A 72,089-nucleotide genomic window follows, 5' to 3' on the forward strand; every position below is an offset into this window, starting at 1 on the left:
GGGAAGAAGAACGACGCGAAGTAATCACAGCAGGGCACATTTCACTTTGTGAGACCGGGTGACACTGGAAGTACAGAAGGCTTCACAGAAGATGATTTGGGACGGCGGCAAGGATGGATTGTGTCGATCTAGAAGAGCTTGGTGTTCCCCGGTATGTCGCGACCATGAGCAGACATTGTAGTGGTGGTCGAGACAGGGAGAAGCTCGTTGTCATCGAGTTGAAGTATTGGTGAGACGTAGAATGTGGAGGGCTATGCGAGGCGCGGCAAGTTCAACTGAATACTTGAGCAGTGGCGGACTAAAAGAGGTTGGCGGACTTGGTATTCGCATCGGAAGTAGGGCGTAGAGGGTTGTGGGCAATTGGTTGTATGATTGATGAAAGCTGTGGAAACATGGCAGAGACAGGCCGGGCATCCCGGCTGAGTAGGTGCTGAGCGGGGTCCTAGCTGCTTGTGGGTCGACGCGAGAGACAAGCTGGTGCGATCAACTAGACGTAAGAAGAGTGGGCCACCGCATTCAGATGTACTTGGATAGGGCGAAAATCTGGGCGTGAACCAAGATGACGATGGAGGTGCAGTGAGAACTAGACTATAAGAAGGTGCGTTTAAGACTGTATTATCCACACATAAAGCCGATATTTTTTTTTATTTTTGTCCTTTTTTTCAAAAGATTCTTTACTCGTACAATAGCTTATTTTTTGTTAAAAAGAAAACACATTTAGTGTAGAAAACACAATAAATGGTGTTGAACATAAAATATGACAATGCCTCCAGATTTTCATCGGATATAATTTTGATTTAAACAAATTCTAACAGAACAAGACATATATACATTTAAAAAAATGGATTTAAAAAAATAAAGTTCTTTTTTCATTTTGTGTTGCCACGTAATTACCTGCTGACAAATGGTTAAATATTGTCTGGTGATAATAATATTTCAACGGATTATATGATGTCACGTATTTTTATGATTTCACATAGTTATATATGGTGGCGTGATTTAATGTTGATACGTGATAATATGCTGTTATGTGATAATGTCACCAATCCGGTAACTGACAATGTCAATGTCTTACAGCAGATTACAGTCGTAGATAAGATTCTAAAGTTCACACCATTTCTGATGCAAAAACAAACCTTTATAATTACAAAAAAATATCTTTTGAGTACATCATTCCGAACTTTCGGAAATACAGAGATGTTATTTTGATTACTTGTCTTATTTCCTTCGTATCATCATTGATGACGTTCTCAATGCATATAGTTTATCAAACCCATAATGCCAGTGTCCACAAAAATCATCCAAGGCACCGGGAAATTCACATATTGTACCTGGTGCCACATATAATCCATTTAGATTGACACGAGTACAAGAATTATACCACCAGGCTCCATGTCCCTCTACAGCGCAGTTCCTATCTGATGACATGTCGAGATCACGGTCATTAGTTGAAAATGACATTTGATTATTAAAAGCAAATCGTTTTCCTGCATAGGAATAAAAAGACATCATTAATTAGTTCTGACACTGTCATTGTTACATTGCGTCAAGACAGTTTGCATGTTTGGACATGCTCAAAATTTCATAAATCCCCACAATCATACAAAACACCTCATTCGGTTCATCACGGAATGTTATACAATTATAATAATACGTATTTATACATTATGACAAAGCAGGTCCAATATCAGATCAGTAGAATCACAAGTATTTGCAATCATAGACCAGGTTAATTAGTCAGCGACTGAATGTAGAACGTTATGATAAGTTTCATATTATGCACATATACATGTACTGCTTTCTTCACAAATACATTAATATTTTATATCAGGCAAAATATAGCAAATTTTCAAACATGAATTGGTTCTGCTATAAATAAGATAGGAATTACCAATCTGTCTTTTGTTTTTGTAATATGTTTTCTTTTATTTGTTTAAACATGTATAATTTAAGTCACAGTATACCTCAGAAACAATAAATTAGAAAAGAATAATGGTTACAAAACATGTTAGATGATTGTATTCTGACGAAAGTAGCGATAAATGTGAAATTATTTGTCATAGACGTAGACACAAAATATTCAGATGAAACAGATGGTTCATGTTGTCAGTCAATGACTCGTGTTTTGAAAAAAAAAAGCTTTTGAGAAACAAAAATAAAAAACAATGTGTCTTTATAACTGTATAATATACATAACATGACGACTCAAATAGCCGTGAGAGATTCTGTTTACGAGTCTAAATTTGTCTATGAAAAAATTGAATTTGTTTTTGCTCATACTGTAACTGCTGTCAACGCTTGCTTTTAATTGGTTTTAGGGCTGTTGTGCTTTTATTTAGCTTATTCAATAAAAATTAAATTAACAAAATATGTTAAAAAGGAAGACAAAAGCTGTAATATCAGCATAAATATTTCACCTGTCAAACCTGTGCATGACCCAATGTTTAGTTTATAATTATTTCCTTCTGTTAATTTAAAGTCTTGACAAGTTTCATGTCCTGTTGTACTATCATTTCTTGCCATGTCAAGACGAATCTCTGTAGAACCTTGTTCAGCTAGTTCTTTTATATACTGTAAACCTGCGGAAATATACCAAATGTAAATATAAATATTTAAAATTTTTCCAAGATCTTAAGTAGAATTCAGTCTTCACCCTTCATACCCCAAAATAACAAACCGTTACAATCATAATAACATTGCGTTCTATTTATAGACATTTAAACCCACTGGGTTGACTAATGCATTAAACTTCAACAGATATAGCTTATCATTACACTTCAACAACTTAATATGTGTATAAATACACTTCAACAACTTAATATGTTTATCAATACACTTAAACAACTTAATATGTTTATCAATACACTTAAACAACTTAATATGTTTATCAATACACTTCAACAATTTATATATTAAGCAATGCATTCCGGTTAATAAGAAATATTCTTAGTGTATCCACTTATAAAACAATTTGTTTACTGTAAGCAAACTATTTGTTCCATGTTAAAGAAATCTATCTTCATGTTACGTTTGCAACAAAGGGTGTTTTATTTAATTGCGGTGTTGTTGTACCTTATGTACTACCCAATAACGTTTTGTTTTAAAATGCCAATGCTGCAAGGAATAAAATATTTTTTTATACCTAGCCACAACTCTCCATCAACGTTCCCAAAGCCTTTCTCATATTCTGTAAAGTTGCGATAAAAGTCCACTGACCCGTCCATTCGCCTATGAAATATCTAGAAGAAACGCAAACAAGTTGAGCTCTTACGAATTATGTACATAACTATTGCTTTAAATATTAAACTCAATTTGTTTAACGTAAGTCTTATATAGCTAAGGCCTGCAGGTCAATTGATAGAACGGACTAAAATGCTTATTCTTAAATTTGCAATTTGGAATGAACCTTTTCTACTTCTAATCATTAACCTGCCCTATAACAATTGACTCATTGACTCCAACGTCAAATACGTGGTTGTAAAAATTACTTCAAGCTTTACAGTAGATGTTGAAATTATATTTTGATAATTTCGCAATGAGATGATAAAATATAATTTACCCAACACCGGACTATATTTGAATGCGGATGAAAAGAATGTATCATACGTTATTGGAAATATCGGCAGATATATACTCTTTCCATAGTGTATTTATACGGGAATTAAAGTCTGTGTAATTTTACAGAGAAAGTATGCCTGAATATTGGAGTAAAATGAAATTTGATATTGGCATCTATTTCGTATCATTTGACTGGTTGTTCATACTGCACAACAGAACAGCACATCATGATTTAAATAAATGTTAAAATGGAAATGTTTTTAGAATCTATAGTAAATATATTTCAACAATTTATTACGTGAGTATGTGAACCAGGAAAGAACAATTTGCTTATCAAACATATAAGAATCAACATACCGTCCAACCGCCGCCATCTGTTTTCATGTCACAATTCACAGTCAGAATCTTACCAGATGTCCAAAGTTCTATCTCATATTGTCCACTTTTCGCCTCAGGAAACTCATCAAGGACTTTTTTACAATCACTTGGTACTACGCAAAGAACAAAAAAAGTATTTGTGTCAGGAATGAATGATTCACCAAATAATATCATAAATTGTGTAAATAAAAACGAAAAAAGTGACGTTTATCTTTTATATACGTGTGTCATACTGTTTGCACATAGTTGGTAAATCTTACCATGTCTAAGATCTTTGATGACGTAATACGATATGTATAAAAGGTCTGATCTTAGAATTTTATGCGCAATTAGTCAAAGGCTTTTAAGCATAAAGTTCCTTATTTTTCATGACATTTTCCTTTCCAGAATATTAACTAAATGTATTTAGTAAATGTGCAATGCATGATGCAACTTTGCTCTAAAAGTATACATACATGTAAATTAATGTAATGTCTTCAAAGACTATTATAATTGTCTCAAAGACATTATCCACTATATCCTCTATTTTTCTGTTTATATACAATAACATTAAGATAATAAAAAGCGCATTTATTTTCAGCCAAAGTAAATGTTTTGAAGCCATCTCGCCAGTATGGCAACTTTTATTCTAGTCATGGCTAATTTAGATGAAGTATTAAGACAAGAAAAGAACAGCAATATTTAAATACGTTACATTTACATGTTGCAAGCTGCCATTTTCCTGAAGCCTCACATTTCACCTCTTGTTGACTAGGAACATAACCAATGTCACATTTTACTAGAGCTACGTCGAGGAACTTGTTTGCGACAGGCGCACTAATCTGTACTTTACCATTTTCAATTTTCTGATCAAAAGCACACACTGGAAAAAAAAAAAATAATAATAATAATAAGGTATTGTCTAAACAATAGTAAATACTTTACAAATAAAAAAGACCCATTTCTGAATGATCATCGATTCACGTGCAAATTGTGATAAAGTATACTACGCTAAATGAATAATGTTTTTGATTTTTTCTATTATTTTGTTATTGCTTCGTTTTTTTATCTTATTTGTTTAATTTAAGAGACTTCACTGAAGTTTAATGACATAACCTGACTGGAAATAATTTTTCGAGATTAATTTCTGTTTGATCTAGGTCTAGATTTATAACTTGTGTGCAAAATTTCAGAATAATCGCTTACTTCTATTTTCTATAATGATTATTGCAATTGTGAAAACGACCCAAAACAAGACTGAAAAGCGTTGCAATGCTTTTCACTCAAGTCAGGCTAAGAATAGCACAAAAATACGAGTTTTACCTTATTTCTGATTATAATTGTTAACTATTATTTGTATGTCTTTCTGTTTTAAGTGTTCCAGTTGATCTACATAAGAAATTCAAATTTTATGGTTTTTTTTAGACTTTTGGACATCAGTGTAGTTCCTTTAATACGCAAACGTATCAGAAGGGCGGATTAAAAAAAAATCTTGAAAAATTATCCAACATTTTATTCAAAAACAAATAAAAGTGTAAAAATAATGTTAAAATAGAAGTTTTTACATACTTATGTCTTTGCACACATGTGAAGCACCATTTTGGTAACATCTTTGGTTCGCTTTACACGGCCTTGAGCTACAACTTCCAACCATTGCCTGTAAACAGAAAAAAACAATATAAAAATATAAGTTACATTCATTAATTGCTTTGTTAAATTTCAAGAACTATTAAAATGCATATTTTCTAAAAGAGACACACTTTTGTAAGCGCTTTGATTTTATATTAGAGGCAATGAGTGAAAGAGAAACTTTCTAAATAATATTCTTTGCACAATAAAATGTTAGACATGAAAACCTGTAAATAATATTCATATGTTACGATAACGATAATTCTTCAAATAGAATTCAAATGTAAGAATTACTATTTCCCTGTAGTTATTTTTTTTCATTTCCGTTTCCAAAAGTTACACATACATGTATTATTCCAGTGAAGAAATTGAGATACTTGCGCTTGGCCATTCGCTGATATCAGAGAAAATAGAGCCTCTTTTTGTTTCAAACTCCAATGGATCAACGGACGCCTGGTCAACATCGTTTAATTTACACACGTGCTCGTTTCTGTCAAAGTCGAACGATTTACAGACGGACATTGACATACAGGTTCGCGCACAATCGTGATGGTTTTTATCATTAACTTCTAACACAGAATGACCAATCAAGGCTTTATTAAGATTGTCCTTGCTTATTTCAAATGAACTGCATTTGTTTGAGTAAACTGTTCCGAATAGGACAGCGTTAATTATTATAATTCCAGCAGTCAAAACCATTGTATCAAAAGTAAAATATTTTTTGTTATTTGCAACAGCTATATAAAATGAAATCAAACAACGACCGTATCTAAAACACAGAAATGTCCCGTCTTTATGGTATGGTACATATGTGCTATATATACGGGTAAAGCTGGTTAACAGCAAATGTATAAAGCATGTCCTTGTTATTGATCTTTGGTGAATCGTCCAATTAGAAAAAAGTCACTTGTTTCATCTGTTTATAATTCAATAATTGCATAACAACAAAGTATTTGCTTTTGTTTACATATCCAGAACTTTCGCAAACTAATTTATCTTGAAGCATTGATATACGGCCGTGCATAAAATCTAAAAACCGGTGTATCGATGTAGTTTGACACCCACTTATGACAATCAGTCATTACATTTAAAACAATATTGACTCCCCTTTGAGTATCATTTTAAAATATTATGACCTCCCCACACAATAAATAACCCCAACATAGTAGCCATTAGGTACGTTAACGAGATGTCAATTAAGAATTTGTTTTAAAAAATAAATCGGGCAAAATATCTTAAGATTGCTCAACAGAATGCATACCTTATAAGGTAAATTTGATTCTAGAGCTAACTATGGTTCATACACAACAACAACAACAGTGACGACGACAACAAAAGCAACACCAACGATGGCGGCGGCTACGACAACAATCTAAATTTAACATGAATTCACTTTAAATATAATTTCGGGATAATTACATAGAGGATATTTGTTTGTTTGTGTGTAAGATGAAATTTTATTTCATCGAGTGGGCTTTAAAAACAATATTCTCACGAGTGGCGTAGTTCACGAGATGAAATAAAATTACATCTTACACAACACAAACAAACAAATTTTCTTTTTATTTTATGCTTAAAATCAAGTTAAAACAAATTTCCATAATATTAACGTAAATATCAAAATCGGTTTTCCCCATTGAGAGCCCCATTAAGTCGGAATTTCTCAAAAACCAGATGTCTTGAGCCTAAAAAACAGTCCGACAATCAACGTTATATGGCGGTGATATTTTTCATTTTATTAAAAAAATATGAATGATCGCTTGTTCCTTGTTCTAATAATAAAAACAAACAAAAATTCTTGTAGGAAAAAAAGTCCAACCATCCATCCATATTTCTGTAACTTACTGCGAATTTATATTAGACCTGGATTTGTTAAATGTAAGCGGCAGCCATTTTTTAAAGTTGTGTATTTCACGGTGGAAAATAATTGTGTTTTGATTCAGAGAGATATCATTTGGATTTGTTAGTCATACACCTTTTTAAAAGAAAGAAAACTTATTTGAGGATTGTAACAGACAAAAAATAAGTATTGACAGATGTGAAAACATTCAATAAAGCAGCTATGGAAATGGAAACTTGGAAGCTGGCTGAGGAAACGCTGGGTTGTTTTACTTATTCTACGAGGATGGCTGTCATTGCTTTTCAATGTTTTATAAAGCATACGGCAGTAATTGCTTGTAGGATACTTTAATATGCCCAAATGTCAACAAGAGCAGTTTTGCATGTGGAAGGAATGTATTTTTCAGACTGTAAAAATGAAACAAAAAATTTAGAGACGAAATTTGGTGATTGGAATTTGAATGAATAGAAGTAAGTTTTCTTCTTTTTATTACTTTTGACATTTAAGTTATTTATCAATTTCAGCTTTGCTTTTTCTTTAAACAGCCTGATATTGTCAGAATTGTCAGCAAAAATAAAATTGAGGTACCACATGGGGAAAATCTTATAAAAGTAGTTTCGTCATTGAAAAGTGTGAAATTATATTTTGATAATTTTCACTGTGAAATTATCAAATATAATTATATAATTTTCACGGATAATCAGTAATCCACTGAAAAGCATAAAATAAAAAATGTTATTCCATTTTGGAAACGGCAACCTACCGGAAGTTAATATTGATTCTGTGTCTATTGCTATCTATTTTGTATTTCCTGAATAATTTGCATAAAAAGGTAATTATTTTGACTGTAAATTGTACAGTATACCTAAATCGGTCAAAATTAATCGCCCTTTATGATAAATTCATCAAACGATCATGAACGCGCTAAAACGTCCCATTTCGGGAAAAGTACTTTTGCAAAATAACGTATTGGGTTGATGGTAATCGGCAATGAATTCGGAATGGGAACCAAAATGTTACAGATAACTTGTAAACCTATGAAAGACCGGTTCGGACATTTCAACTTCATAAATTCCCTAAGATTTAATATCTTAATTAGCTCCAGCAGGTGAGAAGGTTTGGACCTCTGGATATACTTTAAGTCTGTAACACCCGAGATAAGTCAAAATCATATTTTCTGTTTCGGCGCCAAATGATCTAAATGTAATTTGTGCGCTGCAAAACCAAACCTAACATAAAAAGTGTTAAATATCACATCTATATATTTAAGATGCTTTACCTCATGCGTTGATCTATATACTTAAACGTCGGAGTCAAAGGGGACAAACAAACAATTTATGTTGCTGGGCAAGTTCGATCTATATACCTAAGGCGTCAAACTTAGGTTGCCGATAATGTTCAGAAAGTCGTGTTGATCTATAGAGTCAAAGGGGTAAACAATTAAGGTTGCTGGTCATGTTCGGAAATATATCTGTCGATACTTAAAGCTAGAGATCGGAGTCATTTAAACGATCGTTAACTTCCTGAATTCGTGTATTTGAAATGTCCCCATCGGTCTTTCATAATTCTATTTGATATTTCATACATGTTAAGCAGTATAATATGTCATTTATATCACATGTTGATGACAAACCACTGAATTCCTTTTGCTACGGATAAACAATTTTCTGTTGGTTAAATCTTCTTCAACATTATATGTTCTGACATGCGGTAAAATGAAACTTACTTTATGGTTCAAAGCCTTCCATTCAGGTGTCGGTTTTCATATAAAAACAAACATTAAATTTAGAAGAGTTTTAAGGTCCATTATGCCCCCAAAGGCTTTCATTCCTGTTTCACAAAAGCTTTTTCTAAATTTTAAGTATCTTGATTCAGTTCAAAAGTTACTTATTTGCTGGAAGATTAACTTCTTAATACGATCTTTTACTTCTTTTGCTCGTTGCCAATTGGTAAAATTATTATAACTTTGTATGGAAGTCAAAATGTTACTTATTTTATATTTCGCTACATTAATAACACATTAGTGCATAATTATCAGAATTAATTTTGTTAGCTTTGAAGCATGTTTCATGCTCTAAACCCTTAATTAAAACATTATTCCACATATGTTTGGCCTCTCAAAAGAATTAGAAGGAAAAAAAGATTTTTAAAGCTTTATATGTATCTAATCATCTTTTGTATTTTACCCATCAACGGTCCATATGTTTCCGTTAATTTCTTTCGTTAATTTCCGTAGGTAAAGTACTTTTCACATCATGTTCGTACATTGTTGAGTAAGCGACACTTTTTAAGACTTTTATTGTTACGTATATCACTTTTAGTATACATGTATAACAGAGGGTACGTTGCATAAGAAAGAATACGTGAAATAGAATATCTGTCGAAAGATGTAAAAGATTCGACTACATTTATTTGATAAAGCATGCCTGCACAGCTACAATTGCAATGTTACGTTATGAACTTATGAGTTGATACTTTAGAGCAAACGTGAAACTTCCGTGTTGTACACTGTGCGGCGCTTTCAATTTAGTGAAAATATTAAAAGTAGTTTCTGATTTTGTTTTCACACAAATTTTGTCACAATATTTTTTAGATGAAGATTTTCTATGGCCGACTTCAAATCACGTGTCCTGTATCATTGTAGGTTCGAATCCCCCAGGGTGTTTTGCTTTTGTTTTCATGCGAGGGAGCTATTTAGCAAGCTTATTGAATGTTGATGGCTTAACTCAGCTAGTCCACAAGTGCTTGAAACAATGCACAAAGGAGTACCTAAGATTCCAGGAATGAATCTCTATCTGACAGTGCCAGTCGGCTTTGAACTCTAACAAAACAAAACATAACAAACTTCTTTTCTTGGTGATGATAAAGTATATCGTTCAGCTTCCTACCCTCAAAATGGTTTCAATCTTTACATAAAACATTTCAATTAAAATAAATGTATATTCATTGTAAAGTATACTATAAATTTTTAATTTTTATAACGTTTCAATTGGACGTCATTAGCCTTCCGACGTGATTGGCATGAATAATGCGTTCCATGATATGCTTTGATAGCTAATTAATCTTCTCGTACGAAAAGACAATTTAGATTTGAATTATTTATATTGACATTCTAAGTCATCAAAATTGTTTTATTTTAAATGAAATGAATATGTGTATAAATATTTTCAGCGTTTTAAATTGATGTCGTAGAACATGTGACGTAAAAGATGTTTTCTGAATATTCTTTTGATAAATTTAATTGCCTTGAGTTGGTACCATATTGAAAAATGAATTATTAATAACAACAATATCAACTAATTTCAATTATTTTGAATGTTTTTTTTTCCTACAGAAATGATAGAAATGGCTTTATGGCAGGCACGTGCCGCCCCTAGCCTGTAAAAATAATGAATGAGGAAGATCAAGAATAGAAAAAAATAGAGAAAAAAAGAAATTCAGTTTCCACTCAATATATTGAGTTTGCCTTGGTCTATTGACACAAAATTCCATGTTTTCAAATTTCCTAGGCCTCGTTTTGAATGTTTACATTTGTCAACACTTATCCTCAAATAGTTTTCTTTCTTTTAAAAAGATGTATGACTAACAAATCCAAATGATATCCCTCTGAATCAAACACAATTATTTTCCTCCCGTGAAAAACATAATTTTTTAAAAATGGCGGCGGCTTACATTTCACAGAGACAGGTCTTTTATAAATACGCAGTAAGTAATAGAAATAAGGATGGATGGTTTGACTTTTACTCCTACTAGAATTGTTGTTTTTTTTATTAAAACAAGCGATCGTTCATATTATTTGAATAAAATGAATAATATCATCGCCATTTAACGTTGATTGTCGAACTTATTTTTTCAGCCCAAGACTTCTAGTATTTTATGAGAAATTCGACTAAATGAGGCTACCAGTGGGAAAAACAGATTTAAATATTAAAGTTAATATTAAGGAAAGTTCATTTAAAATTGTTTTTAAGCATAAAATAAAAAGAAAATTTGTTTGTTTGTTGTGAAAGATGTAATTTTATTTCATCTCGTGAGAATACTGTTCGATGAAATAAAATTTCATCTTATACACACACAGAAAAAATATCCTCTCTATATTCGGTGTACCTGAGACATTTCCCAATATACTGTGTCATATTACACTTAATTTAGCAGATAAAACATAATTGAAACCATTTTAACGAGGTAACGCCGAATTCGTGAATGAAACACAGAATCAACGGCGGTTATCTCATTAAAAGTAGCTAAATCTTATTTTACCAGCTTGTAGTTTGACAAATGTCTAAGGTACACAGAATATGAAAAAATCAAGTTAAAACTTTAAATGTGTTAAATGTATATATTCATTTGACGAAACACAAAAGTCACCTACAAAACGGTAATGAGGTTGTCTTTCACACGATGATCAAAGAAAGTAAACAAAGTCCTGAAAAAAATGCAATGCTGGTTTAAGTATAATGTCGAAGCGTCCGTATGCGCTAATTCATTTCTTTAAAGATTTAGAATAAAATATTTTGGTTCGTTTATTTACTGTGTTATTCGTTTTGGCAATAGCGTTGCACAGATTTGGCGTTACTTTTATGTTAATTGCACATTCCTGCGTTACTAGATATGCACGATGTTTAAGGCCATGTCAGGTGACTTAAAGTAGTCATTCTGCACTTCTTTCCCGCCAAGAATAAATCGGCCAATATCGTAATAAATCGGTCATTTTCAAAGGGTTATTTTTTCACAATCTTCGGTTTTCAATAACTTTTAACCCATTATAACCGGACCAGAATTTAGTACATATCGATAAAGGATGAGTGATTATAAATAATCTAATACCCAAGATGTTGAAAAAGTAACATTGCGGATCGGGAAGTAACCAATCTGCTACGCTATTGGAATTGTTTTGACTTGACGTTAGGGAAAGTATTACAATAAGACTACCTTAATACCGGATGTGGTAACCTTTAATCTCGCAAGGTTGAAAGAGTATGTCATATAAATATGTTTAAACGCATTGAAAGAAACTCATTTTTACTTGTTCTAACTTCATGAAATTGAGCGTATGGAGAAGTTTTGGAATAACTAAAACACCACACGCTGAAACACCAACTTTGAGTATTTAAAAAAAATTCTATGGAGCGCAAATTTTACTATCTAAAACGGTATTTTATAACTAAAACGAACGCGTAACTATAATTCATACATTTGGCAAATAAAATGTGTCAACTACAGTTACGGTAAAAATGATATAAAAAAACAATACTTTAGTGGCGTTCCTTTATATGACAAGGTTAAAAAGAACGGCTCGTGGATTATTGTCAATGAAAATTGGAACTATTTAACATTGAAAACATTCACGCCATGATGTGAACTCTAAAGACAATTTTCTGTGTGTTTTTTATTTTTATTTGGTTTGTTTGTTTGTTTTAAATGGATGTTGCTTAAGTTTTGTTAAAGTTGAAAACTATTTTAACTGAAATAACTTAATTTGATATCATAATAAATCAGAGGGACCTATATGTCAGATCCCTTGGCGCGTCGCATATTTTCTTTAATACAACAACAACAACAACATTTATTAAGCATTAAACACCTGAAAGCTGCATATAGCCAATATTTACAATCATATACTGATGTGAACTTGAAATGAAGCTAAACAAAAAACAAAACATACAGAATAGTCAGAGAAGTATACTCGATATCATCCATCTTTTAATTTCTTAAATTGTTCGCAAAGTATATATATTTGGCAACTCTGTCAACTGTACTTTTTTGGTGCTCTGACATAATCTTTTCAAATTTAAAAATACTTGGCCAATGGCAATAAAATCTTTTAAAGTATTTATGTCTTAGATGTCTGTATTTAGGGCAAACTAATAAAAAATGGTATTCATCTTCTAATTTATGCATGGTACAATTATTACATAATCTATTTATTCTATCTATGTTGTTTATACCTTCCAATTTCGATATGTAGACTATGAGATGAAGTTCTAAACCTACATAATGCGATTCTGAAACGTTTATCGGTTATAAAGTTTAAATAATTTTCAAAAACAAAGTCGTGCTTAAATAGCGCGTATGATGTAAGTCGACTTGAATTATTTATACTTGTATACCATTCTTGTTTGTATATATCAAGGATACGCTGTTTAATGGACTGAAAATTTACACTTATATTTGCTTGACTTAACCATACATTTGTCATTCCTATTTCATCAAGTATTTGTTTAACATAACATGCCCAGTTAGAACCATTATAATTTTTTCGATTATCTGCATCTGACCGTAACATATTATATACACTAAAAACAGCACTATTTGTTGGTAGGTTTAAAATTTTATCCAGAATTTTATCATTATAAATTTTCTATGCACAAACATCGGGTATCGTCCTAGCTCCCCATATAAACATTCCCTGTTAGTTGATATTTTTACCCCTAAGACTTTTCTACAAAACTTGGTATGAATCATTTCAATATCTTTACCTTCATGATATCCCCAAACCTCCGCGCTATAATTTAAGATAGAACTTACAAGACTATCAAAAAGATTACATTTTTGGGACACTGGCAGTTCTAATTGATTGCATACAATAAAAAGATTGTGCAGTGAAAAAGACGAGTCTTTTCTGAGTTCGGTTCCAGATATTGTTCTTAAAAAAATATACCCCTAGATATTTAAATGATGTTACAAGTTCCAGCTTAATACTATTTAAATAAAAATCGTACGTTGAGCCCCTATTCCCTGTTTTGAAAATCATCGCTTTCGTTTTATTTGCATTTATTTTCAACGCCCATCTATTACAATATGTTTCTAAGTCATTTAGCATAAGTTGCAAAGATATCGGGTTTGTGGCAAAAAGTGCTGTATCGTCGGCAAACATGATAAGGAAAAACTGAATTTCATTAACACTAATTACTCCGTCTAAATTTGAGTTTATGTTTTCTTTTAGATCATTCACGAAAAATAAAAATAGCAAAGTGGAACTCGGGTCCCCCTGCTTCAATCCTACCCCCGATTCGAAAAAGTGGGACGTTGTCTTGTGACGCACACAAAATTTTACTGTTTCATACATAGATCTGATAGTTCTAACAAATCTGGAGCTAATGTTTTGTTGTAAGAGTTTGTTTAAAAGTAATACCCTATCTATTTTATCATAACATTTCTCAAAATCTATAAATAAACAAAAGAGCTTTTGACGCTCACTTAGTACTTTTGCAATTAACGAATGTAGAATAAAAATACAGTCTACTGTTGACTTGCCCTTTTGAAAGCCAAACTGGTAAGTGTTAATCTTTTCGTATTTTCTCGACCATTTTGTGAGTCGATTTAACAAGATTTGAGAATAAATTTTCCCCAAGATATTAATAAGGGTAATACCACTATAATTTTTTGGATCATCCGCATTTCCACTTTTGAAAACTGGGGTAATAATACCTTCGCCCCAAGTTTTCGGGTATTCAGCATTCATAAACATTCTGTTATATAATTTAAGTAGAAAAGAGCTAATGATATTAAATGAATTTTTAAATATTTCCGAGGGCAAATTATCGAGCCCGGGGCTCTTTCCATCATTTTGGGAAAATACGGCTTCCTTTAATTCTAGTAAAGAAATTTCTGAGTCTAACTCTGCATCATATTGTTCGGGTATGTTTAAATTGTTTAAACTTATATTTTCACCCCCAAATAAAGACTGAAAATGCTGGCCGAGATCATTTATGTTTAAATTTTCTGTCCGAGTATTTTGAGGCTTGTATTGCTTTTTTACATGTTTCCAAAATTGTTTTGGCTTAGATTTTGCGATATTTGCTATATTCCTACCCTCGTTTATCTTAAATTTTTTCTTTTCCCGGAATTTAACTTTATTGTATTCATTTTTTAAATCAAAATAAATATTTCGCAATCGCATATCATTTTTATTTTTTACAAACTGATTTCTTGCTTTTGTGAATTTTTTCCTTGCTTCGTAACACGCTGCATTAAACCATTTTTTTCTATCGTGATTTAGATACTGCGTTTTTTTGTTATTCGATGTGTGTTGATATTGTTTGCTAAATACTGAAAATGCCGTGTCTTGTATTAAAGTAGTGAATTGACTTACTGAATTGTCAATACCGTTAGTCTCTATGTTTTCGCATAATAACTGAATCACACTTTGTTGCCCGGCTAGACGCTCCGTAAATACTTGACTTTTAGTCTCGTCCCAAATAACACGTTTATTCTCGTGCGCACTGTCGGGTTTTAAACAGGTTTTAGTTGAAATGTCCAATACTATTTTAACGGGTGTATGATCGGAAAACTCGTTCGGTGGAAGGATTTCGAAATCTGAGATGATATCAAAATCATTGATATTTGAGATTAAGTAATCAACGACGCTATAACCGTTTCTGTTGTAGAAAGTATAATTTTTTCTATATTCGCATCTTTCTTTAACCTACCATTAGCGATTAACATATTTGAAGATTTACATAAACTTAATAATCTCGTACCGTTAGCATCTGTCACGTGATCTTTACTTACACGCGGTTGTACGTGGGTCAAATTTGACAGCTGATCGCTGTCAATATACCTATCAAAACATAAATAATCAATTTGGTTTGATGTTCGGCTACTAAAATCGCCATTTAGGAAGATTTTGCTAATTATTTCGATATTTTTCAATGCCTATCTCTATGGTTTCAAAAATATCAATTTCCTGCCTATTAATCACTTTTGAACTATTTGGCGGAATATATACACTACAAATATAAATATCGTCTACTGTATTAAAATGCGATTTAAGTAATTTTATCCATACAATACCACATGATAGTTTCTCTTCGATCCTAATCTTATTATTTAAATACTGTTTATAATATACTGAAATTCCGCCACTATATCGTCCTTTTCTAACATTATGTGACTTATTTCCATATAAATGATCGCATTTAAAGCCCTTAATTTCTAAATTTAAACGTGTTTTTTGTGATAACCATGTTTCTGTTGCTATAAATATGTCATAATTATACAAAATGTCCAAAAAGTCCAGCAGTACAGTATCAGCTTTTAGCGCATTTCAAGTACGTATTTCGCCAGAAAACACTGTATGAAGATACGACTATAAGTTCGAACGACACTTTTTTTTGTGTGATAGTAGTGGGGAAAGGGAAGGGGGACTTAATCTTAATTTGGATTTGCCTTCTGTATGATTTGTATGTTCATGATATAGTCTAAATAAACATAAAGTAATTTTTCAACATGTGCGCAAGCAAATAATGAATTATTTGAATGAAAAAAGAGAGAGAGAGAGAAAAAAAAACAGAAACTGAAAACTAAGTAAATAGAAAATGATTAATGACCGTGTTTACGTGGGCAAGAATGAATGGTTTACATAAATCAGTGTTAAATATAAATGACATAATTATGTTTAGTTCAAGTGAAAATAATCATTCCGTTAATTAATATGCTTTTATATCATGTATGCATATTTTATATATATACGTGCACGCTCAGAAATGAACACTTTTGAATTTTCTTTTGAATGGGTTTTATGTTGCAGCGACACAGTATAGGTCATATGGCAACATTCCAACTTTACTGGTGGAGAAAGACCTCAGGTGCCCTTTCACCTCAAGTTTGTACGCCAGCTGGTTTCTCACATGAAATAATCCAAAGTCCCTGTCGTGATTCGAACCCCACACAAGTGAGGGCAAGTGGTTTGAAATCAACGACCCTAACCACTCGGCCACGAACGCTCAATAGAAACGAAAACCAGCGCAGCTTATCTTGAATGGTGACTCCGGTAAAATCGTATAAAGTCAGTTTTATTCTACGCAAACTCAACATGTCATTTGACGCTGAAGTCGCTATATTCCGTAAATGTTACGATCTACTTGTAAATCGATATGAATATAAACACACAATTTTTAAATTGTCAAAAACAAAAAATCCCTCTTAGCGCATTCGGTTTATGGGTTTCACTTCAAGACTGGTAGGTTCGAATACTTATTCAGCAATTTATTATTTCTTTTTTATTTCATTTTAAAATTGCCATTTATTCTTTTAAATCTCTTGCAAACCTTTTTGTTGTGTCTACTATCTGTGTAGTATTTTGAATAACTGCCTTTATAGCATGATGCGCTAAAACATTTACGATTGCATAAGTTCACAAAGAGAACCGTTGAAAGATACTGTAATAAAATAAAATATATATATAATTATCTATAATCAAAGCACAGAAGGCGCTGAATTTGTTTGGGTCTCAGAATGTCAGAAAGGTGAAGGTTGTGAGATTATAAACCAATTTGTTTTTGTATAGTGCCACCAATGCTGTTTCCAGTGTTATAACTGTAGTAAATTGGCTATAAGACTAATTGCAACACTGATATTCAATTCAATGTTTATTTGGCTTAAACAATTTAAAAAAAAAAAAAAGTTGCCTTAACTGGGATTTGAACTCCAGACCTCTCGCTTCCTAAGCGAGCGTGTAAACCCCTCGACCACGGGGAAGTTATAAGATAACAGCCTGAAGAAAACCACATTATTCTAAATTAGGGTTTGTAACCCTTATTGATTTCGATATATTTTGTTCACGGTAAACCTGTCGTTTAACACTGATGTAAATTATCATGGAGCATGTATATCAATAAAGAATAACACAATATTAAAAATCTTCGACCAATCTGAAACGTTTTTTTCTTCCCCGAGAAAACTTGAAAATTAATGCGCCTCTCATTTGACAATCTTTACGCAGTGATCTCCCTTTAAATTTTTCGGCGTTAGTGTACATATAAAGGGAAGTAACCGCTTCGAGGAGTTTGGAATACTTTCGGTTTTTGCAAATAAGCACATCAGGGTCTGAAATTTCGCTACCATTATTTGTTTGGTCTGACGACCCAAACAAATAAAAAACCACTCCTTAAAAGGTATCCTAAACAAGGCATAGTTAAACGATATCAAAATAATTCTGACAAGAAAATTGAAAATTAAATTCATAACATGGTGTTGGTATGGAATCGAACCAGATTTATACAGATCGATAGCCCGACATCTATACCAAAATACCACACCTCACTGACGAGTGGTCAGCAAATATATCGATATAGTCGATAGATACCGTTCAGTGTTTATCAAATGAACTTTACGAAAGTTAATGAAGGGCCAGGTCAATATTGTTGGACAATAATTCAAATGATATACATTGTTCTTTTTTTATTTATATCCTTCTTTCTTTTTTTTCTGACGTGAGCAGTTTTTGTCTTCACTGTCAAATTCAATGTGGCAAATTAAAGCCGAGGAATTCAAATACCGATCGAATGAAGGAAAAAAGTCTTTTTAAATTGTTTGTGCCCTCATAAAATTTTCAAGACTGTTTTCACAAAAAATAATATACAAATGTAAAATTGCCACATAAAAGTTATATATCATAGAACCTATACTTCATTTGTGCAATTAGTGTTTTGTAATTTCATAACATTTATAATTGATAAGCTGAAAAGTAATATTTCAGTGATCATGTCATTTCGCAACTCATATACTTGTTATTTACTTGTGTTTAGAATGGCATAGAGTAATTGGGAAAAAAACAAATCGTTTTGAAATATGCATGTGTTTTTAATTGCATTTATTCAAATCAACCTCGCCCGGGCTGTACTTACTTACTGGCGTTCGCAATTACACGACTACGCCAGTATCTACGCTGAAGGATGTGGTCCGTCTCAGGTCCTCAACATCACCATAAAGCCTCTGTTGGAGGGATGTTTTCCGAGGCCACGTCGCAGCTCTCTCCTAGTCGTGTCGCTTACATCTTTGGAGGACATGAACATAATTTATCTAGCTGTTCAAAAATTTAGATATCATCATTATTTGGTCCATAGATATTTATTATTATATATGTGTTCATTGTCTGTTCAAACTCAATTGCTATTAATCAACCACAAACTATTTCTGTATATGTTATGTTTTTGCAATCAAATTTGCTGTTAATTAAGATGCATACGCCGGCACTATTATAAGTATTTCCACTGAAAAAAGCCCGTCAATCCCAATCTGCTGTCAATTTAAAATATTGTTTTGTGTTTAAATGCGTTTCTTGTAAAAGACATATATCACACTTTTGTAAATTTAGCCAATTAAAAACTTGCTTTCTTTTCATATAATTTCCCAAACCTTTTACATTAAAAGTACACAGTTTCATACACATTTCAATTCAGTGTGAAGCTTACGCTCAAAACAGTAGATGATCTTATATAAAAAAGCTGAAGAGACAAAAACATATTGTCAAATTTACAAATAAAGATAATCAAACAAAACATCAAAAGCATATATTTACGCACGCACGCACGCACGCACGCACGCACACACGCACACACGCACACACACACACACACACACACACTGTGTATTTATTTCGGTTACGTGTTTGGACAAATAACTTAATTTTGTATTACATAGAAGGTGTATATTCGAACACTGTATTGCAAAAAGAAATGTACAAGGTTGTGTAGTATATATGTAAATTGTTGGTTATATTTCAGTTGTGAAATAAATATAACTATTATTTAATTACATCGCGTGCTTGAGGACCTAGTGTTTTATTTTCTTTGGATATTTAGGTTTACTGGTGAGGAAAATGATCATTTTTCGTAATTAATATGGCGGTAGAGAGGGGTTTTTGGTTAATATTTAACAAATTATTGGATGTTATTTTACCGTTTCAAATGATGATAGAATAAAACACTATTAGTATCTATAATACTGCCTTGTTATTGCATACCAATAGTAGTAATTATTGTTTATCTATACATTTGTTTTGTTAATCAGGTTTCAGATATTTTGACCATGTCAGATTGTTTTACTAATCAAAATACTATATTAATATTGACAAGTTAAAGAAAACTTGTGAGATGAGACAGGGTGTCAGTTGGTAAAGAAATGGTTCAGTACAATAGAAAATTCACCTAAATGTTTAGTGTATCATATTTACAAAAGTTATCTGGATGTATTGTTAGTTCTTTAATTTTGCATTTCAATTTATAAGATTAAATTGGAAGCCGCGCAGTGCAAATGTAAAGACTGGTTTGTGTACTGTTGCAATGTTATTTGTATTTGTCAATTTCATTTTTGACATTGGTGATTTGATTTATTTGTATCAAATTTAAGCTATATGGTATAGGTTAAAGTTTATTAGTACGTATTTGGTTAGGCGCGGCCCAGTTTTATAAATATATACTAATAAATTTTAACCAGCTTAGTGTTTTAAATTATTTTTTATTTACCAAACTGATTAACTGTTTGTCGATTTACCACGATACATTTGATATACTGCAATCATATTGGACAAAAATAATTACAAACACCAAATCTTGATGAATGAATAGGTTAAAAGTTTTATGAAAAGGTCCTAAATTTTCTCTTTGAAATAAAATGTAACAGATTTAAATTCAGAACAATGTTTGAGTAAGTTATATAGTTTAGATTATACCTTTGTATACATGTATATTATAATACGTTATGCGAAAGAACGAAACACGACCGTATGATATTACGGCAACGCGACAGTACGATTATAAATCAACACGACAGTACATTAGCAAAAACGCGACAGTACGATGCCAATAATGTAATAATATTATAAAGACCATGCAACAGTACGATAACAACACGACATAACAATAGCAATAATGCTACTTTGAGATAAAGATAAAGCGACAGTACAATTACGAATACACATTACTTACACTTAAGCATCTACACATGTATACCTTTTTTTAATCAAATTATTGTTATCGAACTGGCGTATTATCATTATCGTACTTTCGTGATTTCATGTTTGAGTATCGCGTTTAAGGGCAGTGCATTTTAAGTCCTGTACTTTATGTCCTGTAAGATATTTCGTTATATTTAAGCTTAAGTGTAATTCAGTTTACATATACATTGTATAAATAACTTCATTGTTATTATGTCGCACGAGATACTAATTTATTGTTAATATTTGATATAAAATAGGCTAACAGGAGTAAGTACTTCCTTTGTATGAAAATTTAAGCATTTATTTCCTGTACTGTGTTTGTAAAAAGAGATATATACTATTTGTTTCGAGCGGTTTTAAGATTAAAGAGTTTTTGTAAGTATTTTCGTATACTCGTCTTACAGTTTCATGGAATAAATTATTGGTTTATTGATATTTACAAAATATATTGATATTCTTTACATTTTACCAGAATTTTGGTTTGGTGTTAAAAAAAAGAAGAAAAAACAACAATTTTCATAACTTCGTTCATTTCTTACTTTTCTAATGATCAAGTAATTGTGTTTTTTAATATATTGTACATGTATATTAAACATCTTTAGATTTTAAACTTTTAATAAACATTTTTTTACAGAACTTCCAGGAAATGTTTTCGTTCCTGGCATTGTCTGCTCTTGTTGCCGTTGACGTGTGTTACGGCCAAAGTACTTGGACATGCACTGCAAATACAGACGCTGTCCCTTCAAGTTCTTGCTCGAAGAAAATGGAAGAGAAAATCAATTCTTTAGAACTTCAAATACAGCAACTGCAGAAGCTTGTCCAACAACAAAACGTATCGCCTTATACGACAATCGAAGGCTTTCCAAGAGGTAAAGGCGATTATGTTATCTTTAAAACCACGATGTATCTCATTCACACTGGCCATAGCTATCGCAGAAGCGGTGGGTCCATCGCAATGGTGGTGGAGTATTCGTCGCAGAAGGTTGAACGTGAATTATTCTATGATAATTATGACTGAAGAAATTTTCAATGGAAGGAAAATGAAAGCGGACCTCGGACATATTTTTGTACGAGCGTATATATAATAATTAATATCGTTTTAAACATCAAATAAACACGTTTCTCAGATGTCAAAGTAAGAAAAGGACCGTACTCAATTGAAAAGTGCGTTACGTCCAGTTAAACTTTTTAAATATACAAAAATGGTATCATTCATTCGATGTGATGCCGATCTATTATGGGGTCGTTTTGTACACATTTGTATGTGTTTTAACCAAAATTAGACAAAAGTGGCGTCCCCTCATCAAACTGTACAGAAGTGTTTGCATAAACGGCAATGAATTGCACCGTGTGTGTGTAATAGGTTGAAAGAGTACATATGTGGGCTCCAGTCTCACTGAGTATTTCCAGTTAAACATTAAAACATAAAACAAAACTCAGTCATATACTTACCGAAAACAGCAAACGGCCATATTTTATCCACCGCTTCTGCGACGAATACTCCACCGCCGTTGCGATGGACCCACCGCTTTTGCGAAAGCTAAGGCCAGTGTGTTATTATTTTACATGGATTTCCACTCATGATTAAGTTGAATTTCGAAAAATATGTGACTTTTGTTGTTATGATAACAATTTACATTCTGTAGTGTGATCAAAATTAATTTAGATTACTGAAAGGGTCTGTCAAAAAAGATGTATTTACTTGTATCATATATGTTAGAGATTGAATATCGAACATACATTTAATGATTATAACTAGGTGAACTAACCAGAGAGTATTGTAGGTGTTAAACTACAAGTATTTACGTATTGAAATGAAAGGATACTCATAATAATGTGACAAGGGTCAATATTTCTAGAATAATCCCCCCTTAAACTTAAATCATTCTCTTTTTTCTGTTTCTTTCCCCTCCGAAAGTTACTAAAACTTAAAATATATGTCCGCTATCAACACCTCTATCATAATGTGATTAGAATATAAGTATAGAATCTGTATAATTTTCTTTATTTGGAAATTGAAATTTATTTTAAAATGTGCTATATTTTTTAACTTTTCTTCTTTGGTACTACAAATGGTATCTTATTTAGACTTAAGATAATTAATTATTCATTGTTATCCTTCACATTATGTATGACGATGTTGATAGTTTAAGTACCTCATATCAAGGGTTATCTCCTCTTCGAACGTAGAATGTTGCTTTAAAGATGTGACCTTTTCCTCTTATCATCTGTGTTACAAACGGGATTGACTTTTATCTTTTCCATTACAGTATAGAATCATCTGTTTTACTTTTATTGACATCGTCACTTGGATGGTATGTTTTGAATAATTAGGATGTGCTGAACATTTGAGTGCTTGCTTGAAACTGATACAGAAATATGTTTATAACATAACTGATTTAATTTCATACTTCCTTTATTACTGCGTCTAATATTTTGTTGGTCAAGCATGATGTCTGTTCTTACAGCAACTGTTCTGTACAATATGATATACAATGTTTTGTTAGAGCCATCGTGCCTTCGCATCGGCGACCTCTGATAAACTTAAAACGCCTAAGCCACGGAACAAGACAATGCGCAGGAACGACGGGACAATGTGAAAACGCGAAATAAATATCTTGTCCGCGCATCTTGTTGTTGCTTTTTATGCAACGTGTGATGATCTTTTCGTTTTGCCATATCTCATTTTGTGTCATTGCTTTATCATCTCGTCGCTTCAGTACATTGTCTCTTTGCATTATTTGTAACATTACTGCTAACAATAATGGAATACACAACGAGGTGATACGCCGAAGTGACGAGACGATACACACACTGAAGCAACAAGATGTTGCACCGAATCGACAATTCGTGAACACGGTAAGACAATGCACTGAAACGACAAGATGATATGCAGAAGCAACAAGAAGTTGTATCGAAGCGCCGATACGAGGACAATATAAGACAATACCTGAAGCGACGAGACAATTAGCGAAAGCGATGACTCTTTAATGCGAGGATAAGAAATAATAATACAGTGAAGCGAATAGACGAGATGATACACCAAAGCATCAAGAAGATGACGTGTCGATGAGCCAGAGTCTGAGGATAGCTGAAGATACGAGGCGATAAGATGACACGAAAAAGGATAAGGCAATGGGGTGACATGATGATTTTATATGCTTTTTCATATTGGTTATTTATTTCGGCAAATCGTGTCGTTGCTTTGGCGTATTAATTTGTCTCTTTGTCTGAGGATTCTTGTTTGTCGCCTCGGCGTACATTTCATAGCTTCAGTTTTCAAGATTTATTTCAGGTAGCCGAAGTAAAGAAACAATGACCCAAATGAACCAGCACAATACCACCACCAGTGTTGTTTGATTATTCAGCAGCACTCAAAAATCCAGTTGGAACTTTTGTTTCGTATATATTCTACGCAATATTAGTTCTTTATGCGTGATTCTTTAAAAATTCTATGAAACATTCTTATTGTTTACATTTAGTATTTAGCATGAATTTTCGCAGATTGCTCGGAGATATATAAAAACGGTACCAGACAAGACGGTGTTTATTCCATCTCGCCAGACGGGAGATGCCCATTCTTTGTGTTTTGTGACATGGCAAATGGTGGCTGGACATTAATTCAAGTACAGTGTATTTCCATGATATCTTACATTCAATGTTTTATATTAATAAATGATGAAACCGGTGGTTGTCGGTTTGACCACTGTATTTCCGTACATGACACAAGTACTGGTTATTCACATGGAGCGGCACCGAGCTTACGCTACAATTCAACTAATGTAGTATGAATATATTTATTTATTTCGCCTTTATAATGTAAAAAACAGCATTTACAGTCCATTTTATCCGATTTATTTCTAGCTAGAAGCTTTAAACGGTTGAATTTGTATTCAGTATCTATATTCAGTTTTGGATGATTTCTCGGATGGTGTTTAACAATCCATTCAAATGATTTATAAAAATATGAAAATATATTTTTTTAGAAACGTGCGGATGATAAGATAAATTTCTACCGGTCATGGGATGATTACGTAAATGGCTTTGGAGATATCGATGGGTCACATTGGCTTGGTTTAGAGAAAATTCATCGTCTTACTATTGGTGGCAGTCAAATTTATTTTGACATGGAGAATTATGAGGGGGAAAAAGAGTATGCACATTATAAGGTTTTCACCGTTCACGACGCAACAACTGCCTACACCATGAACGTAAATGCATTTAATTATGAGGGGAATATTGGCGAATTGTTCAGTTACCATAACAATATGAAATTTTCAACATATGACAGGGACAACGACGCTTCTTCTGGTAATTGTTGTCAGAAGTATCTGGACGGTGGCGGATGGTGGTATAAAGAATGTTATAGATTGGGAAACTTAAATGGAGTTTATGGGAAACGAGAGCAGGGAGGTATTGGCTTATGGACGACAAAAAACGTTCCCGTGAAAAATGTCCTTATCAAGGTGAAAAACATGCACGGACAATGTTGAAAAGAGCAATGTTATTTTTTTTTTTGCTTCTCAGACTTTACTTTAAACTTTTGAGGAATGCTGTCTTAAGTTTTCATATTTAGTGGGGTTTTTGTGATCCCTGAAGTAGCTTTCCGTACAAATCGTCAGTAGAAAAATAAAGGAAACTGATGTTTTGGGTGTTGATGAATTACACTTGATATGTCCCACAATCACATTCTCAGCATTCAACGTGCATACAAATTATTTGATCAACAACTCTTTTGTTGAATGTATTTAAGTGCATTTTTGTCTTTTAATAAAGATAAGGTAGAAATAAAAGAGGTTATAGACATAACATATGACAAAAAATCGACACCAAGTCCTAACCCAACGAAATATTTAGTCAAAATAGTTCTTTATCGTGACAGTATTGAGCTCATAAATATAAAGTATTTTTCGTAAATCTTGACCTTCAAAGCAAACAAATAAACAAAGTCTCGATATATATGTTGCTCCTAGTGTTGCAATTCTGCACGTACTGCATGGATATTTGATGAATGATATCTCAGACAGAGAACACAGGCAAACTCGACAATGCAACATTTGTTCATAAAATTCAAGGGAGCTTAATGATTTTTCGTTAACTAGATAATTTCATAACTTGTTTCAACTAATGTTAGTAAAAGTAATTTAACGATTTTTTCAATACACAATTCATTTCCCGTTACAGTTGAATCTTTCACTTGTTCTAGTTGCAATATAAACCGGAATTTTGCAAGGAAAGAACTGTTACAATTGTGAATAATTCCCACCCGGTGAACTTCTTTCACTTGGTCCAGTAAATAAGCTTTCTTTAGAATACATTTTGACACACTCAAACAGACGATGGCCAAATGAAGAACATTTTCTGGAATATAAAATTAAAAATCCTGGCAATCATCCAGCTTGAGCCGCATATTAAATTTTACAAATTTCAAAGAAGCCAGCGATAATCTTTCTCGCTTTCGCATCTTTAGATAAAGTTTGATTTTAAGTAATCTATATAGAAAAATGTTACCCTAATATGAACATTTACCAATAGAGGAACAATAAAAGATCAGAAAGATATTTTCTTTACACTAACTAACTCTAAATAGATGGAAATTTGTGTTATTTTGAACAACGAGTTGAAATTTCCACATATTATGGGTGATTTTCACTAAAATTGATGAAAACAAACTACAAGTGGGATGGTCTTCTCATTTTCTTCCTTAGACCATTTAGGTGTTTCTGTGACCGAGTGATTTCAAAAGACCAATTGCCCCTAACTGCTGTAGGTTCGACACTCATTCGAGGCGTCGAACTATTCATGCGAGGAAGCTCGCCAGGGTCCAAATGCGGAATACCCATCCGCGTGCGCACGTAATAGTTATCGTGTGCGCACGCAATAACTATCCCTTGAGAACGTAAGAGCTATCGCGTGCGCACATAATAGTATGGCCTGGCCAAGTATTACCTATCGCGTACGCACGTAATAAATGAGAAATCCTATATCCCTTTTATTTCACCGTACACACTATACCACATTGTTGCTAAGAATATTTCTTAAATTATTTATAAAACTTTAAGAAACGTATCACAATTAATAACGATAAAAACGGACTCGCTGCATATGTGTATGGGTTCTGGATACTGCGATGGAAGAAATTTTCATTGTGACATGCAGAACAAGGATATTCTTTAAGTTGATATATGACTGGAAATTTTTGATTGTCCGGAAATGACCTAAAACGGTAATATAAATACAGAAATCACAGAACAATGGCTGGTAGCCGGTATACGTACGGGCATAATTAATACCGGTTTTTAGAATTTTATGGAAAGACAAATTTGATTCGAGTGTCCTTTCTATTGTATGTCGAACACATCTGTCTCATTTCCAATTTGTTGCGATGTCACATTGTCGCTCGGCTCAAATCAAAGGATTGGCTTATAACCTAAGCGCCAGGGCGACATCGCGACAACATGCTGCACAACAACACGCCCTTTAGCGTGTATCGTTAGCGACAGGACGACAGTGCTGTGGTGCGTTTCGCTAGCGGCAAGACGAAAAGACGATAACGATATAGGTTGTGTTCTCGCTATCGTCAATGAAACGCGCAAAGTGTACCAAATCAGCCACCATAGATATTTAGTAATTTTTAAACTTAATAGTGAACAGTGCATTGTAGCAGGACTTCAACAGTGCCACGAAACATCTGTAGAACGGCGATTTGTTCAGCATGTATTTGAGATCAAATACAACAAGCACAATCTCTAAACATTTAAATGTATATCTATCACTTTAACAAAATTGTCTCTCTGCAGAGATGGCACATTGTTTTACTTATGTGCTTTAATTACACATTTTCTGTATTTGACATTTTAATTATCTTTTTATAGAAAACGTACTATATGACATTTTACTGAAGTATGTTTTTATACACGTTACTATATTTATGTTTATTTATGAGCATCGTGTATTATTTTTATGTTTTACTGAGATAAAAAGTAAATAGATACGTGGTCTTTTAATTAGCTGACAACAACAACTTAAAATTAGAACAATGTATATGACAGAATATATAAAGAAAAAACAAGCTGCACATACAGAAAAATAGAATTCATAAAAAATGTTATGATGTTATAATTAAAATGGTAGGGGAAAACTTGTTTTCAGACGCATTTTACAAAAGTGTAAAATGTTAAACAATTAGGAGGTTAAATAATGTCATATATGTTATATATATCAGGTTATAACTGACATGGGGTAAGTAACTTTATATCCCGATATAAGGATGTGAATCAAAGTAACAAAAGTTCAGAAAGGATTTTACAAAGTTCCATAATTATACCCCCATTTTTATATTGACAACTGCATAAGCTGGTGTTTAGGGCTTTGGCAATGACTTTCATATATCACTGTTGTCAATCAACAGTCAACATTTCTTTTGCAACATTTTTATATTGGCATTTTGGGCATTTTGGGTCTTATCTAAAGTATCTACTAGGGTTAATTTAAATATGTACGAATCTAAATTTTTATAATGTTATAAAGAAATATTTAAGTGAAATATTTTTATTCTTCTGAGAGGAATATTAACAAACAGCAAAATGATGACATAATGTATCTTTAAAGCCCCTAGGATTTAATGTTCATATAAAATGTAAAAGAATCTCAAATTACTGTTGATATTCTTTGTGAACATCCAAGTTTTGCCATCTTGTTGGTTATAATCTCTACGAAATAAGGGTCAGTTATTGTTAAATACATATATACGTTGTAGCTAAGAAAATGACTTACGGTAAGTGCTGGTCTTTAATTCCGGTAGTTGATGGTTGAATACTGCGTAATCCAGCGCTAGGGGGCGCGAAGATGTTGCATCATTCATTATCTCTCATGAACAGACGTCTGACCAAACTCTGAGTCTGCACTTAAGTACTTTATATTGCTCTCGATGAATACCACACAGTTTGTTTTACAAAATAGTTCAAATAAAGGCAAAAATGTTAAACAATAACCGCAATTGTATAAGGTTATTATACATTGTTGAGTACAATACCGAATTCTTTTAGAAGAATAGACAGCTGCCAAATCTCAATTAAACAAGGTGCTAGACGATTCTGATCAAGGTTTTTGCAGCTATGTACGAGTTCAATAGTATTGTTCTCAACTATGTTTAAATATCTAACTTTTATGGTTTGTTTCATGCCATCTTTTGCGTGTAATATGACAGATATATTTAAATTCGAAATATATGCAGTCATATACACTGACCAATTTACTTACCACACTGTACAATGGAGAACAAAACTGTAGCATTTCAAATCGCTCAATCTGTAAGGGGTCAAAGCCTTTAAAGCTGGACAATTGTCTGTCAAAGATGACTGCCGTCATGGAAGGCCTACTACCAGGTAGGCCTACATCCTCGATTACCAAGGCTGCAGTAAAGATTATAGTAGCAGATGCAAGATGTTAGCAAGTTATACTGGCATATCAGAAGGCAGTTTTCATTAAATTCTGACCAAGTGTTTGGGTCTAAGAAAGGTTTGCACTAAGGAGCAAAAAAAAAACAAAAAAAAAACAGCGTCTTAAGAGTGTACAAGAAGTTCTGAAAACATAAAAGACTGTGATAGTCGGGTTATTTCTAACTCGCTGACATGTGATGAAACTTAAATGAATATGTTTTAACCTCAAAAAAGGGCCATAAACAAACAATGGTTGCGAAAAGATAACAAACGGTCATATATCGCAAAAAGGACCATCAGTACAAAAAAGAAGATGTTGTATGCGATTTTCTTCAATTCCAGTGGACCAGTCGTTCAAGTGACTTGTCCATCTGATCACAGTCACTTAAAAAATCTTCTAGAATTCTGTATTGAAAAAGGTAAGGCATTTTACAAAACAAATGATGATTTGGATTCCATTTTTATACATGACAATGCCTCTTCTCATGAAAGCGAGTTTGTTAAGTCTTTCTTGGAGTCTGAAAATGTTAAAGTTCTAAACCATCCGCTTTATTCTCCTGACTTAAGTCCCTGCGACTTTTTTGCTGTTTCCCAGGCTTAAGAAAATGTTTTTTGGTAAAAGATATACGCCAAGGAGTTCTCTTTGCAGCGCAATTTATTAGTATGGACGAAAGGCTCCAAAAGAAGATTATTTTTCAGCTTTCGAAACTGGACAGAGAGATTACAAAATAATTCCAGATAAGTGTCGAAAACTTTAAAGGTTTGAAATAGGAAACATTTTTTTAAAACGTAACAGTATAAAACATTTGAACTTATTGAATGACCCTCGTATTTTTCAAATGAAATTGCATTTAATTAAGGTAATTAGATATCTGCCGTAAGCTCTCATTAATTTATTTGTAGGGACTACAATATTGTTTTACCGTTGATGTTGCACCCTCATGAACAAACTCAATCAAACAGAGTCTGCAATTTTCATATAATATTGCTGGGGGGGGGGGGGGGGTGAGGGATGTTGCACTTTTTCGTTATCCCTCATGTACAGACTCAATCAAACCAATTCTGCAATTTTGATGTAATTTTGCTGTTTTTAATGCTTCCGAGGGATCACTTGTTTACCACAGATCCAATACTTTTACTCAGACATTTCTTTTTGCATGTCAAGAATGATGATGATTATAAAAGAAATGTTGTGTTAAATTTTATATGAAATACTATAAACGACCTTATAATACTCAATTGTACAGCGATTCCGCCACTATCTTACAGGAGCCTGTATTTACAGCCAACGCATCTGAATTAAAAATGAAATATTTTTATGATCCTGTATATCTATTATTTCAGATGATCATGTATGAAACTAAATGGTACACTTGCAATCATTTCCTCTTCCTTGAGAATTGTCAATTACTAGTAATAGGTTAAGATTGCACTTACAAACACAAATTTAACCTACATGTACATTTGATATGCAAATATCAGTCGGATAATTTTTTGTTTGTTTGTTATAGTATCAAGTGATATGGACTCATAAAGATATCTAATACGCATACTTTGATAACTATATATACCTTAGCAGGAGCGGTCTTTAAGTTTAGATTGTGACCAAAGGTGCTAGTCGCATTGATTTGACCTAAAACATGTTTGATCTTGTTATTCATGTAATATTATATCAATGCATTAAAAAACAGAAAAAAAAGATTTTGCTATAACAATATAGCAAAAAAATCTGTTTTTTTTCTTTTTTTTATGTATGGTTATAATATTACATGAATAACAAGATTAAACATGTTTTAGGTCAAATCAATGCGACTAGCACCTTTGGTTGTGACAAATGACAGGTTGTTCCAGGGAATAACTCGTTTCCTTTTGGAATTGAAGTCCAACTTTGATCTACCAGCCTTCAAATGCAATGAATGCGACCAGCGATGAGGTTTACACAATGGACACGAACAACTTACAATTGAAAAGTTTATACTTTGAGGAATTTCATATCAAACTACATGCATTGTATCTAGTACCGGCATTTTCTTTGTAAAATTTACTCATCAGTATAAATAATCGATTGTATATATGGGCTGAAGAAAATGATAAAATTGATGAAACACAAGCTAGCTTCAGAAATAGATATTTCACTATAAACAATTCATTTACATTACAAGCTCTTGTGCAAAAATATTTGTCAAAATCAGAGGGTAGATTGTATGTACATATATTATATGTAGATTTTGCGAAGGCTTTTGTTAATATTAGTCATTCTCATTTGTTTAATAGCCTTCTTAAAAGGGTTTTGGTGGCAAATTTGTATGTGTATTATAAAGTTTGTTTAAAAACTAAGCGCTAAAGTTAGAATAAGTCGATCACGCATGACAAATAGTTTTCCATGTTCAAAAAGCACACGGCAGAGAGATATACGCAGTCCTTTGATTTTTCGTCTTTTTATAAATGGCCTATGTACTTATCTTCAGGAACAATGCGTTAGTGGTATTTATGCAAATTATAATATCCCAGATGATGTTGCAAAGGCGCCGGGGCAAAAGAAACAGCTTCTTAAGAGTGTTCAAGAACTTCTGAAAACATACTAAGACTGCGATATTCGAGTTATTTCTAACTGACTAAAAATGAAACTTTGGTGCACAATTTTGAGCCTCAAGGAGACCGATTGCAAACAGTGTGCTGCAGAAAGATAACAAAACGGCCCTTTATTGTCAAAAGGACCATCAGTACAAAGAATAAGTTGTAAACCATCCGCTTTATTCTCCTTACTTTACTCCCTGCGGCCTTTTTCTGTTTCCCAGGCTTACCTTGCACATTCCATTACCGTCCATGAGCCTATTAAACCGAGTCTGCAACATTTTCAATTTTGTCGTTTTGTATGTTTTTTAGTGATTCTTTATTTCTCCCTATTTTATCGCAACGCCAGCGGTTTTTTTTGTGCCATGTGGAGTCTGTAAAAAGTCGCCCCGTACATTAAATCAAAGATGTTATATTTTCGATCCTAAAAGATCGTTCAGCACGACATTATTGTTGTGATTGTGGTATTTTTGTTCTTTCCATCCGGTTATTTTCTTGTTGGGTGGTTGAATACTGTTGGATCATCCTTAGGATATGTGGCCTGCTTTTTAAATTTATTTTTTGACGTTTGATCTGTGATATTGACGTCTTAACCTCTGATCCCCTTTCAAAATTCCATTTTATTTAGTTCCGCCCATTGTATTATCGTTTAGGGAAAACGCATTTTCTACTTTCTACTTGGGAACTACTAGTATATGCCACTTTTCTAACGTATCACATTGAAGGTTACATATTAACTGCGGATGTTTCAAAATCCCAAATTTAACAGTTCATGTTAAATATTGAATACTGCTTAAGTCGGTGCTTGGGTGCGTTTACGGTAACTTGCACATTCCATTACCGTCCATGAACATGCTCAATCAAACCGAGCGTGCAACATTTTCAACTTTGTCGTTATGTACGTTAGGGATTCTTTATTTCTCTCTATTTTAAGAAAATGTTATCTGGTAAAAGAGTTCCCTAAACATCGCAAACTTATCATTGTCTGCGACAGGTTCCATAAGAAGATTATTTTCCAGCTTTTTGAAACTGGACAGAGAAATTACAAAATGCATTCCAGAAAGGTGAGGGGGAGCTTTAAAGGTTTGAAATAGGAAACATTTTTATAAAACGTAGCAGTATACAAAACTTCAACCCAGTGGCAGAACTTGTTGAATTACCCAATAAAGTCAAGAGTGCTACAGTAATCAAATGAAAGTACATTTAACTGTTGCAAGCCCAGCTGACATTGTTGTTAGCTTGCAACGCCAATTTATAGCTATGAAGTCTTTCTCTGACAAGGTCGGCATGAGTGAGTGTCAAAATAGGGATGACAAAAATAACATTATTTCGTAGAGGTGGTCCTTTAAAACAGCTAGAGACACAGAAATTGGGTATACGTAAATTAACACTAAGTTCATCAGTTTATAAATATATGGGCCTCCTGTTCACCATGGATACAACGCACAGTATTAAGTTGGCAACAAAAATCTGTCTATTGAATAGAGGATATCGAAGACAATTTGGATATTTTGATTATTTGGATTTAGACTCTGTGTTTGACCTATACTTTTTTACGGAATCAGAGGTATGGGATTTTAATTTCTCCGATATTATAGGGAGAGTGTTCCCAAAAATGAAGTACTGTAAGCCTTTATGGGTGTTAATTTTAAACCAACAAACAATGACTTTGCACTAGGCGAATGTACTCGTTTTACTATTATATGTTGATTAATTTTACTTTGCAAATGCAGAGTCATAGATATCCTAGAAACTTGAAGACTAACATGACGTTGGAAGACGTTAATGAACAACCGAGGTTCGAGAAACTCTTTGTAAAGTTTTGGGTTTTTGGGTTCGTATAGTTGTCTCAAGATTTGGGTGATGTCATTATATTTATTGCTAAATTTAAACATGTGATTGTCTTACACAGCACTGGCATAATCACATTAATAACTCTTCTAGATGTGAATATTATAAAGCGTTCAAATCCTTGTTAGATGTAGAGTTATACTTTAAATAAGATGTTGCATTTTAACTGCGTCATTTGTCTTGTTAAATTCAGGTGTTCTAGTCATAAACTGGGTATCGAACTTGGTACTACATACCAAGAGATGATAAACTATGTACCTTTTGTCTTGAGTTCAAATAACTTTGGTAGAAGAGTAATTTCATGTATTTGTTGAGTGCAAAAAGAGAACTATGAACAAAGTGGAATTTTTCTGCACAAAAATAGAAGAGTCAGCTTTTAATCTCTAATTTGAAACAATTCCCATCGATTAAAATAAATTTTAGTTTAGAATTTGAGAATAAGTTGTTTTAGATTTGTGTTTGTCAGCATTCAGCAGAGTTATTTTGTTTATTTTCGTTAATGTATAAAGATCTATAAATACGAACTTGTTAAAAACATTCAACACATTTTTTTCTGGAAGTTTTAAGTTACTCATTCCTTTTATAATAAATATTTCCAGAAACCACTGACCAGCCATGAACAATATGTATTGTAGTAGGACCACAAAACGTTATCTGATCAAATCCAACTAGTACAATCACAATTCATGTAAATGTATCTCTATCACTTTATCAAAAATGTCTTTCTGCAGAATTGGCATATTTCTGTTTACCATATTGACAAAATCATTTACTTAAACGTTTTCGGATTTGACATTTAAATTCATTTTTATAGCCTTGAAATGTATGGAAACTTACAGTATGAAATTTTTCTGACGTATGTTTTTATACATGTTTCTATAGTTCTGCCCATTTGTAAGCAATATGAGCTATTTATTGTATTACTGAGAAAAAAATAGAAAGATATGTGGTCTTTTAAGTAGGGGTTTACAACAACATAAAAGTTAATATTGCACAACATCTGATGTCAGAAAATATGAAAGAAGAAAACACCAGTTTATTTCTGTAACTTATAATATTACGAAGAGTGAAGGACAAAAGCCCTCCCGTCCAAAAATGACAAGGCGGACAAAAGCCCGCCAGTGAAAATGACAGGGCGGACAAAAAAAAACAATAACAAAAAAATAAATAAAAAAACAAAACAATTAAAACTTTATATTATTTTATTTTTCTTGTCATTCGAGATTTTTTTTTATTACAATATGTAACTGTTTCGATGATTCGTAAGAGTACCCAAGACAGTGTTGATTTACATAAAAGTCGAGAATATGGAACAGCACAGCAAAGGCATCGTTCTTGACATACCTAAGCTACTAAAGTCGGTACTAGAGTACTGTCCTTTACAATACCTTTCACCAAAGAACAGTATACAATGTTCACCTTTTGAATTGTGTTTTCATTGTACTTTTACAATGCTGTATTAAGTATTTCGGATCATAGTGACGCCTTTAAGGCTTTTATGGTGTATTTACCTTGGAAATGTATAATGTCTGTTGATATCATACCACTTGTGAAAGGTTAGCGCCATTTTAGTTAAAATGTACACACCTATCAGGACGTATGTAAAATGAAACGGAGGTAAATAAAAAAGATATAATATGCATTTATTTGAACTGTCTAGGAATTAAGTTTTTTTCAGTGTTTTTTCACGTATTATATCAATCGTTTTATAACATACTGAATTGCGCAATAGTTTTGTCTTTATCCTTGTAACTCAATTGAGCTCGTATCGTTTGTGATCGTTATTACATTTTACTGTTAAGGATTTTACGTGAGCTAAATTAATTTGCTACGAATTAAAAAAAAATGTCTTAAGTTTGCGCGGGGTGGAATTGCAATGTTGTTTTATCTCGTAATTTAAAAAAAGGAAAATTTTTAAAAATAATGAGTGTTTTTGCTTAATTTTAAAATATTTTCCCTCACATGTAAATTTTTTTTATGCTTTAAACTTAAATTTGGGCTAAATATTAAAAAAAAGGAATTTAAAAAATGTCCTTGCCTAGAATTTAATTTTTAAATTTTTTTTTGTTTTGTTCGTTTTTACCCCAATTCTGAAGGACAGCCGAATTTAAATAAGTTGTGGAGTCAAACTCTTTTGACGCTTGGACTGATTATTCTTTATTGTTGCCTGCTATAGCTTAGCTTTTTAAATCTAAACCATTTCAATAACAATTGACTGTTTAATATTTAAAACAAGTAAATCAAATCTACAACACAAATTTCAAATGGGAGTAGGATTTGATCTTTGTAATTTATGGCTCTGAGTAAAGCTAAATTCCTTATATGGGCAGTCAGTGAAGCTTTCACGCTCAAATTCTATACATTGTTTCATGTTTTAAGTAGTAATTTAATCATAGAAAATTTAGTTTTAGAGATTTTGTTGTAGGCGATTCATGTTTTCACATTTATCTGCTGACCAAAGGAACATTACTCTACCATGCACTGGATATATTCTATTTTAACAAGGAGAAGGCATTATTTATAGTTACTTTTTCATTTAAGATATTTTGAAAAAGGTAAAAAAAATCAAGAAAAATAACTTCAGCTTAATGATTAACTCAAGCTTTATAATAATAAGTTCTGAGTGACAAATTGTTTTAACTCAAAACTGATTAAATACAACAGATGACAAATTATAAAAAAAACATAAAAAAGTAATCATTTAAAATAATACGAATAAAAATAGCGGGGAAAAAGAATGAAGCGATGCCTTTTCCTTTTTATCAAAAGGTTAAATGGGTAACGATGAGATGTAACAATATTACCATTGAAGCAATTTGCACTTAACAATATTACCATAGAAGCAATTTGCATTTAGTCCGCGGAAAGATAGTATATACGTATAAAGAAAGCTGTTTTTGGCCGGGTTACACTGGTGCAAACCCGGGTTATAGTATGGTGAATGTTGGGCGGGCGGGCGGGCGGGCGGTGAAAAACTTTCGTAATTGTTTTCTCAGCAACTACTTATTACAGCCTTTTGATATTTGGTATACAGCATAACACATGGTCCCATACTGTGGGATTCAATTTCAGGTCTGTCGCTCATCTACTTTCTGTTTGCCGACTTAATTAAATTTTCAACGTTAATGGTCAATAGTAGGAAATTTTCTAACAGTTTTCTCAGCAACTACTAATCATAGCATTTTGATATTTGGTGTACAACATCAACACATGGTACCATACTGTGGGATTCGATTTCAGGTCTGTCGCTCATCTACTTCCTGTTTGCTGACATAGTTAAATTTTCAACATTAATGGTCAATAGTAGGAAATTTTCGTAACAGTTTTCTCAGCAGCTACTTATCACAGTCATTTGATATTTGGTATACAGCATCAACACATGGTCCTATACTGTGGGATTCAATTTCAGGTCTGTCGCTCATCTACTTCCTGTTTGCTGACTTAGTTAAATTTTCAACATTAATGGTCAATAGTAGGAAATTTTTGTAACAGTTTTCCCAACAACTACTTATCACAGCCTTTTGATATTTGGTATACAGCATCAACACATGGTCCCATACTGTGGGATTTGATTTCAGGTCTGTGGCTCGTCCACTTCCTGTTTGCCGACTTAGTTAAATTTTCTACATTAATGGTCAATAGTAAGAAATTTTCGTAACAGTTTTCTCAGCAACTACTTACCACAGCCTCTTGATATTTGGTATACAGCATCAGCACATGGTATCATACCATAGGAGATGATTTCAGGTCTGTCGCTCATCCACTTCCTGTTTGCTGACTTAGTTAAATTTTCTACATTAATGGTCAATAGTAGGAAATTTTCTAACAGTTTTCTCAGCAACTACTTATCATTTGGTATACAACATCAACACATGGTCCCATACTGTGAGATTCGATTTCAGGTCTGTCTCTCATCCACTTCCTGTTTGCTGACTTAGTTAAATTTTCAACATTAATGGTCAACAATAGGAAATTTTCGTAACAGTTTTCTTGGCAACTATATATCACAGCCTTTTGATATTTGGTATACAGCATCAACACGTGATCCCATTCTGTGCGATTCGATTTCAGGTCTGTCGCTCATCCACTTCCCGTTTGCCGACTTAGCTTAATTTTGACATAATTAATGATCAATAGATAGTAGGAAATTTTCGTAACAGTTTCCTCAACAACTACTTACCACAGCCTCTTGATATGTGGTTCACAGCATTGACATGACTGTGGTCCCATATTTTGGGATTCCATTTCAGGTCTGATGCTCATTCTTTTCCGGTTTATCAACTAAGTTAAATTTTCAACATCAATGGTCAGACAGTGGTACAAATAAAGTAACATCACAGCCTCATGATATTTTGTATACATATGCAACCCGGCCTTTTCTGTCTTTGACCCATTTTCCCCCCATTAAATTTGATAATGCTGTAATGAATATACAAATGAGACTCAGCCAGCTATGTACAGTGGTAAACATGACAAGTTATGCAAATCCAGTATAATTATAGTATAGAAGCTAAATTGTTAAAGAGTTTTATTGTTGGTTTGATCTTGTATGGAGGACCTCCTATCTTCAGAATTTTTTTGCCCACAATAGAACAAAAAGAACAAACATTCAATTAACAGGCATCCAATAAGGCAACTATTATTGGGGTTAAATTGATTGAATAAATCATGAACAACAAAATCCGCATCATAATAGCCGTTAAAAAATTGACTTATCTCGCTTTAATATCAAACAGCATGATTTATTGCCTAAAACATATGAATCTTAAAAATGAATTTTTATTACTTGATATGGAACTACATAATTGGAGCAGCTTTCGTTTTTACAGCATACTTTAATTTATTTATTTTATATGATTGTAGATAAATAGCTTCTAGCAAATGTTCTTGTTGAATATGTTTACTGATGTTAAAAATATGTTTTGTACATGTTTGCTTTAGTATCTTGTATACTACTACATTAAAATTTTATAAAAAAAATATGGTATAGTTGAAAGCGAAGAAAAACATGAGGTGATCAAGGAACATTCAATTTGATACACATCTTTAACTCCAATGTAAAATTCTCAAAACAATATTTGTATTTTACTGCAAGCCCAAACTGAAAGGGAGACAATACATGCTACTACAGATAGGTCGAACATTCAAAGTTAACTATCTTATCTAAGTCAAATCCTCCGACATCGCAACGAATTAATTCAATAATAAAGATAATTAGATAATTTACATTTAAAAAAACTCCACACACACACACACGCACGCACGCACGCACACGTACACACAAACACAATGTATAAATTTCGGTAACATCTAAATTTTGTATTACATATAAGGTGTATATTCGAACACTGTATTGCAAAAAGAAATGTACAATGTAGTATATATGTAAGTTGTTGGTTATATTTCAGTTATGAAATAAATATAACTATTCTTTTAATTACATCGCGCGCTTGAGGACCAGCTAGTGTTTTATTTTCTTTATATATTTAGGTTTACTGGTGAGAAAAATAATCATTTTTCGGAATTAATATGGAGGTAGAGAGGGGTTCTTGGTTAATATTTAACTATATTATTGGATGTTATAATAATGAAAGAATAAAACACGATTAGTATCTATAATACTGCCTTGTTATTGCATTATAGGAGTAATTATTTTTTTTTCTATACATTTGTTTTGTTTTGTTAATCAGGTTTCAGATATTTTGACTATGTCAGATTATTTTACCAATCAAAATACTATTAATATTTACAAATTAAAGAATACTCGTAAGATGAGACAGGGTTTCAGTTGGTAAAGGAATGGGTCAGTACAATAGAAAATTCACCTAAATGTTTAGTGTATCACATTTACAAAAGTTATCTGGATGTATTATCTGTTAGTTCTTTAGTTTTGCATTTCAATTTATAAGATTAAATTGGAAGCCGCGCAGTGCAATTGTAAAGACTGGTTTGTGTACTGTTGCAATGTTATTTGTATTTGTCAATTTCATTTTTGACATTGGTGATTTTGATTTATTTATATCTAATTTAAGCTATATGGTATAGGTTAAAGTTTATTAGTACGTATTTACAAAATAATTGGTCAAGCGCGGCCCAGACGCGCGACCAATTTAATTTTTATAAATACATACTAATAAATTTTAACCAGCTTAGTGTTTTATAATTTTTAATCAAGACAGTCGATTAGCAAACGAATTAAAGATGCGATTTATGTAATATACATTTATATACCTGCAATCGATATCGACAAAAAAATAATGCTCACTACAAACGATGAAACAGAAGTAGTTCTTGAAACAAACTTTAGCACAATCCTATTTTCTTTTGAATCAAATTAAATTTTTCGAACTGGAGAAATTATATATTTTCGTACCTTTGTATTTCATGTTTTCAATACGATAATGTGAAAATATCGAAACACGGCAGTATTACATAACTCCTGTACTTATAATCCCGACAAGTATATAAGCAAAGCGAAGTCATTATAAAATCAAACGTCACTAGTTATACAAAAACGCACGAGATACAATTCGTTTAATATTGATAAAGAATGGGAACATGAAATAAATTCGACAGAAATAAAATCTGTATCTTTGAGATAACGATATAAAGCGAATAGATTATGTAACAAATTTGCAAATAAACATTTTTTTACTCAAATTATTGTAAATGTGGCGATTATCATTTCGTACTTCGTATTTCATGTTTCACATCGTTTTAGTATCCTTATTGGAAATTTACATTAAGTTCCTGTAAAATTCTATTCCTTTCCATTATTTACGTAAAATTTAATTAAGTGTAGATATCTTTAATAAATAATACTTATTTGAACTTACAATGTTGCACAGATCTAATTTGTTGCTATCAATATTTATAGAAATAAAACATGAAAAATTCGTGTTGACAATTTAAGCATTTATTTCCTGAACTGTGTTTGTAAAAAGAAATATATACTATTTGTTTTGAGCGGTTTTGTAAGTATTTTCGTGATATTTCGCTGGTATACTCGTCTTACAGTTTCATGGAATAAATTATCGGTTTATTGATATTTACAAAATATATTGAGATTCTTTACATTTTTACCAGAATTTTGGTTTGGTGTTTAAAAAAAGAAAAAAGAAAAACAACAACATTTTTACATATTCGTTCATTTCTTGCTTTTCTTGTGTGTTTTTTTAAATATATTGTACATGTATATTAAAAATATTTAGATGTTATACTTTTAATAAACATTTTTTACAGAACTTCCAGGAAATGGTTTTGCTGTTGGTATTGTCTGCTCTTGTTGCCGTTGACATATGTTACGGTAAAAGTACTTGGACATGCACTGCAAATACAGACTCTGTCCCTGGAAGTTCTTGCTTGAAGAAAATGGAAGAGAAAATTAATTCTTTAGAACTTCAAGTACAACAACTGCAAAAACTTGTCCAACAACAAAACGTATCGCCTTATACGACAATCGAAGGCTTTCCAAGAGGTAAAGGCGATTATGTTATCTTTAAAATCACGATGTATCTTATATTACATGGATTTCCACTCACGATTATGTTGAATTTCGAAAAATATGTGACTTTTGTTGTAATGATAACAATTTACATTCTGCAGTGTGATTAAATTAATTAAGCTTACTGAAAGGTTCTGTCAAAAAAGATGTATTTGCTTGTATCATATATGTTAGAGATTGAACATTTTAACTAGGTGGAATAACCAGAGAGTTTTGTAGGTAGTAAAATACAAGTATTTATCACGTATTGAAATGAAAGGATTATCATAATAATGTGACAAGGTTTATAATTCTAGTGTCAATATTTCTAGAATAATCCCCCCTGGAGATTTAATTTTTCTTTTTTCTTCTGTTTGTTATTTTTTCCCCAGGAATTTACTAAAACTTGAAATATATGTCCGTTATCAACCCCTCTATAATAATGTGATTAGATTAAAAGTATAGAATCTGTATAATTTTTGAAGTTGAAATTTATTAAAATGTGCTATATTTTTAAACTTTTCTTCTTTGGTACTAAAAATGGTATCTAATTTAGACTTAAGGTAATTAATTATTCATTGTTGTCCTTCACATTATGTATGCCGATGTTAATAGTTTAAGTACCTTATATATATAGGGTTATCTCCTCTTCGAACTTAGAATTTTGCTTTAAAGAAGTGACCTTTTCCTCTTATCATCTGTGTTTCAGACGGGATTGACTTTTGTCTTTTCCATAGGAGTATAGAATCATCTGTTTTACTTTTATTGACATGGTCACATGCATGTTATGTTTTCCATAATTAGGATGAACATTTGAGTGCTTGCTTGAATATATTTATAACATAACTGATTTAATTTCATACTTCCTTTATTACTGCGTCAAATATATTGTTGGTCGAGCATGCTGTTTGTACAATATGATATACAATGTTTTGTTGGAGCCATCGTGTCTTCGCATCGGCGACCTCTGATAAACTTAAAACGCCTAAACCGAAACGATACAACGAATCGACCAGACGATACGCCTTAGGAACAAGACAATGCGTAGAAACGACGGGACAATCTGAAAACGCGAAATAAATATCTTGTCCGCGCATCTTGTTGTTGCTTTTTATGCATCGTGTGATGATCTTTTCGTTTTACAATATCTTATTTTGTGTCATTGCTTTATCATCTCGTCACTTCAGTACATTGTCTCTTTGCATTATTTGTAACATTACTGCTAACAATAATGGAATACACAACGAGGTGATACACCGAAGTGACGAGACGATACACACACTGAAGCAACAAGATGTTGCACCGAATCGACAATTCGTGAACACGGTAAGACAATGCACTGAAACGACAAGATGATATGCAGAAGCAACAAGAAGTTGTATCGAAGCGCCGATACGAGGACAATATAAGACAATACCTGAAGCGACGAGACAATTAGCGAAAGCGATGACTCTTTAATGCGAGGATAAGATAAGATAAGATAATACAGTGAAGCGAATAGACAAGATGATACACCAAAGCATCAAGCATCAATGACGTGTCGATGAGCCAGAGTCTGAGGATAGCTGAGGATACGAGGCGGTAAGATGACACGAAAAAGGATAAGGCAATGGGGTTACATGATATTCAATTTTATATGCTTTTTCATATTGGTTATTTATTTCGGCATATCGTGTCGTTGCTTTGGCGTATCGTTTTGTCTCTTTGTCTGAGGCTTCTTGTTTGTCGCCTCGGCGTACATTTCATAGCTTCAGTTTTCAAGATTTGTTTCAGGTAGCCGAAGTGAAGAAACAATGATCCAAAAGAACCAGCACAATACCACCACCAGTATTGTTTGATTATTCAGCAGCAATCCAGTTTGAACTTTTGTTTCGTATATATTCTACGCAATATAAGTTCTTTATCCCAGCAGGCACTCGACGTTGTTTCAACGTTGAAACAACGTTGAAATATGGTCGTGACGTTGTTCAACCAATATTCAACTATAGACGACCATACGGATATATTACCAATGTATATACAACGTTGATTCAACGTTGTTTATGGTCGAAGTTTTACATTTAGTTTAATCATTATAACAACTTTTATACCACTAATTTTGTGTTATTATTCCTTTATTGAATTAGTCTGTAAGTGATTTTTGTCAGGAAAATTTGTGTAACAATCTTTTTCCGTATATTCAAAAGTAGCGCTTAAACAAATAAAGTTGGAAATAATTTTTCACTTTCTATTAACGATTTAAATATTAGTTAATATGTTTTGTTGTTTGTTGTTTTATTTTTTAGTTCTTTATGAATAATATTAATTAATAAATTGATATTAGTCAAAACCCCGTTTATAAAATAACGCTGGTCAGGGGAAGTAATTGTTGAATGCAATTTATTTGGATTTCAAAGGTATTACCGTAATGTTTTACTCTAGTTTACTAATCATTTTCTAAAATATTATTATTTATTCTTAAAATTCTACTTTAATTTACTTTATGAAATAAATAAGAGATGAAAACACAAGATTGAGTTGATTTGACACGTTTTCGCGACCTAATTAAATGATTTGGGTTCGGTAGGCCATGTAAGCATGAAGTTATTGATGTCCTTGGCAATTTATGATTTTACAAATCTTGTCTTTCTTTAATTTATTTTTCATATTATTAAACATTTGTCTGTACTATATCCTAATTAGAATTTAATCAATTATAATATTGAAACCTATAAAGTAGTTCGGCCCAAGACGATTCGTCAATATATATAACTATGCTTATATTTTAGTGATAGTATAATAAAGTGTTAATTAATTTGAAAAAAAACAAACAACATTATTATTAAGTTAAATAACAAATTTGAGTGTTAAACTTTAAAGTTCAATAGTCGTAAATTTATGGGGAATAATAAATCTATTTCTATTTTATTATATATTATTTTATGTTCTAGATCCTGGTCCTGACTGAAATTTAGAGTATTGCAGCTGTAGCCTGTATACCATACATTCAACATGAAAAGGACTGTCAGGTTTGTTAAATTGAAATTTATTCTTATTAATTTATAGATTTGAATTTCTTTACAATACAAATTATAATTTTTTTAACTACTGGATATTTATCTTGTCTTAAAATATATTATTTTCGGAATATTCCTGTAACATTATCAATATAAAATTTACATGTTTGTTGATTTCAGGATGCAGCATAAAATGGTCTTAGCTGCTCTAGCTAGAATGTTAATTTCTTGGGAATATGCTTCAAGGAACTGACAGGGAGCAGTTTTTTTACCAATCATAGGTGAGACTTTTAAATAGCTTCTTTTTAAAAAGTTTTTGTTGTCTTATATACAGTATTTGCTGTCAATATGAAACTTAGCTTTGTTTTAATTTCTATGCTGTTTTATGATGTAAATCTTAGAGAAAAACACTTTAAGATAAAAACAAATCACTAAGTTGAGTAATTATATGTATAATAGTCACTTTTAACTACAAACTTCTTATTTTTATTTGCAGAAGCAGTAAGAGATAGCCAAAGAAGTACTCAAACACTTGACATATCCAGAAAGATCTAGAAGAAAAGATTGGAACAGATTGCAGCTTAATTGTTAAAACTATTAAAGTGAATTTAAACTGCACTTAAATTGTATTTTTGAAATAAAATATCGGAAGTATTTAATATTGTCTTGATATTTTTTTAAACTTGGTTACTTTGTTTTATATCCAAAAGTTAAAGTATGGTGGGTTTTCAACGTTGAAATGACATTGAAACTTCAACGTTGTGCCAACGTTGAAGCTGCAACGTTGTATCAACGTTGAAATTTCAACGTTGTTTCAACTTTCAAATCCGAATATAAATCCAACCTTATTTCAACGTTGAAATCTGACCATAATTCAACGTTGAAACAACGTTGATGTGCCTGCTGCGATACGTGTTTCTTTAAAATTTCTATGAAACATACTTATTGTTTACATTTAGTTTTTAGCATGATTTTTTTCGCAGATTGCTCGGAGATATATAGAAACGGTACCAGACAAGACGGTGTTTATTCCATCTCGCCAGACGGGAGATGCCCATTCTTTGTGTTTTGTGACATGGCAAATGGTGGCTGGACATTAATTCAAGTACAGTGTATTTCCGTGATATCTTACATTCAATGTTTTATATTACTAAATGATAAAGGTGCTTGCCGCTAAAACCGGTGGTTGTCGGTTTGACCCCTAGGGTTCACTACTGTATTTCTGTACATGACACAAGTACTGGTTATTCACATGGAGCGGCACGGAGGGTGGCTCAAACAGCCTACAAGCTTACGTTACAATTTAACTAATGTAGTATGAATATATTCATTTATTTCGCCTTTATAATGTAAAAAACACCACTTACAGTCCATTTTATTCGATTTATTTCTTGCTAGAAGCTTTAAACGGTTGAATTAGTATACAGTATCTATATTCAGTTTTGGATGATTTCTCGGATGGTTTTAACAATCCGTTTAAATGATGTATAAAAATCTAAAAATGTATTTTTTTAGAAACGTGCGGATGATTAGATAAATTTCTACCGGTCATGGGATGATTACGTAAATGGCTTTGGAGATATCGATGGGTCACATTGGCTTGGTTTAGAGAAAATCCATCGTCTTACTATTGGTGGCAGTCAAATTTATTTTGACATGGAGAATTATGAGGGGGAAAAGGAGTATGCACATTATAAGGTTTTCACTGTTCACGACGCAACAACTGCCTACACCATGAACGTAGATGCATTTAATTATGAGGGGAATATTGGCGAATTGTTCAGTTACCATAACAATATGAAATTTTCAACATATGACAGGGACAACGACGCTTCTTCTGGTAATTGTTGTCAGAAGTATCTGGACGGTGGCGGATGGTGGTATAAAGAATGTTATAGATTGGGAAACTTAAATGGAGTTTATGGGAAACGAGAGCAGGGAGGTATTGGCTTATGGACGACAAAAAACGTTCCCGTGAAAAATGTCCTCATCAAGGTGAAAAACATGCACGGACAATGTTGAAAAGAGCAATGTTATTTTTTTTGCTTCTCAGACTTTACTTTAAACTTTAGAGGAATGCTGTCTTAAGTTTTAATATTTAGTGGGGTTTTTGTGATCCCTGAAGTAGCTTTTCTGTACAAATCGTCAGTAGAAAAATAAAGGAAACTGATGTTTTGGGTGTTGATGAATTACACTTGATATGTCCCACAATCACATTCTCAGTATTCAACGTGCATACAAATTATTTGATCAACAACTCTTTTGTTGAATGTATTTAAGTGCATTTTTGTCTTTTAATGAAGGTTAGGTAGAAATAAAAGAGGTTATAGACATTACATATGACAAAAATTCGACACCAAGTCCTAACCCAACGAAATATTTAGTCAAAATAGTTCTTTATCGTGACAGTATTGAACTCATAAATATCAAGTATCTTTCGTAAATCTTGACCATCAAAGCAAACAAATAAACAAAGTCTCGATATATATGTTGCTCCTAGTGTTGCAATTCTGCACGTACTGCATGGATATTTGATGAATAATATCTCAGACAGAGAACACATGCAAACTCGACAATGCAACATTTGTTCATAAAATTCAAGGGAGCTTAATGATTTTTCATATCTTGTTTCAACTAATGTTAGTATAAGTAAATTAACGATTGTTTCAATACATAATTCATTTCCCATTACAGTTGAATCTTTCACTTGTTCTAGTTGCAATATAAACCGGATTTTTGCAAGGAAAGAACTGTTACAATTGTGAATAATTCCCACCCGGTGAACTTCTTTCACTTGGTCCAGTAAATAAGCGTTCTTTAGAATACATTTTGACACACTCTAACAGACGATGGCCAAATGAAGACTATTTTCTGGATTATAAAATTAAAAGTCCTGGCAATCATCCAGCTTGAGCCGCATACTAAATTTTACAAATTTCAAAGAAGCCAGCGATTATTTTTCTCGCTTTCGCATCTTTAGATAAAGTTTGATTTTAAGTAATCTATATAGAAAAGTTTTATCCTAATATGATCATTTACCAAAAGAGGAACAATACAATACCAGAAAGATCAAACAGTTATATTTTCTTTACACTAACTAACTCTAAATAGATGGAAATTTGAGTTATTTTGAACAACGAGTCGAAATTTCCACATATTTTGGGTGATTTTCACCAATATGCACAAGCTGTTAACATGTTTGTATTGCTATGTTTGCCACGAACGAATAAAAGGTACGTATACAAGCATTATATACATCAGCATTCTGTTCAAAGAACCAAATACATGCATGCTCATATATAAGAATAAAAAATTAGAATAAAAATATATATAATCGTGTATAAAATCATGTATAAATAAATATATAAAATTACAATATCGCGACTTGTTTCGCATCTCGCCGGAATCTCAGTAGGGGTCATGTATCTTTTAGCGTGAAATTTGTTACTTTAAAATCACTTAAAAACCACACTGCTGTAACGTGGAAGAAGCACCAATACTAAAATTGAAATTCACCTTATCAAATACATACGGTGGCACAAAGGTGACATGTGTGCGTTTTTATTTATCTCGTGGCCACGAGATACTATGTCGTGGCCACGAGTTACTAAGTCGTGGCCACGAGATAGCTAAGTCGTTGCCACGAGATACTATGTCGTAGCCACGAGTTACTAAGTCGCGACCACGAGAAAGCTAAGTCGTGGCCACGAGATACCATGTCGTGGCCACGAGTTACTAAGTCGTGGCCACGAGTTACTAAGCCGTGGCCACGAGTTACTAAGTCGTGGCAACGAGATAGCTAAGTCGTGGCCACGAGATATGATATTTAACCAATCAGAATACACTCTATATATTATGATTTTTTTAAACTTGACAACTTACTTTTACATGCAACATTAATCTTTGAAAATATCGAAGATATTCGCTTTGAACTTGTCTTTAGGATCATATTAGAAAGTCACCTTCCAAGGTCCATCAGACATTAATTTTTACTATAGCTATTTGTTGGGCAAGTTTGTGATGGAATTGGTCAGTTTGTACATACTAGTACTACGGCCTGTTAACCTTGTTTATACGATAACATGAGATGAAATAAGTCCTGGTTTATTTCATTTGTAAGGGACATTGCCCATCCCAGCATACAAAAGATGTTGTACCAACGTTGTACCAACGTTGTACTGACGTTAGACCCTGACGTTGGGTAAACGTTGGCAGAAGGTTGGATTTGAAAGTTTTTTAGACGTCAGAAACCGACGTCTATACAACGTTATAAAATGACCTTTATCAAACCTTTACTGACCATAATCCAACCTTTTCTGACCATTATTTGGACATAATCCAACCTTTTCTGACCATAATCCAACCTATTCTGACCATTATCTGACCATATTCCAACCTTATCTGACCATGATTTAACCTCATTCAAAACTTTTGGAATATGATTTATTTTTCATTTTAAAGCTCTTTAATAGGGTTAATAAATAAGCATTCTTATGATTTTAGCAATTTATTTTATACTCGGAATCACAAGTACAAAACAAGAAATGTGGTACTATAACAAATGCAAGATTTACATAATATTTTTTGAAACTATTAAACTTGACAGTATGTAATTTAATAACGCTTCATGTATTAATTAAGCATGTTTTAGAAATAAGATAAACAAAATCCTTCTTGAATATTAACACTGACATTTTGTATAGTAAACATCCATGCATGTGTTTTTTTTCTTATATCACCACTGAACTGATCACCCTGAGTTTGGGATTTTCCAATCATCTATCCAACTCACTGATTGTATATTTGTCATTGTATTTTATAACTGAATCTAGATCTAAATGTGAAATGGAACAATATTCTGAATATTTTGTTTTACTATAAATAGCAATGTTCATGTATGTTCATTGGTATTCTTCTTTCGTCCTCCTGCACTATGTCGATCAGAGGACATACTTTAAGCGTATCATTACCGTCTCCAACCTGAGAACTCATCACACTTTCTGAAATTAAAAAAAATAAATAATCAGCTACAAGTGCAAGAAATAAATCACTTTTACATATTATAATTAAACGAAATTCTAACAAAACTCTCCAACTACTTAAAAAAGATACTTATTATTTTTAATTTAGTTTAAACCATGTAGTTTCGTGTACCTACTGTATATATCTATTGATTTTGATATAAATGGCTTCGTGAATTTCATTATAAAATCAAGGGTAATAAGATCACTGTATTTTCTATAATATTTTGAAATATACCTGTCACAAAGTCTTGGTAGGTTTTCATTTTCTTTTCCTCTTAATATTTTCATTTTCCTCCTGAACTTTTGACAGATGTTGAATTATCATAATTTTCACAATCTGAAAGACGAACTATAATCGTTTTAGAATTTAACCATGTGGTGGAAGGATGTTTGTCTAATACAATAGGCAAAATCCAATTACTATTAATCATAGATACTCATATAAGGGCATGAAAAACTGACATAACAAATACCGAATTAATTATACTCCCGCAAAAATTGATATTGTTATTTTTTATATTCAATGTAATTTATACAAATGCTCATACAACATAAAAGAAATTCACATGTTACTGTCATTTTTATAGATATCCTCTCTGCCCAGCATGATCCGATCTGCTAAGTGTATATAGGACAGACGCTTAGTGTACAAACGTTTTATGATACAACTTGTTGATAAGCAGGCTTATTAACAAACTATTACTTTTATTGATTTATAACTATGATAATGTGTTATCTGAATGATAATATGTTAATTGTTTGATTACATTAATAAAAATATAGCCAGTCAAAACAATGTGCTTTCAGATATATCTTACCAAAGTCGTATCATTTACATGTATCAAATGCCATGAATCATTATCATAATATAAGAAACACATGGTATGCTTACAGTATGGGTAAAGTATGGGTAAAGTACTTCAATTGGTGTTTGGACTTTACACCTCTTGGATGTTTCACCACTGGACGTTTCACCTTCAAAACCCTGGTCTTTTCATCTCAACTTTTTAAATTTGATAAATATATGAAATAAATACCATTATGGGTTATAATATTATATATAATATAAACATACTTGCAAACAATTACATTCATGATATAAAGAAGATTTTTTGACATAAATACTGCAGTATAGTGAAATTTCCCTGGAAAAATAATTATAAATATGAGTTCTGAAAGAATTATCAGCTATAAGTCTAAATGTATGTATTATTTCATTTTTTTTGTTATCCAAAAATTAAACACCATAAAACATATTGATTAATTAAAATATGTTTTTATATAACAGATAAGAACAATTGGAAGTGTGAAAGAATTTTGAATAAAGCATTATAAACACTGGTTTATTAATTACTAAATTAGCACCTTTAGAAGTGTGTAACTTATAGTTCTCTGTAACAAATTTGTGAAAATTTAATTGATTTATCAGATCAAAGTACCTTTTTTAAATAGAATAGATTAAAGAAAATCAAAGGCCAACATTTGCAAAAAACATATTTGGTAAATTTTAATTGAACAAGAATGTCATTTTTTAAATAAAATTTCTTAACCAAAATTTCAAAAAACAAATATTCTCTCAATGTCTATCATGCAAATTTATATGATATTGAGTTATCTCAATTATCACTCAATATAATCCAATTAAGGTGTAACAACTAAGGTATCTAAAACAATTTTACTGATTTTAATCAATACAATTTAAAAAAAAAAGGAGGTGAAATATCCAGGAGGTGTAAAGACCAAAGGTGAAAAGTCCAGGAGGTGTAAAGACCAAAGGTGAAACGTCCAGGAGGAGTAAAGTCCTGAAATCCTTCAATTAACAACGAGTAGTTTAACAACTACACATATATCAAAATCAAACTGCATCTGATACATGTGTAAATGACTGGCCCCTCATATAAGGGAAATTCATGTTGATAAGAAATAAGAGGAAATTTTATTTACCAGCATTTTAATAATAAGAGTCTAACGTACTGCATTTAACTTTTTATTGATTTCAATTGCTAGGATATTTCCTACCATTGATTGTGCATTTATTTGGCATGGCGATATAGTGTGGGAAAAATGATCCGATTATACAGACTGTCCTATAGCAAATGATAAAGTGTTCTTACGTGGAAAAAAATTTATTTCAGTTATTGTGCATGGGCATTCAAACTAGAATTCCCCAGGTGTTGCTTGTAAGTGTCGCAAGTTCTCTAATGTAACTTAAAACAACAGACAAAACTTTGAAACATATTAATCGCTGTACTATTATAACTGCTGTTTTACATAGAAAACATTTTTTTCACTGATTGATGCAGTAACATAGATGCTTAAAGATCCTGTATGTTTTGTGATTTATATTTTTACTGTATGAATACCACACTAGCAAAAAAATATATATGTACATATTTATGCAAATAAAACAATTTTCAAACATCGAAGAATATGTAAAATGTGTACTGCAAATATTTGTGCACATTATATTTAATCAATAAATTACAGGCATTTATTTCTTATTGGCGTGACATTAAGTTTTACAAGTCAAACATTACAATGATCAAATAACCATCGAATCCATGCAAACATGAGGTAAATTAGCATTGAAAAACAATATATAATGTTTGCCTACCTTTTTCTTTTGTTTGGAATATACAACTTTGTCTGTCAAACCGTCGTTTTTTTTGTCCGCCAATACAATTGAATTTCAAATCCGATAAGTCGCAAATTCGAATTTACTAATTATTTACCACTATAAAATGAAGCCCTCAAAAATAATAAACAACTTCATTGTAAATTATATAAACACTTCTTAGACTAATTCGAGAGATAAGATATTATTTAAACGAAAATAGAGCAAATATATTTCATACTGATCTGCGACTATCCGTTTACCGAGCGCCACCTATCGAATATCGTACGTTAGCCACACCACGTGATACTGTTGTTTTGATGGAGAAAATAAATATATAATGTTCCCTTTCTAAACTTAAACTTAAAATTCTCGCTGTTTATGCTTTCATTTAAATATATTGCATGGTTTCATAAATTAAATTCACCTATTGTCAGATTACCGACCAAAACCCGACGTCGAGTCGACGTCAAAATGAAACGTCTGTTAGACGTCGGGGATTCAACGTCGGTTTGACGTTGTATGAAGGTCGACGACGTCGCGACCAAAATTCAACGTTGATCCAACGTTGTGTCAACATCGGGTGTTTGCTGGGATGGACAGTAAATAGCCAATACGGTAAAATCCTTGTCTGATAAATAATTTAAAAAGGATAAGGCATGGTTAATGAAACCCAGAAAGATCATTGCACCTGATCAGTAGATGACATCTAATAATTTCGAGGTCATTGGGTCACAAATCAGGGTCACAGTGACGCTAAATGTGAAATTATTGACAAGTCAATAAGTTGTTTAAATGGCACTTTTACAGGCTGGTGAAGAAGGGGCATCCTTGTACTACAGCACATGTCTAGATAATTAGGGAAATTCATATAAATGGTGTTATCTGATTGGTTATATATTTCGTGGCCACGACTTAGCTATCTTGTGGCCACGACTTAGTAACTCGTGGCCACGACATAGTATCTCGTGGCAACGACTTAGCTATCTCTTAGCCACGACTCAGCTATCTCATAGCCACGACTTAGTAACTCGTGGCCACGATATAGTATCTCGTGGTCACGACTTATGTTTCTCGTGGCCACGACTTAGTAACTCGTGGCCACGACAAAGTATCTCGTGGCCACGACTTAGCTACCTCGTGGCCACGACTTAGCTATCTCATAGCCACGACTTAGTATCTCGTGGCAACGAGATAAATAAAAACACACACATGTCACATTTGTGCCTTCGTAAATACAACCTTTGCTCGCATTTTTCTATCAAAATGTCAGGAACATATCAATGATGAAATTTAAAAAGAAAACAGCTTAAGTTATATTTATAACGGTGGCACAAAGGTGACATGTGTGTGTTTTTATTTATCTCGTGGCCACGAGATACTATGTCGTGACCACGAGTTACCAAGTCGTGGCCACGAGATAGCTAACTCGTGGCCACGAGATACTATGTCGTGGCCACGAGTTAGTAAGAGTGGCCACGAGATACTATGTCGTGGCCACGAGTTAATTAGTCGTGGCCACGAGATAGCTTAGTTGTGGCCACGAGTTAGTAAGTCGTGGCCACGAGATACTATGCCATGGCCACGAGCTACTAAGTCGTGGCCACGAGATAGCTAAGTCGTGGCCACGAGATACTATATCGTGGCCACGAGTTACTAAATCGTAGGAACGAGATAGCTAAGTCACGGCCACGAGATAATTAACCAATCAGAATACACTATATATATACATTATGATTTTTTTTAACTTAACAATTTACTTTTACATGCAACATTAATCTTCGAAAATACTGAAGCTGTTCACTTTGAACTTGTCTTTAGGATCATTTTAGAAAGTCACCTTCCAAGGCCCATCAGACATGAATTTTGACTATAGCTCTATGTTGGGACAATTTTGTGATCGAATTGGTCAGTCTGTACGTACTATGGCCTGTAAACCTTGTTTATACGATAACATGAGAATGAATAAGTCCTTGTTTATTTTATTTGTAAGGGACATTGCCCATTGACAGTAGATAGCCTATAAGGTAAAATCCTTGTCTGATGAATAATTTAGAAGGGATAAGCCATGGTTTATATAACCCAGAAATATCATTGCACAGTCCTGATAAGTAAATGCAACTAATACTTTCGAGGTCATTGGGTCAAAGTGACGCTAAATGTAAAATTAGCGACAAGTCAATAAGTTGTATAAATGGCACTTTTACAGGCTGGTGAAGTAGGGGTATCCTTGTACTACAGCACATGTCTAGTTAATTAGGGAAAGTAACATAAATGGTGTAAACTGATTGGTTATTTATCTCGTGGCCACAAATTAGCTATCTCGTTGCCTCGACATAGTATCTCATGGCCACGAGTTAGCTATCTCGTGGCCACGAATAAGTAACTCGTGGCCACGACTTAGCTATCTCGTGGCCACGAGTTAGCTATCTCGTGGCTACGACTTAGTAACTCGTGGCCACGACAAAGTATCTCGTGGCCACGACTTAGCTATCTCGTGGCCACGACTTAGCTATCTCGTGGCCACGACTTAGTAACTCGTGGCCACGACATAGTATCTCGTGGCCACGAGTTAGCTATCTCGTGGCCACGACCAAGTAACTCGTGGCCACGACATAGTATCTCGTGGCCACGAGTTAGCCATCTCGTGGCCACGACTTAGTAACTCGTGGCCACGACAAAGTATCTCGTGGCCACGACTTAGCTATCTCGTGGCCACGACTAAGAAACTCGTGGCCACGACTTAGCTATCTCGTGGCCACGACTTAGCTATCTTGTGGCCACGACTTAGTAACTCGTGGCCACGACATAGTATCTCTTGGCCACGACTTAGCTATCTCGTGGCCACGACTAAGCTATCTCGTGGCCACGACTTAGCTATCTCGTGGCCACGACTTAGTAACTCGTGGCCACGACATAGTATCTCTTGGCCACGACTTAGCTATCTCGTGGCCACGATTAAGTAACTCGTGGCCACGACATAGTATCTCGTGGCCACGAGGTAAATAAAAACACACACATTTCACATTTGTGCCATCGTAATTTATGGCCATGCAGAGTGAAAAAATAGTGTCCAATTATCTGTCTGTCATTACGCAACAATGCCATATAACTCCCGACCTGGTTCATTAAGCATAGTTCGGCCATTGAGTAGCCCAGACACGAAGCAATGCACGATATTTTACCGAGATGCACAAAATTCCATAACTATGCACATGTACATGCACATTGTAAGTGCTTTTTAATGGCGGATCGGAATGCAGCAATTATCGGAAATGGCGATATATTTTTTTTTATTTATTTTATATATATATTCTATATACATACAGGCAGTGGATCAGCCGCAATTAAAACACATGTGAAACACGTATTGGCCTACTTCGTCAATGAGTAAAGAGCTGCTCCGTGCTTTGATTAACGTCAAAATTTAAAGTTACACCGTGCGCCGGGTCGCTTTACATGCACATTGCATTTACGGCATAGTATCTTTAGTTGTTCATGTTTCTTGTTGTTATTTTTCGTTTCATATAGGGATATATTCCGATTTATGTTCCGTGTATTTTTTTATGTAAATGCATCTTACATGATTTCCTCACATAGGTTATTATCGTGGTTAAATTATTAGGCATATGAAAAACCATTATTATACGATTGCATGTCCTGGAGACTTTAAAATATATTTCCATTTTTACATATACATATACATTTATAGGAAGGATTAGGCATATGCACTATTCACAGTAACATTCACAGGGACACTGATCATTTTCACTACACTATAGTCTAGTTTAATCAGGATGATAACGCTTTATCTGATATTCGTGCTTACTTTATAGACGGGGCTATTCAAATTATCGAATAAATATTTTTCAGTAGATCTATAACTAAACAATAATAGGTTAGTAAATCTATTTTTATATTGGTAGTAGGTACTGTATGGTATAAATTTTTACCGCGAGAATAAAAATAGCTTCTATTCCAATGTAAAGTTATAAAATGGCGGAAAATAAAATCTAAATGTTTTCATATCGATTTTTTTTCATGTAAATAAATCAATTAATGGTTAAATTGGATGAAGAAAAGGAAAGAACAAGAAGGTAAATATTTTGTTTTTCATTACATGACTTTATTTCCTTAGTACCGCGAGAATACCTGCAAACAGGGTAATTAAATCCTAACCATGTCATATGTTTGTTTGCGAATTCATGGCAATGGGTATGACTAAATACCGAATGACAACTGTAATGTTTCCTGCATTTTGTCCGGTTCTCTGCATAAAACGAAAGTGCTTAACAGTGCCGAAACTCATTCTGGTCGTCTCACATCAAAGGAAAGGGTACATTATTATCTTTATGAAATTATAATATTTTAGGTAGTTATTTAAACCTTGTCAATATTACGGAAAACAAGTTTTATGTTACAGACATGTGACCAGGTAGTAATAATATGCAAAAATATTTTATGTACGGTTTGCAAAGTAAAAATAAACATGTTGTATACATGTGCAGATCAAGAAGGGGAGCCACACACATAACCCCAAGTGTCTATGTTTTGACTGACTTTTCCAGGAGAGATAGTTTCAATGTAGATGTCAAATATATTCTTAACAAAATGTGTTTTCTTTTTCCAGATTGTATAGTTTGAGATCAGAATTATCAGACCTATTACTTGAATGACATTGATGGCATTGAACTTCAAATATACTGTGGACTGGTGCATTAAGGTAAAATTTTATAGTAGATTGTTTTAGTTCACTGACCACTAGTGATTGAAAATCGGTTGGAGAACCTTAATATCGGTTGAACCGATGCGATATATCGGAAAAATAATCAATTGAATTTTATTTATATATATAATTGTTTATTCAGATTCACTTTGTCCCGTCGGTCAGTCCGTCTCAATTATCGTGTCCGCTCTATACATCCTATACCAATCGAAGGATTTTCTTCAAACTTGGCTCAAATTTTCACTTCAACAAGGGGACGTGCAGAACCAATGTTGCCCATGTGTTAGCTCAAGGTCAAGGTCACAATTGAAGGTCAAATATCAAACAATCAAATATTAGACAGTATGTTATGTCCGCTCTGTAAGTCCGACACTAATTGAAAGATTTTCTTCAAACTTAGCTCAAATGTTCACCTCAACAATGTGCAGAACCCATGTTACCCTTTTGCCAGCTTAAGGTCAAGGTCACACTTAAAGGTCAAAAATTGACTTAGAAAATATTCTTACATTGTAACATGTATTTGAATATTTCTGAAACTAGAAAAAGTATTTGCTTGAAACTTAAAATATATATGAAGTGTCATGATTAAGATATGCAGGTCAAGTTTCATAAGTCTGTATTGCAAAACATCTTTCAATTAGTGTAGGACTTATAGAGCGGACACGGCATACTGTCTAATATTTGATTGTTTGATATTTGACCTTCAATTGTGACCTTGACCTTGAGCTGACACATGGGCAACATAGGTTCTGCACATCCCCTTGTTGAGGTTAACATTTGGGCCAGGTTTGAAGAAAATCCTTCAATTGGTATAGGATTTATAGAGCGGACACGAAAATAGAGACGGACGGACCGACCGACCGTCTGACGGACGAGACAAAGCAAATCCATTATAGCCCCCCCCCCACATTTTGTGGTTGGGGTATAATAATGCCTTAATTTGTAATTGAAATTCTTTTGTATGTGCGGAGTCTGGCTTTACATGTCAGTCTTTTCAATTTAACCTATTTATTTCATTTCAAATATGCAATTAAACCCATATCAAATGCATATCATGAGCTCAATCAAGTCGCGTTTTTTGTTGATTCCAAAATATCTGTATCAAATGCATATCTGTATTCCAGAGGATTGTGTGAAATAAAGATGTCAGAATACATTTTTGAGCTACAAAGCTGATTCTATCAAGAGTCGTATACAGCTGCTAAACCTATATTAGACTTGGATAACAACCAGACAAACAAAGAGTTTGCAGCTGTATACTCGTCCAATCTATTTCAGTACTCAACAATAAATAATAACCCAAAAATATAGCCTTTTTGATATTAATTTAAGCCTCGGCTAATGCCTCAGGTAATATTCGGCTCTTTCAGCCTGTTAGAAACACTAAACCTTTTTTACCGCGACTAGGAAGTAACTTATACAATTTTAAAGTATACAACAAATTTAAAACATGTACATTGAAGCTAACACATGTAAAAAATATACAACTTAATACTGAGAGACATATTTCATCACAATAAAAAATAAGATTAAAGCAACAATAAATGTAATTGGCACTAAGGATATATACAAAAATGATAAAATAAATAAAATAACAGTCTCATTTTATTTTGTTTTCAAAAGAATGTCATTAAACATGCAAATGTATTTTTTTGTAGCTGTGTACTCATCAAATTGAATTCAGTATGGTACTCAACAAAGAAAGCCTTAATATAGTCTTTCTGATATGAATATAAACCTCCGGTTACGCTTGTGTTCATATTTAGTTCCCCTAATTTATATTTACCAGGCCGTACCATGATTGTTCATCATTTAGTTTACCACTTAATAATGACATATACATTGCAGCTTTAATTTATTAAATTATGTAAAAAAAGAAACTTAATACTGAGATATACATTTCATCACAATACATGAGAAATTACACCAATACATATAAATGGCACATAGAATATATGCAAATAAGAATAAAATCTGTACAACTTCACATTAATTTTTCATAAAAATGTAATTACATGCACTTAATGTACTTAAACATTTTACTTTTTTTAAAGTGTTTTAAACACAAGATTAAATCAGAACTTGTACCCATCTTGAAAAAACTTTGAAGTGAGGTAACTTATATAAGAATTCTAAATAAAACTCTCAAATTGTCATTAATTTATCAAGTAGCAGGAGGTTCTAGACTACAATGTCATTTTTACATGGAGCCATGCAAATTTATTGAATCATTCACTTTGTCTTGTTTTCAGAAAATTTTAGTTTATACAGGTTGTCAGGTTCAGCTGTCACTGGCACCACATTTGTCTCATTTTGCTGGGCTGCTTCTCGCCTTCTTTTCCTTCCTCCTTCTCTGTCACTGGCTGATCGAAGCCACCCTCTAACTACCCCCTCCTTTTCAGCCTCTCGTCGAGTTAATTTTACATCCCCGTAACTCGATTTTTGGCAAAATTGAGATTTTTATAGCATTTTTTTCGTCTCAGTGAGCTCTTCACAGTGAACATACTTATGTAGTTGTAGAACTAACATAAATATGTTTATTTCCAATTCCACAAACCCGTAACTCGCTATTTACATCAAACTTTAATTCTAGACTCCAGTAACTTCTCGTCCAATCAAACATTCTGATTTTGTACCAGGTGATACATGACACATCTGTAATGGCTGCCTACTTTATCACAACCAAATATTTGAAAAAACCTTTAGTGATTTATTTAAAGATAATTATAGTATATTACCTGACTGTAATATACATATATTGATGATTTAGTTTTTAAAGCTCTAACATCATTTTGAATTATATAGTAAATGTCTTAAATAGATACATATGTAAATACTACATTTATTTGGATGATTACCATTTCGGACAGCCTCGATGAGTACTATAACTTTTTTGTTTCCGAAAGCTTCTTATTTTTAAGTTTTTACACTTTTTGAAAGGGTACTCATTGTCTATATAGCTGAACCCTTTTTTTCGATTTGCATTTTGATCATCCATGAAGTTATAGTTATTAGATATTCTTGAATGGAAGACAAAATAACACTTTGTTTACATCTAGATGCTATAAGGACAAATTGTTTCAGATTCCACGCTGTTTTCTAAAGTACGAAAAGCATCTACTTGATGTACACTCTAAATAAAAAATTGAAACATTATAGCAACATACGTATGTGACAGAAACGCATCGTCGGATACCCTAGTTGTTAAACATGAAACAGAACAAGTGCATACTTTTTGAAAAATTGATGTAGATATCATTTGATAGTAGCATAGATTTTCAAACAGACGTGTAATATATAACACAGTAGGAGAAGTTAATGATATTTTTGACTTGAATTGTTGCTATGTTTCTAGCCGAAAATTATTACACTTAGTCAATTTTGCTTCAAATAATTCATTTAGAACCCCGTATGTCGCTTTAATGGTATAGAAATGACCTGAATGTTTTGCCAACAACCCAGTATCTCCCGAATGGCGTTTTAGAATTCAGAATATGTATGTGTTTTCTTATTTATTATGAAAAATTGAAATAAATTATTTGAGATTTTAGCTTTAAAATTGTATGCACATAAATAAAATTGGGTATATATGTACTACATACTGATTTCAAAATTCGCTGAAAATTTTATCTTTATAAGGTTTATCATTAAAAAGTTATTACAGTTCAAAGTTTCAAATGCGATTTTCTAAAAATGACAAAAAATGACATACGGGTTTGTAGTATTAAGCCAACGCTCTGTCATATTTTTTACCGTTTTCTTCACAGCCTCTGCAATAATTAAATGTATTTTGTTACAAACACACACACACTTTGTTCAAAATGATACATGTAGGTCCCTCTCAGTGAGTTATTTCAGACACAAGCAATTTAACATTGGAAAAGAGCTAATGAGACCTTAACCCCAGGATAAACAGCATAAGTTTGTTAAAACATTGAGCATATATTATAATATAAATTACTTTATTATATCACAGTTACGTATGATTCAAATAATAGCATAGCCTAATGCGAAGTCAGAGGGTAACCTTTCCAAGTGTCACATTGCAACAGTATGGTTCAGCCTCCTGACATTTCCAAACAACCCTCACAGTTAAAAGATCACCTTTCAAATGGATAGCATTTTTTCTTTTCAAACCTTGATACCCTAGTCCTGGTCGGGATGTAGTAACGGAACATATTTATTATCTCTTGTTCATTTATTAAAATGTAACAAAGTAAACATCACATTTCACTGTCTATAACACTTGGAATATAACGTATTAAGATTTCATTTTGATATTCTTTTTTTTTTAATACACTTATATAATGTACTAAGAATTCATTTTGTTATTCTATTTTTTTATACACCTAACAATACTTATTGCTGACAAGTTAGCAGGAAAGATCAAAGGCAATTGTAGGTCTTTATGTTTATTTTTTCTCCACACGAGTAACTAAATACTTAATGCTCTATAGTGAAATTCTAAGTAAGATCTAACAATAAAAAAATTACTCACTATATATTACAGCTGCCAATATTAGCTTTCCATTTTTCCTTTTTTACCGTACCAAGTGAATTTTTCAGCATGTTGGCTCTTCATGGTACGTTTCAAAATTCTTCTTTGTCGGCAGTATTTTGTATAATGTATGATATTACGACTACGCGACAGTACGATTATAAATCAACGCGACAGTACAATAGCAAAAACGCGACAGTACGATTATAAATCAACACGAAAGTACAATAGCAAAAACGCGACAGTACGATTATAAATCAACACGACTGTACAATAGCAAAAACGCGACAGTACGATGACAATAATGTAATAATATTATAAAGACCATGCAGCAATACGATAACACGACAGAACGATAACAATAATGCTACTTTGCGATAACGATAAAGGGAAGTACTATTACGAAAACACAACACTTAAGCATCTATATCATTTTTAGCTCGCCTTTTAAAAAAAAAATATAGTTGAGGTATTGTTATAGCCCTGGCGGCGTTGCCGTTTCCGTTCACAAACTTGTACCTGGATCATAACTTTTTTTAGTTCTTAGTGTATTCCCTTCATATTTGGCCACAACAACCCTTTGGACAAGACCTTTCAGCCGACTACATTAAGGTTGACTTTCATTTATAAATGACCTTGCCTTCAATGTCAAAGGTCCAAATTTTGCTTGTTCTTGCTATTATTGGCTGTAACTTTGTTATTTATGAATGGATTGTCTTCAAACTTGAACATAATAATCTTCAACGATAGCCCTTTAAATAACCAGACAGACCTTGACCTTCACTCATAAATGACCTTGACTTTGAAGGTCAGATTATTCAAATTTTCATTTTCTTGGCTATTTATTGGCTGTAACTTTTTTTTTATTTTTGAATGGATTTTCTTCAAACTTAAACATAATAATCTTCAAGGATAGCCCTTTAAAATTACTAGACAGACCTTGAACTTTACTCGTAAATGACATTGACTTTGAATGTCATATTATTGAAATTTTCATTATTTTGGCTGTAACTGGCTGTAACTTCGTATTATTGAATGGATTGACTTCATATTTCCACAGAACATTTTTAAGGACAAGACCTTCATGTTTATTCCTTGGCTGTTTTATGACCTTGACCTTGAAGGTTAAATTATTGAATTTTCACTGATTTGTGCATTAAATGACCATATATATTTATTGGTGTGCATGTATATATGTATATGCGCATTTATATATATACGCATATATAAATAAATAAATATACATACATTTAAATGTATTATATCTTTTATATAATATCTTATATTATATATCTTTTTTTTCTTCTTCTGAATACACATGCGGGTATATATATGAAAAGGATTCGTATTTGATAAAACTAATGTGACAAGACAGACAAATTAAATTTATAAAAAGGAAACATTAAGATTTGTTCAAACATTTCTGTTTTTTGTTTGCTTTTAGAAAAAGTAAAAAAGTCGAGCGTTGCCCTCGCCCGGCGGTGGCTCTTGTTTTTTCCAATTATTGTTATCAAACTGGCGTTTTATCATTATCGTACTTTCGTGATTTCATGTTTTCACAATCGTTCTTGAGTATCGCGTTTTAGGGCAGTACATTTTAAGTCCTATACTTTATGTCCTGTACGATATTTCGTTATATTTAAGCTTGAGTGTAGTTCCTTTTACATAACTTCATTGTTATTATGTCGCTCGAGATACTAATTTGTTGTTAATATTTGATATAAAATAGGCCAACAGGATTAAGTACTTCATTTGTATGAAAATTTAAGTACTTCTTTCCTGTACTGTGTTCGTAAAAAGAGATACATACTATTTCTTTAGAGCGGTTTTAAGATTTAATAGTTTTTGTAAGTATTTTCGTGAAATTTTGCTGCCTGCAAGACTAGTATACTCGTCTATCAGTATCATGGAATAAATTATTGGTTTATTGATTTGCAAAATATATTGATATTCTTTGCATTTTTACAAGAATTTTGGTCTGGTGTTAAAAAAAAAGAAAAAAGAAAAACAACATTTTTCATAATTTCGTTCATTTCTTTCTTTTCTTTTAATGAAGTAATTGTGTGTTTTTTTTAAATATATTGTACATGTACATATATTAAATGTCGTTCTTATTTAACATCTTTAGATTTAAATTTTTAATAAACATTTTTAACAGAACTTCCAGGAAATGGTTTTGCTGTTGGTATTGTCTGCTCTTGTTGCTATTGACGTGTGTTACGGTCAAAGTACTTGGACATGCACTGCAAATACAGACTATGTCCCTGCAAGTTCTTGCTCGAAGAAAATGGAAGAGAAAATCAATTCTTTAGAACTTCAAATACAACAACTGCAGAAACTTGTCCAACAACAAAACGTATCGCCTTATACGACAATCGAAGGCTTTGCAAGAGGTAAAGGCGATTATGCTATCTCTAAAACCACGATGTATCTTATTATTTTACATGGATTTCCACTCATGATTATGTTGAATTTCGAAAAATATGTGACTTTTGTTGTTATGACAACAATTTACATTCTGTAGTGTGATCAAATTAATTTAGATTACTGAATGGTTCTGTCAAAAAAGATGTATTTGCTTGTATCATATATGTCAGATATTGAATATCGAACATACATTTAATGATTATTGGCGACGCCGGTGAGCGGCGTCGTCTTATATGGAATGCTTTTTATTTTTGCCTATGGAAGGAGCTGTTATTATTAGCAGTTAATTTCATGTTGAGTTAATTAGATTTATTTTGATTCGTAAAAATCAAGTAAACAAATATGTTGTTATATTTGTATTAAATAACTTTATATAAAAAGCATGTGCATTGTGATATTATTTTCACGAAATTGCAGGCTCACTTTAACAGCTTGTAACTAGGTGGACTAACCAGAGAGTATTGTAGGTGTTAAAATACAAGAACATGTATTTACGTATTGAAATGAAAGGATTATCATAATAATGTGACAAGGTTCAATATTTCTAGAATAATCCCCCCTTAAACTTAAATCATTCTCTTTTTTCTGTTTCTTTCCCATCCGGAAGTTACTAAAACGTAAAATATATGTCCGCTATCAACACCTCTATCATAATGTGATTAGAATATAAGTATAGAGTCTGTATAATTTTCTTATTTGGAAATTGATTTTTTTTAAAATATGCTATATTTTTTAAACCTTTCTTCTTTGGTACTAAAATGGTATCTAATTTAGACTTAAGATAATTAATTATTCATTGTTATACTTCACATTATGTATGACGATGTTGATAGTTTAAGTACCTCATATCAAGGGTTATCTCCTCTTCGAACTTAAAATGTTGCTTACAAGATGAGACCTTTTCCTCTTAACACCTGTGTTACAAACGGGATTGACTTTTGTCTTTTCCATAAGAGTAAAGAATCATCTGTTTTACTTTTATTGACATAGTCACATGCATGATATGTTTGCATAATAAGGATGTGCTGAACATTTGAGTGCTTGCTTGAAACTGATCAAACTCCACACAGCGGTTTCGTCACGCTTTGCTGCTGTACTAGGAAGGGGGGGGGGGGTAACCGCTGCGGGGAGTTTGGAAACTGATACAGAATATATTTATAACATAACTGATTTAGTTTCATACTTTTGTCTTCCTTTATTATTGTGTCCAATATTTAGTTAGTCGAGCAAGCTGTCTGTTCTTTCAGCTACTGTTCTATACAATATGATATACAATAACATCGTGTCTTCGCATCGGCGACCTCTGATAAACTTAAAACACCTTAGCCTCGAAACGATTCAACGAATCGACCAGACGATACGCCTTTGGAACAAGACAATGCACAGAAACGACGGGGCAATGTGAAAATGCGAAATAAATGTCTTGTCCACGCATCTTGTTGTTGCTTTTTTGCATCGTGGGATGATCTCTTTGTTTTGCCGTATCTCATTTTTTGTCATTGCTTTATTATCTCGTCACTTCACTACATTGTCTCTTTGCATTATTTGTAACATTACTGCTAACAATAATGGAATACACAACGAGGTGATACGCCGAAGTGACGAGATGATACAGGCACTGAAGCAACAAATTGTTGCACCGAACCAACAATGCGAGAGCACGATAAGACAATGCACTGAAACACCAAGATGATATGCAGAAGAAATCGAAGTGCCGATACGAGGACATTATGAGACAATACCTAAAGTGACGAGCCAATTAGCGAAAGCGATGACTCTTTTAATGCGAGGATAAGATAATATAATACAGTGAAGCGAATAGACGAGATGATACACCAAAGCATCAAGAAGATAACGTGTCGATGAGCCGGAGTCTGAGTATAACAGAGGATACGAGGCGATAAGATGACACGAAAAAGGATAAGGCAATGGGGTTACATGATATTCAATTTCATTTGCTTTTTCATATTGTTCATTGACTTTGGCATATCGTGTCGTTGCTTTGGCATATCGTTTTGTCTTTTGGTGTGAGGCTTCTTGTTTGTCGCCTCGGCTTTCATTTCATAGCTTCAGTTTTGTTTTAGGTAGCTGAAGTGGAGAAACAATGACCCTAAAGAACCAGCACGATACCACCACCAGTATTGTTTGATTATTCCGCAACACTCAAAAATCCAGTTGGAACTTTTGTTTAGTATATATTCTACGCAATATTAGTTCTTTATGCGTGTTTCTTTAAAAATTCTGTGAAACATTTTTTGTTGACATTTATTTTTTAGCATGATTTTTTCGCAGATTGCTCGGAGATATATAGAAACGGTACCAGAAAAGACGGTGTTTATTCCATCTCGCCAGACGGGAGATGCCCATTCTTTGTGTTTTGTGACATGGCAAATGGTGGCTGGTCATTAATTCAAGTACAGTGTATTTCCGTGATATCTTACTTACATTCAATGTTTTATATTAGTAAATGGTGAAACCGGTGGTCGTCGGTCTGACCCCTAGGGTTCACTGCTATATTTCCATACATGACAGAAGTAATGGTTATTCACATGGAGTGGTATCGAGGGTGGTCCAAATAGCTTCCAAGCTTTCGTTACAATTTAACTAATGTAGTATGAATATATTTAAGTATTGCGATTTACAAGTGTTTTCCCGCCTTTTTAATGTAGATTTACAGTCCATTTTATCCGATTTATTTCTAGCTAGATGCCTTTAAACGGTTGAATAAGAATACAGTATCTATATTCAGTTTTGCATGATTTCTGGGATATTGTTTCACAATCCATTCAAATGATGTATAAAAAACTGAAAATATATTTTTTTAGAAACGTGCGGATGATAAGATAAATTTCTACCGGTCTTGGGATGATTACGTAAATGGCTTTGGAGATATCGATGGGTCACATTGGCTTGGTTTAGAGAAAATCCATCGTCTAACTAGTGGTGGCAGTCAAATTTATTTTGACATGGAGAATTATGACGGGGGAAAGGAGTATGCGCATTATAAGGTTTTCACCGTTCACGACGCAACAACTGCCTACACCATGAACGTAGATGCCTTTAATTATGACGGTAATATTGATGAAATATTCAGTTACCATAACAACATGAAATTTTCAACATATGACAGGGACAATGACGCTTCTTCTACTAATTGTTGTAAGCAGAGTCTGGACGGTGGTGGATGGTGGTATAAAGACTGTTATAAGTTGGGAAACTTAAATGGAGTTTATGGGAAACGAGAGGTTGGAGGTATTGGCTACTGGAACACAAAGAACGTTCCCATTAAAAATGTCATACTGAAGGTAAAAAACATGTATGGTCAATGTTAAAAAAAGCCACAGTCATCATTTGTGATTTTGCAGAAAAATTTCCATGTATGTTTTGTATTTATGATAAATATTGATGTTTAAATTTTTTCCTGTTGCTATTTTTTCACATAATAACCGCAATCATTTATATAATGAATGTATTTTTAAATTGAGAAGAATACAAACATGTACAGCTACATGTAGAGACATGATCATGATAAAACCTACATTGTAGAAAAATAAATCGAATTCAACATGTGAACATATCAAAAAAAATTTTAAAAGGGGTATATTGTTATTTTTTGGAAAAATAAAACGAGTAAGAATTTATGATGACATATATACAATAAGAGAGTCAAATATACAATATCTAATTAATTTTATCGATTATCATTATATTAAACATTGTTATCTCACTAAAGATCGTTTCTTGTTATTTCGTATTCATTTAAAATAATATATTCAGAATTATCCTTTATGCATTTAGAACAAGCAGTTAACACTATAATAAAATTGACTCAGTTAGCAGAATAAATCAGCACGAGCCTGCTTCAAAGTCAGTCAAATTGTCGTATTGGGCGTTAATTGGGGCTATCACCGGTTGAATTTGTGTAGTGGAAGCTAGCTTTATGTTAGAATATCCCTAGTACAAGAAAGAAGGGAAATTGAACTTACTGACGTATTTAGGTCATCTAGGTTGTGCTAAATTTGTTGGAGACAACATCACATATATAGACTGCCAAAACATGATTTAGTATCTTGGTCTAAACGAATATAATAATAAAGGATTCCATGATACTGATATTTGTCTGACCAAGTATACCAAATGTATTGTACACGTATATTGTGAGTGTATAATTTAACTTCTCCGTCGTCTGCCTGTTTGTCCGTCCGTCCGTCACAAAACTTGTCCGAATCACTCTTAAAAAACTAAAAAATTCTCGTAGTCATTTTTCAGTTTAATTATTTTTATGAGAGTTACGGCTCTATAATGATTGTTATGCTGTTCTTTTATTTCTTTTTCGGTTGAATGATTTTTGCTGAGCTGGAGCCCTTCTATAATGAGACGTTGATGTTTTTTTATTGTCTGCTACACAGTAGTTGCGACATGCTACATAGTAGCTGGGACATAAATAAGTCACTTGTCCATCGCCTGGCTATCTGTCTGTATGTCCATCGCCTGGCTATCTGTCTGTATGTCCATCGCCTGGCTATCTGTCTGTATGTCCATTGCCTGGCTATCTGTCTGTACGTCCATCGCCTGGCTTTCTGTCTGTATGTCCATCATCTGGCTATCTGTCTGTATATCCGTCCCCTGGCTATCTGTCTGTATGTCCGTACGTCGCCTGGCTATCTGTCTGTATGTCCATCGCCTGGCTTTCTGTCTGTATGTCCATCGCCTGGCTATCTGTCTGTATGCCCATTGCCTGGCTATCTGTCTGTACGTCCATCGCCTGGCTTTCTGTCTGTATGTCCATCATCTGGCTATCTGTCTGTATGTCCGTCCCCTGGCTATCTGTCTGTACGCCCATTGCCTGGCTATCTGTCTGTACGTCCATCGCCTGGCTTTCTGTCTGTATGTCCATCATCTGGCTATCTGTCTGTATGTCCGTCCCCTGGCTATCTGTCTGTATGTCCGTCGCCTGGCTATCTGTCTGTATGTCCATCGCCTGGCTATCTGTCTGTATGTCCATCGCCTGGCTATCTGTCTGTATGTCCGTCCCCTGGCTATCTATCTGTATGTCCATCGCCTGGATATCTGTCTGTATGTCTGTCCCCTGGCTATCTGTCTGTATATCCATCGCCTGGCTATCTGTCTGTATGTCCGTCGCCTGGCTATCTGTCTGTATGTCCGTCGCCTGGCTATCTGTCTGTATGTCCATCGCCTGGCTATCTGTCTGTATGTCCATCGCCTGGCTATCTGTCTATTTGTCAGTCGCCTGGCTATCTGTCTGTATATCCATCGCCTGGCTATTTCTCTGTATGTCCGTCCCCTGGCTATCTGTCTGTATGTCCATCGCCTGGCTATCTGTCTGTATGTCCATTGTCTGGCTATCTGTCTGTATGTCCGTCGCCTGGCTATCTGTCTGTATGTCCGTCGCCTGGCTATCTGTCTGTATGTCCATCGCCTGGCTATCTGTCTGTATGTCCATCGCCTGGCTATCTGTCTGTATGTCCATCGCCTGGCTATCTGTCTGTATGTCCATCACCTGGCTATCTGTCTATTTGTCAGTCGCCTGGCTATCTGTCTGTATGTCAGTCGCCTAGCTATCTGTCTGTATGTCCATCGCCTGGCTATCTGTCTGTATGTCCGTCCCCTGGCTATATGTCTGTATGTCCATCGCCTGGCTATCTGTCTGTATGTCCGTCGCCTGGCTATCTGTCTGTTTGTCCATCGCCTGGCTATCTGTCTATTTGTCAGTCGCCTGGCTTTCTGTCTGTATGTCCATCGCCTGTCTATACTTACCCGGATTACTACAGATACAACTTCATCCAAACTTTACAAGAATTATTAGTTATGCCTCTTGAATGAAAAAATGCGGTTTGGTCTGTTAAGTATTGTTGGGTTATTTTTTTCTTTCTTGATATTACAACAAACATTCAAAACATTCATAAGTTGATTGATTAAACTGAGTTCCACACAACTGGAAGGTTAGTTTATAATAGAATTTATTTCACAAATATATTTTTAATCTTTTTTAATTTTTCCTTTGTACGAAAAATGTCTTAAAACAAACAATTTACAGAAATAGACATTATGATACTGCGTACACTCTCAAAAAATCAAAGTACTGCGTACACATTTATTTGTTACTGATTCTGCGTACAGTTTCTTCGAAGCAGTCTAAGTTCATTATGGAATCAAATGGATAACACTGGCGAACAACAAATACTAATAATAAAAAGATAATTCGAATAAAAAACTAGGATTAAAATCCTGTGATAAAGTATTATCCCTTAAATTGTTTAAATGTACATCCTAAAAAAGGTTTGAGTTTAATATTTTAAATTAAATTTGTTTACTCATTTATGTTACACTCTAAACTGATATTTTTTCGTACACTGCATTTTAAAATAACTAACATTTTAGAGTCAAATTTATGGCTCATTTAAAGAAATAAATGTATGCCGGTTTTGTCGCGAATTCTTCTCCAAACAACATGAGGGACGATCGACATCGTTAAGATGGTCCTTACAATTGTGACCATTGAATAGGCATGTTTTTTCTTTACTGAGTATTATTACAACATACCTCTGTGGAAAATGAGAATAGAAAGAGAAATATTGCCCATAAATTTCGTATTCACGATCTTGATTAGGATTTCAGTGCTTTTATATGCACTAGCAAACTTCTAATCCAGTTACCTCTCTGGCGTGGGTTCAATCCCCGGGAGATGCTTTGGTAGTTTAGCGCGGAGGAAGGTGGTCTAGTACTGGTGTAACTTTCCAGGAACGATGGTTAGGAAACTACCCGCCTATATGACTGAAATACTGTTGGTAAAAGGCGTAAAATGAAACAAACAAACAAACAAAAAACACAAGCAAACCTTCGTGCATCTATTATTTATCGTTCTTGTACAGAATCATAAAGACAAGGCTCAAAAATTGCCTTCTATACGCGAGCCAAGTCACTCCACATTCTCACAAATGATCTTTCAAAACAAGCTCTGTCCTTGAAATCTGTTAATTAAATTGAAATACACAGTCTCATTCTTAATCATTTCTTTCAATTTTAATTGCTATGAAAAAAATATAAATAATGGTTTATCCACTTACTATGGTGCTCGTTTCGGTCATAGAATTGCACAATTATGTGTAACTTTTGTTTTATTTTCACAAGTAAACAATTATACTAAATTTGGGAAAAATTAACTACCAACATAAAAATACCGTTTAAAGTACGTGTGTACTTTTTCCTTTCAGCAATAAGCTTTTGACATGTAAACAAATGAAAGTTTCTTTCCGGAGAAGGTATGCTCTGTCATTTTTCCCCAGATAGCCTCTCATTTCTAGTGAAATACAACATAATTGATAAGTTACGTCAAGATGACAAATTCTTGATATAGACACTTCTATCATAATCAGTTTTAATACCTATATTAATATTCGTGTAAATATTCGTGTAAATATTCGAGTTTGATGTTAATTGTAAATTTGAATGACATTTCTGTATAAAATTATCTTTTAATTTTCGACAAATTGACCCAATTAACCATTTCTCATGTGATATAACTCTTAATATATATCAAATTGAAAACAAACTGAAAAAATGCAAAGTTCACCATATATTTATAATTATACATATATATGAATGTGTTGGTTTCCTAAGAACATAATTTAAAATCTAGAATATACATTTAATGTACATGGTACAATAAAGTTAACAATAAATTGAGAATATTCGTTAATTGTTATTGTTTTACCAATAAATGACCTGATAATAGAAAAAAGAGCAGACGACCATTTTTCGCAGCAATTCCATATGGTTGAGACATTTTACAGGACGCTTAACATTAAAATAATATCATGTTAATCATCTATTCTGTCTCCGGCCAATTTTGAAATTGAAATTCTCAGTAGAAAGTTGGTGACTGGAGTATAGAATGGCAAATACCAGCGGCTATATGTGAAAGTAAACTTACTATCATCATCTGTCCTACGTTTGAGCTCAAGGCAACCTCTTCGTTGTGTAAAAGACATACTGTCAAAATTACGGCATAAATTGTACAAACTATATAAGTCAAACGAGAAATATTTCGAGTTTGGAATATAAACGGCGTCTTTGTGCATTTCTGGAAGTCGGCTACTGAAGAAGAATGGCGAATTATCTTTTGTTTTATTTTCTCTGTGTAATGGAGTATGGTAGTACTTCTGGTGATTGTATATCATAAACTGAGCTGTTAAGAAGAGTGGACCAGTTCCAGAAAATTTGCCTATCATCGGTTGATAAAATGGCAGATTGTCAATAATCTGTTTCAAAAACGGATGTTTTGCCCTACAAAATATTAGATCGTGGTACAGTGCGTATGGCATTTT

The 72,089-nt window shown here is 33.0% G+C and overlaps 4 protein-coding genes, 1 long non-coding RNA gene and 1 pseudogene across 7 annotated transcripts in view; 4 read left to right on the forward strand and 2 right to left on the reverse strand.

The window, feature by feature from the left end:
- Positions 1–637: 637 nt before the first annotated feature.
- Positions 638–4,110, reverse strand: LOC132717678 (ficolin-1-like). Its single transcript, XM_060701211.1, has 4 exons — positions 3,916–4,110; positions 3,143–3,239; positions 2,418–2,579; positions 638–1,487 (listed from the first exon to the last, which is right to left on the reverse strand). The coding sequence occupies exons 1-4, from the start codon at positions 4,108–4,110 to the stop codon at positions 1,219–1,221; spliced, it is 723 nt and encodes a 240-aa protein (XP_060557194.1). The 3' UTR covers positions 638–1,218.
- A 12,279-nt stretch (positions 4,111–16,389) lies between these two features.
- LOC132717679 (microfibril-associated glycoprotein 4-like) lies at positions 16,390–25,754 on the forward strand. Its single transcript, XM_060701212.1, has 4 exons — positions 16,390–16,437; positions 21,742–21,976; positions 24,612–24,733; positions 25,094–25,754. The coding sequence occupies exons 1-4, from the start codon at positions 16,390–16,392 to the stop codon at positions 25,598–25,600; spliced, it is 912 nt and encodes a 303-aa protein (XP_060557195.1). The 3' UTR covers positions 25,601–25,754.
- A 15,131-nt stretch (positions 25,755–40,885) lies between these two features.
- Positions 40,886–46,626, forward strand: LOC132717683 (microfibril-associated glycoprotein 4-like; annotated as a pseudogene).
- On the forward strand, positions 41,458–45,429 carry LOC132717684 (uncharacterized). The gene is made up of 3 exons (XR_009623979.1): positions 41,458–44,464; positions 44,633–44,733; positions 44,949–45,429. It is a non-coding gene; the product is annotated as an uncharacterized LOC132717684 (long non-coding RNA).
- A 9,267-nt stretch (positions 46,627–55,893) lies between the features above and the next one.
- LOC132717682 (microfibril-associated glycoprotein 4-like) lies at positions 55,894–67,464 on the forward strand. Of its 3 annotated transcripts, none has more exons than XM_060701217.1 (5): positions 55,894–55,988; positions 56,721–56,813; positions 63,473–63,707; positions 66,034–66,155; positions 66,567–67,464. In XM_060701217.1, exons 2-5 carry the CDS (start codon positions 56,763–56,765, stop codon positions 67,071–67,073), a joined length of 915 nt encoding a protein of 304 aa, XP_060557200.1. In that variant the 5' UTR covers positions 55,894–55,988; positions 56,721–56,762; the 3' UTR covers positions 67,074–67,464. The 3 variants fall into 3 exon arrangements, with proteins under 3 accessions (XP_060557200.1, XP_060557199.1, XP_060557201.1); XM_060701216.1 differs by lacking the exon at positions 55,894–55,988 and adding an exon at positions 56,034–56,187 and having other exon boundaries at positions 66,567–67,463; XM_060701218.1 differs by lacking the exon at positions 55,894–55,988 and adding an exon at positions 56,406–56,426.
- A 3,859-nt stretch (positions 67,465–71,323) lies between these two features.
- The window catches only part of LOC132717680 (uncharacterized), a 10,024-nt gene continuing 9,258 nt past the window's right edge, over positions 71,324–72,089 (reverse strand). Inside the window, exon 2 of the mRNA XM_060701214.1 lies at positions 71,324–72,089. This exon is cut by the window's right edge and continues 443 nt beyond it. Coding sequence (XP_060557197.1) covers positions 71,583–72,089 — 507 coding nt within the window. The 3' untranslated portion in view covers positions 71,324–71,582.

The sequence above is a fragment of the Ruditapes philippinarum genome, unplaced genomic scaffold (assembly GCF_026571515.1).
Source record: "Ruditapes philippinarum isolate M1 unplaced genomic scaffold, ASM2657151v2 ctg3872_1_1_1_1, whole genome shotgun sequence".
Lineage (NCBI taxonomy): Eukaryota > Metazoa > Mollusca > Bivalvia > Venerida > Veneridae > Ruditapes > Ruditapes philippinarum.

What these genes read in the sequence shown, in the direction of transcription:
- LOC132717678 (XM_060701211.1), bottom strand. Translation starts at nt 4,110, where the DNA reads ATGATATTATTTGGTGAATCATTCATTCCTGACACAAATACTTTTTTT. An exon ending in CAGATGGCGGCGGTTGGACG is followed by an intron (nt 3,240 to 3,915) that starts GTATGTTGATTC and finishes CGTTTCTTCTAG; the next exon opens with ATATTTCATAGGCGAATGGA. An exon ending in TGATGGAGAGTTGTGGCTAG is followed by an intron (nt 2,580 to 3,142) that starts GTATAAAAAAAT and finishes ATATTTCCGCAG; the next exon opens with GTTTACAGTATATAAAAGAA.
- LOC132717682 (XM_060701217.1), top strand. Translation starts at nt 56,763, where the DNA reads ATGACATTGATGGCATTGAACTTCAAATATACTGTGGACTGGTGCATT. An exon ending in CTGTGGACTGGTGCATTAAG is followed by an intron (nt 56,814 to 63,472) that starts GTAAAATTTTAT and finishes CATTTTTAACAG; the next exon opens with AACTTCCAGGAAATGGTTTT. An exon ending in GTGGCTGGTCATTAATTCAA is followed by an intron (nt 66,156 to 66,566) that starts GTACAGTGTATT and finishes ATATTTTTTTAG; the next exon opens with AAACGTGCGGATGATAAGAT.
- LOC132717679 (XM_060701212.1), top strand. Translation starts at nt 16,390, where the DNA reads ATGTCCAAAAAGTCCAGCAGTACAGTATCAGCTTTTAGCGCATTTCAA. An exon ending in CAGCTTTTAGCGCATTTCAA is followed by an intron (nt 16,438 to 21,741) that starts GTACGTATTTCG and finishes ATTTTTTTACAG; the next exon opens with AACTTCCAGGAAATGTTTTC. An exon ending in AATCGAAGGCTTTCCAAGAG is followed by an intron (nt 21,977 to 24,611) that starts GTAAAGGCGATT and finishes GAATTTTCGCAG; the next exon opens with ATTGCTCGGAGATATATAAA.